This window comes from Sceloporus occidentalis, unplaced genomic scaffold, assembly GCF_023333645.1.
Source record: "Sceloporus occidentalis isolate IW3139 unplaced genomic scaffold, rSceOcc1.0.p SCAF_157, whole genome shotgun sequence".
NCBI classification, from domain to species: Eukaryota; Metazoa; Chordata; class Lepidosauria; order Squamata; family Phrynosomatidae; genus Sceloporus; species Sceloporus occidentalis.
The window spans coordinates 418585-479532 of record NW_028317137.1 but is presented as its reverse complement, the minus strand read 5'-3'; the positions used below and the strand labels follow the sequence as shown (position 1 = coordinate 479532).

The window sequence follows — 60948 nt, the reverse complement described above, 5'->3', positions numbered from 1 at the left end:
ATTACTCGATCACTTTGCTGTTTCAGTCCTTCTGATTTTCAATCCTTTCCAACACACATTCACTGAAAGGGACTGCGTAGAATTCCTATAAAAGAGCACAGAACTGATACAGTCAGGGTGTAAATGCTACATAAATTCCATATTCCTCTAGACCCCCCTGTGGGCTGTGTGTGAAATTGCAACACCTTAATGTAGAGATTGTAGATATTGGGGGTGGGGGTCATGGGGTAAGAGATCCAGAGAAAAAAAGAGAAGGAGATGGGGAGGAGGGAGAGCGGACGAAGCTACAGAAACAAATCTAAACAGTGGCTGTGTGTAACCAGGCGCCGAAGCATCCGCGTCGACAGCAAAAGCAACTCACTTCCTCTTTCATACAATAAAAATCCCCACGAGGGAGAAAGATTTCCGAAAGATAACGCAAAAGAAAAAAATCCTCCCAGACCCTTACGAAAAATTACTGCAGTTTTTCTGAAGTAATACTGCAGTTTTTTGGACATGAAAAAACTGCAATACTGCACTTTTACTGCACTTTTCTTTTTTATATTGCAAACCTACAGTTGTGCTTCAATGTACTGCAGCTTTATTGCATTTGTACTTCCGTACAAAAATAACTGCAGTAAAAAAAGTACAAATGCAGTAAAAATGCAGTAAATGTGCAGTATTGCAGTTTTTTCATGTCCAAACAACAGCAGTATTACTTCAGAAAAACTGCAGTAATTTTTTCGTAAGGGGATCGAGGAGGATACACAACGCTCGTTGGAAGAGAGGGCAGCGCAACGTGTGCGATCCTTACCCCCCCCCCCCCCCGGTAACCATGATCCGCAGCCAGCACAGACCCCCGAGCGGCTGATCCCCGGCACCGCGCATCCTTAATAGGCGTTGTGTCAGAATATGACATCATATCCCGGCGCGCAGCAGTAACATAAATATAGTTAGCTTGGGGCAGGGATGGCTCTGCCATGTTGGGTGAGGTGAGGTGGCTGCCTAGGGGCCTGAGCTCATCGAGGCAGCGGCCATGAGGTTTGCTAGCCGGGAAGTACAAGGGCACCAGAAACACCGCAGAGAGAAAGAGATAGCGAGAGATCGAGAGAGAGATCAAGTCAGAGAGGGGGAGAGAGATAGATCCAGAGAGGGGGAGAGAGAGGGAGAGAGAGAGGGGGGGGGGGAGAGAGAGATATTTAAATACATCAATGGGTTTAACAATGTTAAGGAAGTTTATTTAAAAGGAGGAGGAATGTTCCAATAAGAGGCCATCATCTATAACTAGAGGGTCAGAGGCTTAGATGGAAGGTAAGGAAGTTTTACTTTACTGAGAGGGTGGTAGATAAGTGGAACAGCCTGCAAGTAGAAGTGGTAGAGGTTAATACAGTGAGGGAACTTCAACTTACACAGGACAGGCATATGGTTCCTGAATATAAAATGAGACCAACGACTGAACGATGGAATTATGGGCAGACAAGACGGACTGAGTGGGTCTGATCTGCCGTCACATCTCTCTCTTCTTATATATATATTTATATACAGGGAGTCCCCGTATTCCTTGGGAACCGCCATATGTATAGATATGAGTTGAAGGATTCCATTGCTGACGTGTTCATGTACCTGGCAGTATTAACCCCTTCATGTACATCGCATGGCACATCGGTTTATCTTACAACTCAGGAAACTCATAAAAACTCATCGCTTATCACTTTGTCTCCGTGTAAATAACATTTTTCCATCCCCATCCCCGGTTAGCGATGTGGCGCAGGAAGAGTTCTATTTCCTTGGATTATTTGGTTACCTGGCGTGGCTGGAAGCCTCAGGAAAAGCCCCGCGAACACTCATTTCCCCCACGCGTTGCGAGACAACTGTATGAATACTTAAAGTACCAGAGAGAGATCATTCTGGGTATTATTATCATTATTATTATTTTTATTATTATCTTTTATTTATATAGCGCCAACAGTTTACGCAGCGCTTAATACAATCCATATATTCAAAGGGATGACAAGACGAGAATTGAGACAAACCGATGCATTAGGTGGAGAGGCTCGGCTCGCAAGCTTACAATCTTGAGGTGCGCATCAGCTAGAATAAAATCCAGGTAATAAAAATAAATATTTTTTTAAAACTCCCCTTAAGTGTTTTGCAATGCGTTGTGACTGGTACTCAAAGGGTTAAAGATGAACCTCCACCTTGCTGGCTAAACCTAATGAGATATGTAGTCCGCAGCAGATGAAATGCCAGAGATTACATTAGAAGTAGTGCTAGGAAGTTTTATTTGACTGAGAGGGTAGTCAGTGAGTGGAACAGCCTTCCAGCAGGAGCGGTAGAGGTTAATACAGCGAGAGAATATTAACATGCATGGGATAAGCATGTAGTGCGTTGGTTCAGGTTTCAAAACATAAAAATGGCTAATTCCTATTACATCACAAATGTATACACTGTCGGTTTAACCCATTCCTTCCACAGTCCCCTTCCATCTCACCCCCATCTCTGCCTAAACTCAGCATTTGAGTCACAATTTACATGTTTTCAAGCAGTTTGGCTGCTTTGGCCGACTTTCAAAATTTTGCTCTAATTAAGAGGCTATCAATCAATTTATCATTTATCACAAAAGCAAAAAAAAAAAAAAAAAACCCTGGCGGGGATCCCGGAGGACAGAATCCGGACGGCCGCGCTTTCTAAACTCTGACTGCATTCACGACTTTCCCTGAATAAATAACAACCGCTAGACTACGGGAGGATATTATTATTATTATTATTAAACAGCCAAGATAAAAATACTCCGCGATGGGATAGAGCCTAAAAGAAACCTATGTCATACCTCCCAAGTGTCCCTGTTTCCTTTTGCTAGTCAGGCCCCAAACCCCTCTGTCCCTTTTTTCCTCCCCGATGCCCCACTTGTATATAACCGAGGATAGATGTGTTATTGCAGAGGTACGCATTCAATTAGTTATTACACTAGAAACATTGAATGTGACGGCAGATCAGACTTAGCATTTTTTTAAAACCTTAATCATCCGTTGATCTCGTCTTAGATTCAGGAGCCATATGCCTACCTCATGCGTGTTTACATTCTCTCACTGTCTAGCCTCTACCACTTCTGCTGGGATGCTGTTCCACGTATCTACCACCCTCTCAGTAAAGTAAAATTCCATCTAAACCTCTGACCCTCTAGATTTAGATGATGGTCTCTCGTTGTAACATTTCTCCTCCTTTTAAATAATCCTCCTTCCGATTCTTCGTACTTTCCCCGCTCACATTATATGGTAATAACGCTTTTATTGGACTAGCATTTAGTTAGTAGGTTTGGAGAGAATCGGCTTCCCGTTGGTCATACTGCCGGCCGTGATGAGATAGAAGTTTGTGTTTGCGAGAATGTGACACGCTGACCTCTCTTTGAGAGTACATATAGCGCCGCCCAGTGGAAGCCATGTGTAACTACAAGCCGGATACATTCTAGAGACTCGATTGTTTCAGCACGAAGAAGTCTACAACTGATTATTTAGAATAATTTGACCAATCAGCTTCCACCAGATTTCACCCAAAAACCACGTAATGTTCACGAGGGTAAAACACAGAATAGATCTCGTATATAAAGTCCATGTGTGCCAAGGAATAACGACCCTTAAACGAGGAACGGAGAACTGATATTATGTTTTATTTTCCAGTTTTCACCGGTTACAGTTGATTAGATTTTTATTAAGTTGACGAAAGTCATACAGACCCCCAAATATCCAGATCAGTAGCAATTCAGGACCAACCCTGGACCAGAAAGCTGGGCTTCTAATAACTTAGAGACAAATCCATGTTTTATCTACTGCCCCTAAGGGTAAAATCATTAAGTGGGGTGGAAGAAATGTCTCCTTGGACCGCTCTACGACTTTCTGAACCCCACATCTCATTTTATTACAGGGAATATATACCAGATTGTGAATTAGTTAAAGACTACAAGAAAAGTGCAGCAGCATCTTCACGGCTGATACCGAGTCTCATTGCCCCTCAACCTCATACTCAATGGACGTTCCTGAGTTCAGGTCCCGGTTCTCCTTCTGTAACAGTTTGTATTGAAGTGTTCATTGTGTGTGTTGGAACAGTGCTATGGAGTCTGCTATAAAACAATGCGATGTACTACAGAAGGAGATCATGTGGAAGAGGTCACAAGGGAGGTTGAAAGTTAACCAAAGGCATGAATATGGGATGGAGGTTACTTCCAAGAAGATGGGAAGGAATTACACATTCGTTACTTTATTAACTGTATTTAGTTACAAGGAGGACAGAAAGTTATACGTATTTAGTTATTAGAGACGCTTAGAACATGATGCTGACAGTTACAAGGTGACAAAAGCCCTGGGGTATTCAGAAGACTGCTTGAGGTTATGAGACAGTAATGTTGGGTTACTGGAGACTGGGGTATTGGTGAGACTGCTCAGGGTTATGGGGAGACAGTAATGTTGGGTACTGGTGAGACTGCTCGGGGTTATGGGGAGACCGTAATGTTGGGTACTGGTGAGACTGCTCGGGGTTATGGGGAGACCGTAATGTTGGGTACTGGTGAGACTGCTCAGGGTTATGGTGAGACTGCTCGGGGTTATGGGGAGACCGTAATGTTGGGTACTGGTGAGACTGCTCGGGGTTATGGGGAGACCGTAATGTTGGGTACTGGTGAGACTGCTCGGGGTTATGGGGAGACCGTAAGGTCCTGGAATGCAGTAGATAGAAGATACATCCGAGGCCACTGATTGCAGAGTTCAGAGGACGATGCATACAAGTCGCTTCTCTCTGAACGGATTTTCAGACGATGGAACCGGGGAGACCAGTGGATCCGACAGAGAGTGAGACTGGCAGAACGACAGCAGCTCGGAGACCACCAGAGACACCTTGGAGACCAACAGAAAGAAAGTGATTGGGGCAAAAACAGCAACTTCAAACCCAATCTAGATTAAGGGCAACCTCTATGGAAACGTTCCGGAATCTATAGAGTGACCTTTTGTTCAACAATATTGAATTGTGACGAATGTTTCCCTAAACTTGGCCGATGAAGAGGGTGCATGGATTACATTTCAGATCAGGAATTAGCTGAGAGTTGTGGGGGTAGCAGTGCTTTTTAATGGAAAATACCCCAAATAGACCTCGAGGGAGCAGCCTTCTTGGGCTTGCAGATATAAGATGTCTACTTGTGGGTTGTCATTTTTAAGGTTGGTGTCTACACTGCGCAGTCTACAAACGGACAGCTTTTCACCGATTTCCATGACTTACAGACCAGTAGGAGGCACCCAAGAAAACTGTGTGATCCGATCGGGAGCCTCCTGCTTTGCCACAGAAACCCCGAAGTTCGGCTGTGTGACCCCCAACCGCCGACCTTGAGTTGTAAAAACCTGGACTCCTCAGTGACATCCCCCATCAGCCGTACCCAACGCCCAGTCTGCTGAGCGTGATGGGAGCTGTATCCCTTTATCTAGATCTGAGAGCACCACCTGCTTTCAGACTCCATCTCACCTTCATCCTGTTCACATTCACTTCCATCTTCAGCTGCTCCACGGCTTTCCGCGCCTCGGCGATGCGGGTCATGTTGTTCGACATTCTGTGAAGTGGCGTCAAAACACCTCGAAGCCACAGCGAAAAGGGACACCTGTGCCTAGTGTCCCGGGGGATGGGCAAGTCACAGCATGCAAAGGGAATTTAATAACAGGTGAGTATATCCTGAGGCATGATCCATTTATATGCCGGAGTAAAAATATATATTTATATATCTATACACATACATATTATATATATATAACATATATATATTTCTCCATACACATATATATGTGTGTATATATATATATATATATTGCTCGGGTCTTTACAAAGTATAAAGCAGTTTAATGACAGTCCTATCCCCTGCCACACATAATTACTATACTGGCTGTTTTAGAAGTAATTTAACCCTTTCCACAACATATCCCGGAGGGATATTTGTTACTGTTAAAGGGGACACATTGTATATATGGCTCCTCACTCTCCTTCTAGAACTCTATATCGTTGCATTGTTAACCCTGTCACTCCCATAAGTCTCATGGAGCATCAGCATTCTCAATCACACACCTGACTCTCCCAGAAAGAGCATCATTTTTACTTTAATGAGTGGGTGGAAGGTAAGTGAATCAGCCTCCCAGCAGAAGTGGTAGAGGCAAATACAGTGAGGGATTTACACATGCATTAGATCGGTATATGGCTCCTGAATCTAAGATGAGACCAACAACTGATTAAGGTCTGAGTCTTTACAGCAGGAAAAGCACGCCAAATGGGTCTGATGTACCATCAAATTCTATGTTTTTATCATCCTAACTCTTATGTTAACTCGGGTAACTCATACTTTACTTTATGGTCACAACGTAACCCTGTCAGTGTTACACCTCATTGGCACTGAAAGGGTTATTAAACCATTCCTACAGCCGGGAGGTAAGAGTTAACCCTCCGAGTGCAAGATGGGATTCATGGCACTAGAATTCCTAACATCATTAGAATTTTAACTCTAATCAAATAACATTCGCTCACCTGTAAGAACTCGCCTGCGAGAAGCTGACCGCCGGACAGTGACAGACCGTCGGGGATGCACGGTGGGCGGACGGAGAGCTCCTTCTCCAACACCTGAATGCGAGAGACTGTCACGAGTCCCGGTGACAGCTCCTAATTCACGACTCCCCAGAGAGAGGGAGTAGGCGAGGAATCAGGTGTGACAAAGGAGGAGGACGCGGTACTAAGAGCACGAAACACGATATACACTCTAAGTCAGGGCCCCGAGACTCGTGAGTGTGAGGACCCCATTAATAACCCCCAAAATAGCAACCAGCATCTCGGTCGTTCCCCCAGCTGTATTCATGGGGAGATCTAGAACCGAGGCACTGGGTGCATGAGAACCACCATTGAGGAACTCTAGGACTTCTTCACTAAGGACCAAGATGAGTCCAATCCATCAGATTTACAAGAGAAAGTCACCACCTTACTGTCATTCACCCAGGAACCACTACAGAACATGCTGCCAGATATATGTCACGAGCTCCTTAGGCTGGCTGAGGCTCATGAGAGTTAGGGATAGTTTGATTGGCAGACTGCCCTTCTCTGCCTCGGGTATGGGTACAGTGTAAGCCCCCCTGGCATACGATCTCTATATGAACATATCCATACGTACACCCAACATACAGCCGGCTGCTCGGTGCTAATGAATCATGTTCTGGGTTATATTTGGATTTGGAATTCTTGGTCAGTTTCCATGGAAACATCAAGAGCAAAAAGAAAAAAAAAATAGGCAAAAAAATAGAACTCGTGTGTTCTATATACATACATATCTGTGCACTTTATGCTTGCGTGTTTCGTGTGCGTGTGTATGTATGTGTATATATATATATATATATAATTGTTAACCTTATTTGCATGTGCCTACCCAGAATCCTTTGTGGTTGTGGCAGCGCAATGAGATTTCTGAGGGAAAAACAAGCCTTCTGGCTTGTCTGGTGTCTGTAGATGAGTGTTTAATAATACATCTACAACCCATATTATATATATATATATATATATATATACCGTATTTGCTCGATTATAAGACGAGGTTTTTTTCAGAGCAAATGCTCTGAAAAATACCCCTCGTCTTCTAATCGGGGTCGTCTTCTAATCAGACCTCAAATAGAGTCTGATTAGGAGACTAAGATCCAGATCCCCCGCACCGCTGCAGGGGACCTGGATCCTCCTGTCTCACCCCCCCCCCCCCATCATACACACTTACCGGTGCTTCCTGCTGTATTGCCGGGGCAGCGGGTTGACGTCTACGCGATCCGCGTAGACAACGTCCGCTGCAGCCGGAAGGAGGTGTGGCTAGCAGCGGGGGTTGTCTGCGTCCGTCGCGTAGACCTTCCCCGACTGTCAGAGAGCTCTGATCTCTGACAGCCGGGGAAAGTATACGCGACGGACGCATACAAACCCCCGCTGCCAACTCCACCTCCTTCCGGCTGCAGCAGAAGGCGACGTCAACCCGCTGCCCCGGCTGGAAGCACCGGTAAGAGAGGGGAGAGAGGAGAGGGGGGAGAGAGTGTGTGTGTGTGTGTGTGTGTTAGTTAAATGGGGGCATAGGGCATTTCTGGAGTGGCGTTAAGGGGGCATTTAATAGAGCACTCTGCCTCCTGAAATGCCTTATACCTCCCTATATGCCACTCTGCCCCATAATATGCCTTTTAACCCCCTAAATGCCAGAGTGGCATATAGGGGTATAAGGCATTTCTGGAGGCAGAGTGCTCTATACAATGCCTTTTAATTCCCTTAATGCCACTCTGCCTCCTGAAATGCCTTATACCTCCCTATATGCCACTCTGCCCCATAATATGCATTTTAACCCCCTAAATGCCAGAATGGGATATAGGGGTATAAGGCATTTCTGGAGGCAGAGTGGCATATAGGGGGTCAAAAGGCATACCATGGGGCACAGTGGCATATAGAGGGTTAAAAGGCATATCATGGGCCACAGTGCCATATTGGTGTGGCAAGCCTGGGGGCAGATGTGCATAACTGGGGGACAGGCTGGAAAATACAAGAAATAAAAACAAAAAAAATATTTTTCTCAATCATAGCTTTTATTAAAAAAAATAGTTTACATGAATTAACATTTACTGGTAAAACTTTTTTCCTTTAGGGTCGTCTTATATTCAGGCTTTTTCTTTTTTCCTAAGTTAATATTCAGATTTTGGGGGGTCGTCTTATAATCAGGGTCGTCTTATAATCGAGCAAATACGGTATATACACACACACATACATACTCATTCACTCAACACATGCATGTACGTGTAATTAGTCATACATGGCAGAGAGGAAAAGGTAGCTTTATATTCCGCTTTCTGAGCTTCTGGAAGAATAAAGAGCATTTTGTGTGAAATATTTCCATCTGGTTTTTATTACTAGCGAGGAGATAAACAGAGGGAGAGATGGAGGGTGGGGTGTAGGACGCATAAATGACATGGGGTGCCGGGGAGGTGGGTCAGGCGAGAGGACAGAAAAAGGGGCATGAATGAGGCTTTACCTGCTGTGGTAACAGCTTCCTTACTGGAACAGGACCTGGATCTTACTACTGGACATACACTACCACCCAAAAGTTTGGGGTCACTTCGCTGTTTTCATGGAAAACAAGAGCATTTGTCACTAACATAATTACAAAAGGTTTCTAACGATCAAAGAGCCTTTTAAACTTAAATTTGGATCAGCGAACACAACGTGCCATTGGAACCCAGGAGTGATGGGAGTGATAAAGGGCCTCTGTGCGCCTATGAAGAGATTCCATTAAAAATCAGTCATTTACAGCATTAACCCCGTCTGCGCTGGATTTCTAATCCACTTTACGCTATTTCAATAGGAAAAAAAAAATAGCTTTTCTTTCAAATACAAGGAAATCTCTAAGTGACCCCAAAGTTTCTGAACAGTAGTGTACAGTTTAAGCACTCCCCGCAGTCTAGGAGAAACCGGTATTCTTACAGGGATAAAAGTATCCCCAGGAAGAGAATCCGGCCCAGGCCGGCACATCGGTTCTGTGTCCCAATACGTATGTATTTATATATATTTACACAGATCTACCTAATGTAGTTTTACAATATAATAAAAGGGAGGTTATATATGTATATAGGTAAGACACATTATCTTATGAGCTAGAAAATATCAGTTGGAGGGGAGATGGGGGCAGCCCGTTGGAGAATCCATGGACCCCCAAGTGGAATCCTCATTGCAAAACCCAAACCCCGGTGTGGAGCCAGAGACATTGCCACGCCAGTCACATTCTTGCCATCGATTGGTTTGCCACGGAGCTCGGCGAGTCCCACGTTCAGAATGGCCACGCTTTGCACTTAGTGAATAAAGCCCAGGGCGAGCCCCATTAGAGATCGGAGACATAGTGACAATAGACACTTTATTTACAGGTTCCAAGATACAAAAAAAAAAAAAAAAAAAAAATCATACACGGTATATACATACGTAACAAAGCTATATACACAGTCTATACATATATATATATATATATATAGTAAATATATCCTGCTCCCCTCAGCATCCCTCTATAAGGACACAGCAATCAACCAATCAGCTCCTTTTCAACCTGCCGGCTATCCAATCACTGCTGACTTTTAACCCTCTAGGTATCCGAGAGGTAATGGGTGTTTTGCACATGTTTGCGTCACGGGAAAGAAAAACCCTGGTGACGTCTTTCAGGGAGACTGGAACCATGTTATCACAAAAATGGAGGGTGTTTAGTAAAACTCATCCTGATTCTAATTTTGAAAATAAGTCTTTATCAACAGAATGGTCCGAGCAAGTAACTTTTTTCCCCCTGGTTGCTATGGTGATAAGACCACATTTCTAAACTTGCAGCCCCTCTTTATGAAGGGGGGGGGGGATCTCAGAACCAGGGCCCACACCACACAACCTTTAATAAAACAGTAAAAAAATAGTAATAAAGGCACTGGCCAGGATAAATTATTATTATTATTTATTTTTTTTTAAAGAAAACCCATGTATGTATTTTCCCCTTATTTGACACCTTAATGCTATTCTACAAGCATGGCACAAGTTAGTGTTTTTACAGAAATTCCCAATTAGCTCAAATATGGCACCACGGGTGCATAAAAAAAAAATAAATAAAAAAAAAAATGCATGGCTTAATAAAAGTACTAGGATATGGTAAAAGTACCGAGCATACACCCCAGGATGCTGTGGGGTATTAGAACACTGTAAAAACTTTCACTATCCCAGTTCTTCAACAGGATACGGAGACAGTTTCTTGGAAAAAGAAAGTTTAAATAAAATCTCAGCCTAGTCAAAGCTTCCCGAAACCGAAAACAGATTAAACGGAGTCTCTGTTATATCATGGACAGGTCAAACAGTTACACCACTACAAACCATTAAAGCACTGGTGTAACTGGGGACATGAAAGCACGGTTTGCCCAAGACGACCTGAGCTGGGACCGTCGTGTTGCCCCTCACATTAGTTACATATTTTGAAGGATACTCTTCGAGACTTTGATACCAAGACATTCTTTCCACTTCGTTAAAGGTTTCACCCTTGCGGGTAAAGACATTTCTGGACAGATTCTCCAGAACTACATCCATTATATATTTAACGACTTCCTTACAGTATTTATCTACAGAGAAAGCATGGGCTCCGGAGCGTATTCGCTTTATGTACAGAGGAGGCAATCCTGCTTTAGGAGGAAGATTCCTATTTAAAAAAAGAGGTTTGCGTCAATGACATAAAAGGTTGGATCTCACCCCAACGCCAAGGCGAAGGAAACGGTATTTTGCAGTTTTGATCTCACTTACGACCCATTGCTTAGTGGATAAACCCCTGTATCGGCCGATTCGCTTTGTACATACAATGTATCCGGCTTGAGTAGAATCTTCCAGTAATATTTTTAATAAATTGGCGTTTGAATTGTCGATTATTACAAGACTTGTCCTGATCGCCATACATTGAAACCCTGTATGTATATTCGGGGAGAAGCCATCACATCCATACTATTTTGTTACCTTGAGAAACGGTCTCTATGCACATAGGTGGAGGACAAACATCGGATGGCTCTTGTGTTGGCATCGAGGTCACACGGTCGTCATAACCTTGAGCGACTCTGTGTGAAACCTCATGATCTTTTTCTTCAGGGCCTGCGACGCCTTCACTTTAAACATTTGGGGGCGTCCATCTGCGTCCCGCGGGGGGAGCTGCAGGGGCCATACAAGCCCCCCTTCATCCTCCTCCTCTTCCCCACCAGAATTTACTCTAGGATCCACTTCCTGGCCCCCAGCGCTAATCTCTGCTGTGGACCTCCACTTTCTGCAAGGAGGGCCAATCTTTATTGGAGGACCCCTGCCTTCTCTGCCCAACGTGTAGCATCGCCCACCTTCCTGTATATGACCTCTGGGCTCACCCCATTCCTGCGAGAGACCTCTCTGCTCCATCCATCCTTCAGAGCGGCCTCTCGCACCTATCCAACCCTCCGCAGGACCTCTTTGATCTGCCCAACCATCTACGTTGCCTTGTTGTCCTTCCCAGGTCTCTGTGTGGTTTCTAGCGTCTCCTCCATCTCCACCTTGATGATTGGGGTCCCTAAGACTCGTCTCAGATAAAGATCTTGGGGTCCTCCTCCCCCCTCTCTTACGGGGTGGCTCCTCCGCAGACAGACATTTTCTCGGGGCCCGGGGCGGGGACCCTTCCACGCTGTGACCTTTTAAGAGAGGTGGGTGCTTCCTGCGAGGCCCCCGGTGAGGAGGCGTGTAGGAAGCATTTGCCATCCGGGATACTTGAGGTTGTGGGGGAGGGGGAGGAGGAGAAGGCCGTTCAGCAGAGACCGAACGCAGGTAGGGGGTCCGAAGTTGCCGGCGGAGGAGGGAAAGGATATAGCCTTCGGCTCGACGGGAAGCCGGTGGTGGAGGAGGTGGGGATGAAGGAGAAGGGTACGGAGCGGAGAGCGATCGGGGAACCAAGAGGCGGGAAGAGGAAGAGCGAGGGTGTTGGGAGCCCACAACCAAATCACCTGAGGGTGGAGAGAAATGGAAAAGGGAAAGAAGAGGGGAAAGATGTGAAATCCATCACCAGAACGTGCTGTCCACCAGGATGGCATCTTGAGGGTCCTTACCTGCACTCTTGGGACGCTCACTTGCATATTGCATTCGTGCTTCTGTCTGCCTCCCTGTAGGGGAACGGTCTACAAACACGTCGCACGTCTCTGGCCCGTCTTCCTCATACATTGCTGTTGGGGGGGGGGGGAGATAAAAAAAAAAAAAAATTTTTAGAAAGGCGCCCATAAGAAACACTTGGTGCGTAAATACTGTTTGTAGAGGGAGCGTATATTTGGCCGCTCTTTAGGGGACGCTCCAGCATCCCAGGAAGTACATTAAACAAAGAATGCTCCGTAAATTATTATGAAAAGGCTTTAAAAAAATGTATTCTTTAAGCCCTCCTTGCCGAGCCAGCAGGAGCCAAACCAAATAAAGGGACAAATTCTGCTGAATCTCCCCACGCATTTCCACGGGGGCCGCCGCATACATTTAAAGGGACGACTCCGCTATCACATGCATTAAAGTGTAGATGATGGATGGAAGATGATACATTTTTATATTAATGCACAGTGCAGGGCGGTATTGCTGAGACAGTAACCCAATGTATGCATACATAAATATTTTAAAACGTACACGTGTGTAATTGGCACGGGCCCAAGGATAACGCAACATAAGAAAAGGAACCGCTTGGATATGACGGGCCCCAGATGGCTGGGAATGAACTGGCATTTGGCCCTATGCCCAAAATAACAGGGGAGCGCCGGCATGCAAACCGTATCCAGAGTCAATCCGGCAAAAGCCCAGAGATCCGAAGTCCAGAATGCAGACTGCCGGAAAAACCTGAGCATGAAAGCAGACGCTGGCGGGAAGAAGAACGCAAACTCTGCCGAGTGGGACACTCAGTATGGACGCAGCTGCCTCCTGTCCCGTCAGACCCTCGCTGCTTCACTGAAGATGCGGGAGAAGGAGCGCAGGGGGAAGCGGCGATTGGCCAGCAAGTAAAGGGTCTCTTCTTCTCATGTAAAAATATAAACCGATGGCTTTGTTGCCATAGTAGCAGAAAAAAAAATATCCAACCATCATTGTTATGCTTTTAAGCCTATTTAAGGAATAACGCAGAATTGTTAGAGCTCCATACCCAATTTATTAATTTGTCAGAAAAAAAACAAAAAAACAACCATCCTCAAACACCGAGCCGACTCACCAGGCCGTACTGCGCATGAGAAGACAACCCACATAAAACCAGCAGACAATCCCAAATTAAGTAGCTTTTGTCTATATGGGGCTTAAACCTCAGCCTATACATTAACCATCAGCAAGGTGGGGGAGATGCTTTCTCCAAGACAGTCCAAGCTGCCACCGCACACGGTCGCCTAAGCCCCTAGTCCCAAAAACACGAAAGATAACATTTACAGATCGCATTAGCCCGCCAGGGACATTTTGGGGGGTCCATGACCCTTTATATTCAGAAAAGAAACTATAATACGCTTCCAAACTTTCTCAGACCACAACGGTCTATGACGGCCAGCCAGCAAACTCTAGCTTGCAGGAGCCACCACCAGCCATACCCAATTTTATTTACGTTTAATTATCATATCCGGATTCCACACAGTTCAGATAACGTATATAAAGAGCCAAGTTACAGTCAAAACACATCTTAAACATTTCACGCACGGGCCCCGGACTGTGCTTATCGGGCCCCCGATTTAATGACTCGTCTAAACCTTAATTGGGTTTGATGGGGGTGAATAACCCATGGACTGCGATTCAATGACCGCTGTCTGAAATTAAATTACAGAATAGATAACGGGGAAGAATCTAAAAGACGCCAAGACGACGGCCAACGGAAGCCCCCGCTTCCGAATACAGAATAGCGTAATTTAGGGCTTCTGTGTAAAAATTTAACAAAAACTAAACTATTAGTAGCAGAACAATGTGCCCAGATTTTATTTTCAATGTTTTAGTGTCAGACAGACACATTATAAATAATTTAAACTTCCCACCTCCATACTGGGTCTTAATTGCCTACAATCCCACAAAATTATACTTTTACATAAACCACATCACAAACCTATCAATTTATGCCAGAAACGGACGCAGGTAGGTTACGAGCGGGCTTTTGGAAATTAAAGGCTGAGACTGCCTCAGTCTGTGAAGGTGGAGCTTTTTTGGTTTTATATAATTGCTGGGACCTTTTTATTTAAAGAACAGTTATCAATGGGTTAATAATTAGTTATTCCCAGTAATTATTACACACACACATACATATATATATATATATATATATATATATATATATATATATATATATATATATATATATATATATATATACACACACATACACTCTAGTGTGTGTATACATACCAAACACTTGCAATGTCAAAGTAATGATGTGTAGGACTTTAATTGTGTTAAGGTTGTACTTCATCTCATATCAAGGGGATCTGGACACATTTTTATAGCTGGTTAGCTGAACTGAATTTTTTTCCCCCCTTTCTTTTCTCTTTGATCTCGCTTTGGTCGCTTTGATCTTCAGGCAATCTGCCCCCATTACATGTAGAGCACAGCAACATCAGATCACGTTGGAAATTTATAAATACGGGATCATGCCCAACATATACAAAAAAAGCCGATGCCAACAATTGAAGCATTAGTCAGAGAGTGTCTGGCTGGGTGATTAAGACTGAGCCATTCTATTGTTTCTCACAGGCAGTATGATAAGGAGTCGGGGTGTTTGTCTAATAAATTGGGGCTCAGATAACAGAGCGAGAACTGGCTGGTATGCAGCTGCCTGATAATATTATATTCTATGAACTAGAGCCAATTTAAGAAGATGCATATTGTTTTTTTAAACCTTTCGTGGAACTCCCACCAAGTTACTGGAAAAGTTTTGACGAGGACAGAATGTAACTGGGTGGATAATAAAAAATGGAAAGGAAAGTCATTTGTGAGAAGCAATACTACTATAATATTTATAATAAACGGCTATTGTTCTACAGAGTGCAATAATAGAAATAGCACATGGGCAGAAGGGGACCACGGGAAGCCGATCGTCTGAATAGCAAAGGTTCCCAGGGACGACAGACACACACACACACACACAGACGTCATGAAGCCCCCCCGCCCCGGTCTCACCGTTCTCGCTGTCATTTTCAGCTCTCAGTCGCAGCTCTCCTAGTTGTCTTTCCAATTCCCAAAGCTGCCGGTCCAGGTCCTAGAAATTAAATTGGACAAAATACATCCTTAAAAAACGCAGGAACAGAAGCGTCTCCAGCCGGATCCCCGCATCATGGATATCTGGATTGTGCATACCTCGTGTGCCATTTAACAGCAGCTGGCCGGGCCAGCTTGTCAGCCCCAGTCCGGCCACCTCTAGAGCAGAGGCGGACAACAAATCCAGTTGCCCAGCAGCTACACCTCGGCCAGTCCAATGAAATTCTGTTCTAGAGCGCGAGGCTGGATAAATACCTTTATTACACTAAACCTATGCTCGGCATCATGTGTAGGGGAAGGAGTTACTCTTTAATTTGCAAATAGAGCGCAATATATATTTTATGTATAGCACCACCATATTCCACAGTGCTGTACAAGGTCCAGCTCATGTCTTAAAATCTTATGCATCATACAGGGGACAGGTTTAAATTGTTAATGTTGGGTTATAATTTAACGCCGCTGATCACAGTGGGTTCCAATCTCCACAGGAAGGTGGTCTTCGGTTCTCTCATTCAAACAGGACCCTAAAGGGTTAAGGGCAGACCCTCTGCAATAATGGTCTGAATAGGTAGAACTTGGTTTTCTTGGCAGGTGCATCCTGTTTTAAGCACATATTCTAAAAGCGTACAATAGCCCGGAGTTCATACCGGTGTGTAAATGGATCGCTAATGACCTGAACAGAATGTTCTGCGCTAATTGAGGATGTTCTTAAATATAAACGGGGCATTAAGAACATTCCATGATCCCATCCCTGAACATTACAGCTGCCATAGCACTACAGGGACACACGCTAACCCGCAAACAGCCCAAGACACGCTTTCTTCTTCTCATAGGTAAAGTCATTAAATATTGATTTAGGAGACAGTGCCCTCTTCGGAACCCAAACCACTACCTCTCTTTCCTCCCCGAAGCCTCTTTCCTAGGAGCTCAGAATGTTTGCAGGGTATGAGGGTATCGGAGGGTTCTACAGCCATAAAAGCCACAATAATGCATACGGAAACATTGTAAAAAAAAAAAATAAAAAATCAATACAAATACACAATATCAGTTGGCCACAAAGTCACATAGTCTCGGGAAAAACCCTCACCTCATCCTCGTAACAAGAGTACCCAACTTTGGCTATTTTGGAAATGTGGTAACCCTATTACTGGGGTAGGATTCATTTCAGCTGGTGCACACACACTGCGGCACCCGACGTGCCGCTGGAGGGGCAGATAGGGAGTGTATGGACCGCCATAAGCCAGTGGCCCACCGGGCCAAATGACCAGTCTGGCCCTGTTCCGTAGCGCTCGGTGAAGTAACAATGCTGAAAAGGGTATAAGAAGCTTTGTGTGCGATCCCTGGCTTTTATCAAGTAATAATAATCACATTTCCAGTCATATGCTGGGGCGATACATTTTAACCCTTTTCTGGATATCAGCAAAAGCTCTAATTTATCTATTATAACAATTATTACGGCTCTATATACATAAGAACCTGTAACCCAGAACACCCGAGAGGAGCTTAAGGGGTTATTATATTATATATTAAATTATTCCGCACTTCTTCTGGGTAGTTTCACAGCCTGACCCCGAGGGGTTCATCCCCAGCGTGCGCGGTACCAGGTCAGGGGGCCTCTGAAACACAGCCCCCTCAGAGACAAGAAACTTAGGCCACAAAGCCTTTCTTTAGGCCTCTTAAGTAAATAGCTGTGTGACCTTTGTTGAGCAGCTCCAGCGAGCCCGTGTGGCCCCCAAAAGCCGGCAGCGAAAACATAACCATAAGACGGCTTAACGAGCACAATGCGGGCTTCTGACAATGCTGGGGATGTGATAATTAGGAACATATTACTCTTTAAGAGTAGTGATAGCCAGGCTGCGTGTTACAGGGGAGATGGCAGACTATACCACGCTGTGACAGTCATACGTGATGCTTCTAGCCAGCGCTGCACAAAACCATACAATATCTAAGCCCAACACATATCTTTGGGACATTACCAACATTTTAAGAGGCATAGCTACCCATCACCAGCATTCCCTACAGCCCTCCTTAGAACACATAGTTGTGCCAAAAGCAAGACGGCCAAAAGCCACTAAGGATGGGGCTGCCTTCTTTTAACTGGATTCTTTTAACGGACACTTCTCTAGATTGTAAGCTTCTGAGCCAAGTATATAGATATATACACACACACACACACACACACATATATACATACACACACACACATTTATATGGCAATTGGCACCATAAACCGGTTACAGAATATAACGGCAGTGCTGGACTCTGCACGTGAAGATGCACACATGTACAACATCCACATGGCTTTTACCTCTATATATTGTAATGTATGTGGCAGTGATACAGTACACGCCAAGCAGTATCCCATATATGCTGCCTGCTCCCTATGACAGATCAGGACTCATATTTGATAAGGGGGATATACATAGACACATACATACATACGTGCATGCGTGCATATGATTCTGTACATACATGCAGGATGCTCCTGGATCGTTACCGAGCCGCTATGATATTATGCACATGGCTATAGGATTATTCCATATAAAAGATGCGGTCTTACTGCTGTGTCGTGATATTCAGCAATGTGGAGCAATCACCATAGCAACCAACAGAATGGTTCTGTGCCTGCATTCTGCACGTTATACACGAGTTGATAGATACGGCACGTTGTGGGAATTATATATATATATAGTATATATAAACATATATATATAAAAAAATATGTCCACGCAGAAAAGAAACAAATAGCGCAAGTAAACCGCCCAATCTCCCATTAATAATAATTAAGAAATTACGTTTACCTCTCCGCCTTGCAAGGCTCTCCGGACCCGGACTTCTTGCCTCTCTCGCAAAAGCTTCAGTTCGCATAGACCAGCCACACTCCCCCGGAGCAGCTGACGGAGCCGCCCCCGCTCCGCAGAGCCCCCGGAGCCCAGCATGTCACCCCAGAGCCGGCGGAGATCTGACTGAGCGGCCGGAATCTGAGCGCCAGGGCCCGGAGCGAGCAAACAGCCAATCAGAGTATAGCCTAGACGGGAGAGACCACATCTTAACCAATCAAAAGAGGCCTGTGATCCAAGCCTCCGCCCCGTGCCGACAGAGCCCCCTAGAAGGCTTTAAAACCCCCTCCTGATCTGTCAATGCCGCCTTTTCATCTGCATGGCTGCGCGCTCGAGCCAATCAAACGATTCTGTTCATAAGCCCAGCCCATAGCCTGGCTGCCCGATAGAGACACAGAACCATATAAAACTGTAAGGCACCGCCTACATGATGTATGTGTTATGATTCAGCCAACGAGGAAAGCAGTGATTTACCACTAGCCAATCACGGAAGTTATTTTGCCTGCTCATCGTACGCCAGTCATCCAGTAACCCACCCATGATTATAAATACAGACCCTGCCTGACACAGGAGCTACAACTCCTGCCACGTCAATTAAAAGCATGGTGACTTACAAATGCCGTGCAGCAGGCGGAACTTAAAATAGAATATTCTGCAGAAGGAGTGGTTACGGTGAAAAACTCTGCAGAGGGAGGGGCTAGAGGCAGTGGGAGGGGTTAGGGGAAGTCTGCTGAGACAATAATCAGCTGCTGTACAATGAATGAAGGAGGCTAGATACGGATGGGTGAAATGTGCGACGCTCTGCAGAAGGGAAGTCTGAATGCAATATGCTGCAGGGAAAAGCGCCGGTTAAGGTATGAGTTATGATATACTTACAGTTATCATCGTGGGGTGTTGGGTTTGTAGAACAATAAAGTTTTTTTGTTTTTGAATAGGGAATGCAAGCACAGGGAAGGGCACGTGGGATAAATATGCGTATTGCTTGTGGGTGTGCCTGTACTCTTTATTGGAATCACATATAGAATGAGAGGTAATGTACTGTTAATGTATATCCAGTGAATACTTGTAGGTAAATGCTGTTTAATGTATATTATAGCGGGCAGACCGGCCCAGGGAGAAGCATTCACCGCTTTAGGGGGCGAACAAGAGTGGTGGTGGAACCTATGGTCCTCTATGCATGAAAAGAGGTAACCCATTGTACAGCGCTACGGAATATGATTGCACTATTTAAAACAGGAACAATGAAAAATAGGTGTCTTAGATCAGATGACCAGTATTGGCTGCTGTAATTTGCAATTTTTGTATTCTGATGCATTGTTCCGGTGGAATTGCTGTGAAAGAACGCAGACATGAATTACTATGACAACAGAGTGACTGTGGGAAGATGATTGTATTTGCCCGTTGTTCTCTTTCTATATGAGATTTGTATTTCGAGATATCAAATAACTGTACGGGAAAATGAAAAGTGTCCATAAAGAGAAATAGTTTATTCTTCACATTACTGGGGAAAGAAACATTAGAGGTTTCTTACCTCTAACCCAGGAAAGTACTGATTTATTTTTTTTCCTCCCCGATCACTGCAGGTTCCTGCTTGTTAACGCTCTTGTGATGGGCTGAAGATGCGCTGCCCGCTCTGCCACGTGCTGATTGCCCTGACTCTGCTCTGCAATGTCCTTCTGCTTTACTACGCGTGGCACCTACAGTTCCGGGCTCTGGGGCGCCAGGCTCCCCTCCCGGCCCTGGCACCGGGCATTACCATAATCGTGCGCGAGTTCCGTGCCTTCGAACACGGCCTGGCTGAGCTGAATCGCTCTTTCTTGCGTTCCCGGCCCTCCCTGCGCCTGCTCATCGCGTCCGACGTGCTCCCTTACCCTCCCGTCCCCGGCCTCCGCGTCCTGAAGCTGCACCCTTCCCCCGAGCAGCCCAGCTCCGCCAGCAGGCCGGAATCCCACATCCACAGCAGGCTTGTTGCCCTGGTCCCGGATGGCACCGCTCTTAATCCCCCGGATTTACTGGAACGGATGGCACAGAAGCTGCGGGACGCTCCTCCGAGTATTAGGATAATGGCAGCCGCCGCCGGACCTGACTTGCGGTGCTTGCACCTTAACATATCCACGAGGCAGTGGACAGCAGAATACAGGCCGGCGGCGGCGGGCGAGCCCTGTGGGGCGGTGAGCGGCACCGCGGTGCTCATGCTACGTTCCCGTGACCTGTTTGAGCTTCCTTTCCCCCTCGCACGGCCGCTGCAGACCGCTCTTTTCATCCAGGCGGCTCTTCGTGGGTGGGGGGTGCAGATAGCGGAAGGCGTCTCTTTCCCACGCACTCCGCTTCCAGCCACAGACCACGGCCGCTGGAAGTCGGAGCAGGCCGAACGCCAAGAGGAAGCGGCAACCATGAGAGCGCTCGGCGTGCGTCTGGTCCGAGGGCTGGATGGAGGGGAGCGGTGGTTTGGCTGTGCCAAAGAGACCCAGCGTTGTTTTGGGACAGTGGTGGGAGAGACCCCAGAGTATCTTTATGAAGGACGCTGGACGCCTCCCTGTTGCCTTCGGGCCCTGAGGGCCACGGCGCATCATGTCATAAAAGTGCTGGAGAGGAACGGTGTTCGTTACTGGCTGGAGGGGGGCAGTCTGCTGGGGGCAGCTCGACATGGCGACATTATCCCTTGGGACTACGACGTGGACCTCGGAATCTATCTAGAGGACATAGTTCTGTGTGCGGAGCTCCGCGGGGCCCAGGGAGGCTCTCTGGTGGATGCAGAGGGCTTTGTCTGGGAGCGAGCGGTAGAAGGCGACTTCTTTAGGGTCCATTACAGTCAAAGCAACCATCTACACGTGGACCTGTGGCCCTTCTACCCCCGGGACGGAGTAATGACGCGCGACTCCTGGACGGGACACCCCCAGGACGTCGAGTTCCCGGAGAGCTTCCTCCAGCCTTTGCAGGCTATTACTTTTGCCGGAGGGACTGCCCAAGCGCCAAACCGCCATCTAGAGCTGCTGCGCATGAAATTTGGAGAGAAATCTATCGAGGAACCGGAATACCCCAACCCGGCCCTGCTGAGTATGAGAGGGAGGTGAATGCTTCATTATTATAATAGGGGGGCAGAGGTCGGCTGAACTGTCCTAACCCCCCAGCCAAGGACTCAAAAGGCTTCTGTTTTTAGACGTCTGTTCGGAGAAATGACCCGGGGTCAAATCCAACAAACCAATAATGGAAATAGTAAAGGAGCAAATCGTAATTTTGTATATAGTAAGTAAATACATTTTAATTAACGGATAACTTTACTTCTTCACCACATGGTGGAAGCACCGTTACTGATTTTATCTGTATAGTTTCCAGGTTCGGTAATGATGAAAAAGGGTGGTTTTCATCCGAATTACCCCTTCAGCTCCAGGAAGAAGAGACCCTCTATGTCAGGGGTCCTCAAACTTTTTAAACAGGGGGCCAGTTCACGGTCCCTCAGACCGTTGGAGGGCCGGACTATAGTTTAAAAACAAACAAAAAAACAAACAAACTATGAACAAATACCTATGCACACTGCATATATCTTATTTTGAAGTGAAGAAACAAAACGGGAATAAATACAATATTTAAAATGAAGAACAAGTAAAGTTAAATCAACAAATATACCCTCCCCCCTACCCACTATATATCCCCCCTATCCACTATATATCCTCTCCCCCCTTACCCACTACATGTCCTCTCCCCCCCTTACCAACTATATATACTCTCCCCCCTTACCCACTATATACCCCCCCCCTCACCTTGAAGTCCAGGGACGGGAGCACGATGCTTCTTTCTTCCTGCACCGCCCGCTGGCGCCCGCTGCTTCACTGCTGAGCGCCATAATATGACGTCATATTTCGGCGCCCAGCAGTGAAGCAGCGGGCACCAGCGAGCGGCTTTTAAAGGCTGTCTTCTTTTTTTTGATGCGGGGGAGAACGAGGGGCGCCGAACGGTTGCTAGGCGCCCATCTCTCCGGATCAGTGTTTAAAAGCCGCTTGCTGGTGCCGGCTGTTTCACTGCTGAGCACCGCAATATGCCGGCATATTGCGGCGCTCGGTTGCCATGGGTGCACGCATGGGACGTCAGTAACGTCGCTGCATGCGCCTGCTCCCGGCGGTCCCCGCGTTTTTAAAGTAAACGCGTGCCGCAGGGACTTCACAGAGGCATCCTTGTGTTTCGAAAGCATCTTTCGGAACACATGGATGTCCTGAGGCAAAAACACCCGGCGGGCCGTAGTTTGAGGACCCCTGCTCTATGTCTATGTCTAAAAAAGGGGCCATGAACCAGAGTTGTAATTCCTTGGTTTCAAGTCCCATTGTTAATGAATCCCGTCAAATTTCAGGCACCTCTCAACAGCCGTGAGGATGATAGGCATTGTATTCATTCTACTAATACAAAGTGATGCTTCTCACTACATGATGGAGCCTTTCCGAAATAAACTCAGAAGCCAAACTTTTGAAAATGTGGTCGGTTAATTGGGAAGTTAGTGACGCTTAAGAGCTTATTCGGTGAAAGTAGAAACATAGAACTTGCCAGCAGGCCAGCCCCATTCGGTCCCCGTCTAGTCACCGGTTCTCCTGCTGTACTCAGACCTTAATCAGTCGTTGGTCCAGTTATAGATTCAGGAGCCATATGTCTATCCCATCCTCAACGTATTAGCCTCTACCATGGTGGAGAGAATATCACATGCGTCGTATGTAGATCTCCCGAGAATAGCGGAGGAAGGGGGCAAATGTGGGGAAGGGTGGATTCTGCATAATCAGTTCCCATCTATTGCAAAAGGGACCTCAGATATTTAAAGGAGCCACTCGGCAAAGGGAGGTATACAGTAGCCAAGGGGCATGTGCATAGCCCGTGCTTCTGAAAGCTTACTGGCTCAGGATACACTAATAGGAGTTACGCTGTACCACCATCAACATCTGGCTCAGTATACAGTGCTGGGAGTTACGCTGTACCAATGCAGTAAAGGTATTTTATTTAAACATTCTTTAATTTTTTTTCCCCCCAGTTGATACACAGTTAAGAATTTGTGAAATATTCTTGCCAACACAATTTTTTTTGTGTATGTGTGTGTGTGTGGGGGGGTCTAAGGACACCTTTGGTCAACATACATCCTTTGTAAACACAACACAATTGGTATAAATAAAACGTTTTATTTTGTCCCGGATTTATTACCACGATCATATTGCCCTCCCACATCTAGCGAACCTTGGGCACATGTTGGGGGGAGGGGGTCCTCTTCAACACGTTTTGGGGGGTTTCTCGAGGAACTGTAACAGACTTCATGAGGGCACAGAGTGCGTATAAAGGTTGTTGCACAGCATTTACAGGCCAGGCAGTTTAACGTGGCGGGCTTGGATTTTGGGCACACGACAAGGGATCCCGTTTGGTCCACTATTCATACAGATATTTAGGTCGCATAATTTTCACGCAATTACATCACACACATACGTCTACGGACCCACAAAGCACCTTTCTCCCGGGGCGCATTCACACGGCGGGGCTGCATCTACCATCCACAGCGCCCTGCAGCATCGTGTAGAGAAACTAAGACCGAAAGGAGCCAGATTAAGGTTACGGGGCCCGGATACCTTGATCAGAAGGATAAATAGCAGGGGCGGCCGACTGGACGAAGTACCATACAGTCCTTAATCTGGCAGATAAGTTACTTTTCAAGTTTACAAATAAAAATAATATATATATAAAAAAAATAAGAATGATCCCAGTTCCTTGGTGAGATCAGGTCCTCCATACGCAAGATCGCTCGCACTTTCCGTTAAAGTCTCTCTCACATTATGGATTCTTTGTCTTCGGGGCTCGGCCCGTCTATCAACACTCGGACGTTATTTTCTAAAAGAGGATCTCCCTCCGGGCTCTTGGCGGCCGGATCCACTTGCACGGCTGTAAGGACCACGCCGTCGGGGGTCTGACCGGACGTGCGGTCGCTGTAGACTTGGAGAAGGCCGGCCCCGAATGCGTCGCCTTCCACGTTAAGCACGGTGCAGGTACGGTCGCTGCAGAAGAAAGACGAGGGGTGAGTATATTATAAAGAACCAAACCCCCTACCGGCGATACGGACCCAGACGCCGGGACTGCATCCTTAGATTGGTCCTGTTGGCTGGATCTCACGTCGCCAGAAGGACCAATATGCCACTAGCCATTACGCGCATTCGAGAGCCACGGTTTTCCCATCTCCCGACTCAGCATTTGCACCGCCAGACGTCCCAGGAAAGGGGTTGGTGGAACTTCCCTCCCCCCCATCTTTAGAATGTTAAAAGCTTGGACAACTTGCCCCTAAGCTTTTAAAAATAAATAAAAAAGTTATTGCCCATTAGATTCGAGGTTAAAATTAGACTTTAAAGCCACAGCGAAAGAGGCTTAGTCATTTCAAATGGCAATAAGCCATTAACTGGAGACGGTCCTTTAAATATGGCGGTGCGTTGGGGGAAGGGAACGCGTTAAGCAGCCCTCTGCACTCAAACGCCCCCCCCCTAGATAAACGAGACCCTCGCCAGCAGCTGTTCCTCCCGCGTAGAGAGAACGTAGACAACGACCCGGCTTCTCTGGGCATTTAGTTTCAAAGTGCGTTTACTTTCAAACGAAGAGCCAGGAGGAGGAGGAGGAGGAGGAGGCGTCCGGCCGCCCCCCCCCCCCCCCCCCATTTAAAACAAAAATTCAACGAAAAAAGGACTGCTGTGTCCTGGGAAGAGGAGGAAGTTCCAAAGCAAACAGGCGGCAGAGAACTTTTAGACTTCGCCGACACCGGCCTGCGTCTCGTACAGAAATAACCAAACGCTAGAAACCCCCCCCCCGATCTGCGCGACGTAAAGAACGGAGCCGGAAAGCCTTTCTACATCGTACGGAAACATAGCGGAATAGTTAAAATCTCTAAAAAAACAGATAAAAAGAGGAGTGTGAAGGAAAGCCCGTCCGAGATCCGCAAACTGTTCATGGTGCCGCTCTTGCAAAGGCTTGGGGGGGGGTAAAAGTTTCTGCAGAAGCCCCCATTATACATTTGCCCCGTCAGGCTAGTGCTCGTTACTTTAATATGCGTTCTTCTTAAATGGGGTGTCTGTCACTTTAAATACGTTTAGAGGCGCTTCGGACGGATATTTTATGGCTTCTCGCCGGTATAAATATTTCACAGTATCGTCCAAACGACGCGTTTTACATTATTAAAAACATCTCGCAGCCAACTGAAAGGGTTAAAGGAATCCCAGAGCTCTTAACTCAACAAGTGATTGGCTGCTGGCCCTGCACCGGGCATTATGCAAACAGGCAACTGGATATGTAAATAGCACCGCAGCGTATTTGCATTTGGGGCCGCCCAGGTTTATATCAGGATAAATATGTTTGATTGATGGTCGGAACGGAGGAGAAAGCGAAGGAAGGATCTGAGGGAGCGACAAACGGGCACTCATACTCACACGAGCCAGTCCACCGCCAGGATGAGGGAGATGTCGTTGGTCGGAAGTCCTACGGCCTCTAGGATTATGGCGAGGGTCAGGACCCCACCGGCTGGGATTCCTGCGGCTCCCACGCTGGAAGCGGTCGCCGTAACACTGAGATAATGTATTGAAAGTTTTACATCACTGAGAGGGAGGTGGATAAGTGGAGCAGCCTCCCAGTAGAAATGGTAGAGGGTAATACAGGGAGGGGGTTTAAGCATGCACGGGATAGGGATATGGCTCCTGAATCTTAGCGGCACTCACAGGATGGTGATGATCTGGATGAAGTCGAGGGAACGGCTGTTAAGCTGAGCGATGAACACGGCCGCCACACACTGGAACAGCGCGGCTCCGTCCATGTTGACAGTGGCTCCGATCGGAAGGATGAACCGGCTGATCTGCTTGGACACCCCGTTCCGCTCCTCCACACACTTCATCATCAGCGGGAGCGTGGCCGAGCTGGAAAAGAACCGGGAAACGTTTCAGACACACTCCGCGCATGTCCGGCTTCTACACAGAGCACGGACGGCGACTTTTACGGCCAAAAAGGGATTTCAATGAGTTCCTGTAAAGGAGGCTGAACGTCTGTTTTAAACAGGGGGGGTTTTGCAAAAGGATTTTTCAAGATAAATTGATTCTAAACCTACTTCCAAAAGTTTCGGGTCACTTAGAAATTTCCTTGTTTTTGAAAGAAAAGCAAAATTTTTTTTCCATTAAAATCAGAATCCGGCGCAGACGGGGTTAATCTTGTAAATGACTATTGTAGCTGGAAACTGCTGATTTTAATGGAATCTCTTCCATTACACGGCATACAGAGACCCTTTATCACTCCCATCACTCCTGCGTTCCAATGGCCCTTTATCACTCCCATCACTCCTGTGTTCCAATGGCCCTTTATCACTCCCATCACTCCTGTGTTCCAATGGCCCTTTATCACTCCCATCACTCCTGGGTTCCAAAGGCACGTTGTGTTTACTGATCCGAGTTTAAGTTTAAAAGGCCAATTAATCGTTAGAAAACCCTTTTACAATTATGTTACAGCCAGAAAGTTCCTTGGTTTCCATGGAAACGGCTGAGTGACCCCAAACTTTGGTTGCATAAATTTGGAGAGTAGTTTTGGGACAGATCCTTTATATAAAGGGTTAAGGTGGAAAATAAACCCAAGGGTTCGGGGTCTGACGCTGCAGACTATCACATTCCACCAGTCTTGGCCTGAGAGAGAGAAGGAAGATCTTATATTTTTAGCATCTTTAGCAGCGACCGGAGGGCCGGAGGGCCCCGCACGACATTCGGGTCACACGCGGCGCGGACAACACCGAGTGGTAACCCGGCTTTCCCACCCGCCGTCTCTACGACTGGCACGTATGGATATACGGGTTATATTTATAGGGTACGGGGAAGGAATACACACCTGGAGGAGGTCCCGAAGGCGGTGGCCAGCGCGCTCACAATGCCCCACAGGAAGCGGTAGGGGTTCTTCCGAGTGAAGGCGAAGTAGATGAGCGGAAGGACTATCAGGCCGTGGATGACGTGGCCCACGATGCAGCAGGAGATGTATTTCCCCAGGCTGGTGAACAGAAGGACCACGTCCTCCATCTCCACGATCTTCCCGGCCACGAGGAACATGATACCCAGAGGCGCGTACCTACAAAGCAGGAGAAGAAGACATGCTAGAGAACGCTGGTGTCACGGCGACGCGCGTGCACAAGAGAACGTGCGGGATAAGAGCTCTACTCACCACATGATCCACGTCACCAGGACCATGGTGGCCTCGTTGAACGAGTTGAAGAATTTGATGAGGATCTCGCCTTCTTCTCCCAGCTTCCTCAGAGCCACCCCAAAGACGATGGCGAAGACCACAAGCCCCAGGATGTTCATGCCCTCCACCTCCTGCCCATACGGGACCTTTAAAGAAAGAGAGACCAAGGAAGGGACTTAGGCGTCATCTCCTCCGAACCCAGACCCCCCCCCGAAACAAGAGGCCAGCGAGCCTTGGGCCACATCGGTCCTCACCTTCTCCAAGGTCGTATTCAGCTCTCCCGACACGTTCTTGATCTCTAGTCTATAGCTGGTGGCATACTGGAGATAAAACACACGGGCGTCATTACAGACTACAGCACACGTGTGGCACACGCAACACAAACACACGCAACGGGGATTGTGCTCACCGACTGAAAGGCAGCAGACACCAGATTGGACGGGAAGATGTTTCTGCGGGGAGAGAGAGGAGACGCGCGATGAGTGGAAGTTACAGGAGTACATCAAAAAAAAAAAAAAAGTCATCTGCTGACAACGGGCATCGGATTTATACAAGCGTGGAGGAACGACAACGGAAACACAACTCAGGAGCCACGTGTCTGTCCCAATCTTATTTAAATTCCCCTCACTGTTTTGGCCTCTACCACTTCTCCTGGGCGACTGTTCCACCTAACTACCACCAACCGTGAGACCTTTTACTCCAATATAATTCTATGTCGGTATTATCGAGGCAAAGCCCAGCTACCCGCCGCACTTCTGCTTATTCAAGGTCATCTTCCTCCGTCTCTGATATGGAGATATATTTAGTCTGTTTGTCCCGATTTGTGCAAATAAGAACATGACCTGATAACAAAATACACCTGGGGGGGGGGGGTCTACTCACAACAAAACACACACACATATACGCACACACAAAATGATCAGGAACGGCTGAGGGATCTCAATATGCGCGGCTTGTAGAGGGTGGTGGAAAAGTGGAACAGTCTCCCAGCTGAAGTGGTAGAGGTTAATACAGTAAGGGAATGTAAACACGCCTGGGATTCGCTCGCACCGGCAGCCTGATCACACACATGATGCAACCGGCACTCGACGGGGACAGCATTCCTCGTCCGTCCTGCAATGTGAGGAACGCGGGGTCATTAATACCCATCGCATCAAACGCGCAAGATATGCGGCAATCGGCACCAACGTTCCATAGGTTTCCATGGCGATTGCATCACATAACACAGGCAGCTTATTATAAGAAGGCTTCCGCGCGTCTCTCCTGGCCGCGAGATTAACCCCCTGATCACAATCACAAAGCTCTCTGGTTAAGGGTGAGTAAGCGCTCGTGTCACACACGAGGCATGGGAGTGGCCCCCGAAGTCCCCTCCGCGTCACCAAAACACGTCGCTCGGAGGGGGAGGAAGAACTCCTTGTGATGATTCAGACACGTGGGGGACGCTCAACATGCACCGAGGATTGCATCAGCCCGGAAACGCAGAGATTCAAAGCATAAGAGGCAGATGTGCACAGCGGCCCAGGGGCCACACGCGGCTACCGACCCAGGACGGGGCAGAGAAGAAACATTCCGAAATACTCTAAATATTTAAACCAAACACGATCCGCGGCTCATTAGAGTCTGAAATAGAATATTAACACGGTAGTCACGCGTGTATCGGGAACTCCACACGGATCAAGACATCCAACCGTATAACACACAAATCACACGTCTACACTGAAACGTAGAATCTGACGGCAGATCGGCCCCATATATTCTGCTGTAAAGACTCAGACATTAATCAGTCGTTGGTCTCGTCTTATATTCGGGAGCCGTATGCCTATCCCGTGCATGTTTAAATTCCCTTACTGTATTACCCTCTACCACTTCTGCTGGGTGCTTCAGTAAAGTAAAACTTCCTTACATTCCGTCTAAGATCAGATCAATAAGACACGTGGAGTCGCCAGCCATCTGACAGCCGGCCGGATCAGCGCCTGCCACCGGGGTATAGTGTTCTTATTTCACACACAGATGATCAGCGGCAGCCGGACAGGTTCGGGGGTGACGGGGATATCTTTCCCGGATAGCCGGCTCTGTGCACCGCAATGTGAGACACGTGTGGGCCGCACTTACCGGACTAAGTCCAGGAAGGAGTCCACCACCTCCTTGGCCTCGGGGATGCCTTCGCCGTTGTCCTGGCTTCCCTGCGCCCCTATCCCGGGTCCGATGAGCAGGGCCAGGCAGACACCCAGGCTGGAAGCGAGCAGGGTGGTGACCAGGAAGAAGAGCATGGCCCAGCCTCCGAGTTTACCCAGAGCGGAGGGCTGCAGCGAAGCGGCGCCGGAGACCAGACTGCAGACCACCAGCGGCAGGATGATCATCTTCAGCAGCCTGAGCAGCAGCTCTCCGGGGAATGAGAACGAAGCGATCTGAGCCTTAGAGAGGTCGAGCGGCCGCACTGCCATTCCCAGCCCGGCGCCCATCAGCACCCCCAGCACGGTGAGCAGCACCAGCAGGTTCCCCTTCAGGAAGCGCCGGCACTTGGGTCCGCAGCCGGCGGCCGAGGCGGAGTCATCCCCGGGCCGGTGTAAGCCGAGGGGGACTGGGGGATCCTCGGGAGATGAGGCGGCTCCGTTACACTCCTTCATTTTCTTATTGCACACACGTGAGGCAGCCGGTAACGCGTTATGAAGTCACAGCTGCGTGCGGGACTCGGACAGATTAGGTCACTGGTAGGGGGTTACCGCAGCGGCGGCGAGGATACTGCTTCCCGTACACCTCAGCTAAACGCACCCAAGCCGATAGACACAATACCCGCAACACAACGCAGCATGCACCAAGCAGCCGAACGCACCACGCCGCGTGTACCGCTCACACTGCTGCTCACTCTGTAAGATTACAACACCAAAGCCGGCTGGGCGGAGACAACGCCACGTGACGTCTAGGAGAAATATAATTTGTTTCCTTTTCCATTACCTTCCGAGGTAAGAGCGCGTCAAATAAAGACGATGCAAAGAGGGTGTAATGCCTGATTCCCGGCCTCTGATTGGTTATTGTATGCGTTGGTGTGTAGTGGGCGCGGCCTGCTATTCAGCCGGTTATGTGTCCGGATGTGAGGCTGAAGGCTGGTAGCTGTCAGTACGCGATGTGAATACGGATCATTGATACGTCAGGAGGCTGTGGAGTGACGTAATGACTATAAATCCCATCAGTGAGTTTAATGCAGCCCTGTTCTATGTATTAAGCATGCGCACATCTACATTCGGTAACAGTCCGGGTATGGAAAGACCGAGGACTTAAGGAAAGGATGTATGCTAATTTTGTCAGCTTTTGTCACAGATTTCCCTGAGGATTTAAAGGGACAGTACTCTCCTTAAATGGCCCACCAAGGATGAACACATATTAAAGCGGTAGAAGCTGCAGCCGCCTCCATTATCTGATGATTCTCGCCACCGATTGGCTGCTTCAACGTGTGACCATGGAGGAAGAGGCGTCTGGGGCCGCTGTGTGAAATGGGACGCTGGGATCCAAAAATGTTCCCATCCTTAAGTATTTCAATTAATTAAAATAATAATACTAATAAAATATTAGTTTCCTGACCATCTCCTGGAAAAATAAATAGTGATTTTCAAACATTAACCGATAAAGTTTCCCATCCTTAAAGTTCTTTGAAAGACACCATTTTTTTTATTAGAATGTTCGTACTGTTAGCGTTCTATTATATAAAGTGCAAAGAAATAAAAATAAGCAGTGCTTTTTTAGATGCAATAAATAATTCGGTTCCCTGGAAGGGGTTAAACCCAGAAGGTGAGAAAGATAAGCCATAATGTGATATGATCGGCCGTATCAGATGCGATTATCGTCTGGGATTGGCTGTCCAGGTGGCCGTTCATAAAGCGAGAGTTGGTTTTTAAAAGGATTATATTTTCCTTGGAATCACACATTTTAATAGATTTTACATTTTCCTTCAGATTTTGCCCCAGGGTCCCCGGGTTGAACCCTGCTGTCTGCCATCCTCGCCTGTGGTCTCCTAGCCTTCTCCACAGGCTCTCATGTCATCAGGTTTGAATTATTTAAGCCAGAGGACATCACGCTTCCTGGTTGTTGGTAAGGAAAGTGGTGGTGACCGTCTGCCTATGTAGGGCCACAGTGGACCACTGAGTCTCCAGTCTACTTCTGAAGTGGCACTCATCCCATGAGGATAGGAAATCTCTCCAAAGATCCTCTTGCGCTTCCACTGTTCCCGGGTAAGGGCCCTGCTAAATTTTCAACGGGTGATGGAGGACCAGCACTCTACATAACCCCTACAAAGACTTTAAATGATACGGGTTATATGCATATAAGAGAACTCTCCGGGTTTGACCAAGAGTCTCAGGGTTTTTGCCCCAATCTCAGGGTGAAGGGGCAGATTTTCAGGGTCAAACGCTGCAGAGATGGTTCACCTCGTACAATTTTGCCCAGGGTTATCAATTGGAGAAGACCCAGGAGAAGCAGGTGATAACAAGAACCTCGTGATACTCTGGGTCCAGTTCGCCCTACCCTGAGGTCCCCGCACGTCCTTACCCAATTATCTTTACTAATGAATTTAATTACTTAGCACCTCGTTAAAGGAATGCCGTCGGTGTTAAAGTCGACTTGGCCAGACATGTCCTATCAGTAGTTGACTTTTCCTCAACCTTCCTCAGAGTCAGCTAACACGCCGAAGTGGAAAAACAACGCGTGTACCTGTTGCCAAACGTTGTGTAACATGTCACTTGTGTTCTTCTCGGAATCCTGGCTCGTTAGAATTTTAGAAAAACATTCATAAGAATCTTTCCTGGATATTTTGAAGGCCTTCTAGATTTTTCATCCTAGAGTTGAGGGTCAACCTACCAAGGATAAGAGTGTTTTAGGTTTTATTGCCCCGTTACACGCTTTGCCTTTTAACCAGGAGCTCCCGTTACGGCCCCCGACCGCCTGCACCCTCTTCCTCAACCGCTTTCTCAGGGCTTTACTCCAATGTCAGGACAAAAAGGATCAAGTTGTCGGTCACACGGTCTGGAGGACGCTCCTAAATATTATACTGACTTAATGATACGTGAACCACCCAGTCTGGGACATTCCTACCGACCTGTCATTGTTGAAATCCCTTCTTTGATTATTTATGGGAATGTTTACGCCAAAAGTTTAAATTGCCTCAGCAACTCTCCCAAATCTTACATTCCACCATTCTATACGGTAAACAAACCGGTGTAATCGTGTTTACAAATTCATATAAGCAACATACCCTCAACCTCGGGGGGTATAACGTGGGGAGAGTTATCTCAGGATTTGCAGGCTTATTTCTGGCGTTAAATGAACTTTCCAGCATTATTTTCATGCTATACGGCCCCATGGCACGTTTTAGGCCCCATTGGGAGCGTGGGGTAGGAGCCCAGTCTTAAGGTTGATGCTGGACCCCAAGATTTCTGATGGAGGTCTACTCTTGGCCCCTTGCTTTAGGTAGGTAGTCGTAATGAATTACTTTAGATGTGAAAGCTTTGTCGGTGGCGGTTCCCTGTGATCGTTTAGGGTAACCGGAGAGTTCTGTATGATCTGTAAAGGGTTAACAGTCCAGGACACGCTGACTTGGACATTTCCCAGGTATTATGTAGTTGGTCGTCTTTGGTTCTTTATGCTTATACCTTCATCCATGAAATAATCCTTCTTTTGTGTTATTCCCAAAACATAATATTATTCAATACAGAAAGCCGTGCTAGTTTTATCTACCAGGCTGTAAAGAGTAAAACCAATATATATATATATATATATATATATATATATATATATATATATAGGTCCAGACTGGCTATCAGGCACACCGGGCAAATGCCCTGCTTTGGGAGCATAAAAACGTAAGGGTAGCCGCGCATATCCAGCTAACAAATATGATAGCCAATCAGTGTGCTCGCTCACCATATATACACTATGTATATATATATATATAATGCCTATAGTCCTTCTCCTTTTCTCTGATTATCCAGGTCAGTCAGGCCTCTATCAATTGCAGAACCACAACTCCCATCAATCTCAGCAGCGGGAGATTGCCTAGAAGTGTACCATTTGGGTGGCTGTGACTTTAATGTAAATGTTTGAGACGCTTGGGGGGGAGGTGGGACGGAGGAGCAGCGAATGGAGGCCTTACAGAAGCTGACGCGATGTGGAATTTAACGGGTTTGACCTCTGTGAAACTGTATCCATGATGAGAGCCAAAATTAAATAACCTACGGGCCCCCTGGTACCAAAAAGAGAATAATGACATCACTATTGGGTAGAAGGACGGGTCAGAGGCTAAGATGGAATGTAAAGAAGTTTTTTTTACTAAGAGGCTGGTAGATAAGTGGAACAGCCTCCCAGCAGAAGTGGTAGAGGTTTATACAGTGAGGGTATTAAACACGCCTGGGATAGACATATGGCTCCTGAATCTAAGACGAGACTACAGATTAGGGTCTGAATCTTTACAGCAGCAAAAACGGGCCGATTAGGCAGTTTTTAGAATCTGCCAAACTGAATAAAACGAAAAGTTCTTTGGAATACAGGTTTTATTCTCATTTCATTGTTAAAATCACACACAGCCCGTCTCTATGATGTTTTCCTCCAGTGCCCTGGGCCAATCACGTCAGTGCTTTACAGGTGGTTTCCATGGTATCAGCAAAATTTACGGACACTGGCTGCTTGTATCCATTGTTTCCACGGTCGGGCGGTAAATGCGTGATTTGATTTAGAAGCCGGGGTGTTTTACTTCATCAGTAAAGAAAGGGTGACGGGTGATATAGCAAGGCCACGGAGGACCACGCGGGGTCCCCAATCTTCTTCTTCTTCTAGGGCCACACTCCCGTGGCGTAAGCGGGACCTCCTGCCTGCAGCCCGCACTCCCGAAAGTTTCCAGGTATGCCTATAGCAGATGGCCAGTCCGATCCTATATATATCTATCTATATATATCTCTATACGCAAACTCCACCACGGTTCCCCCTTCTGGGGTCGTAAAGTAAACCTTACGGGTGATTTTGTAAAACGGTCCAAACATTGAGGGAGTCACTCAGTTTGCACATTTATCTTCTAATTATGAACACTTGTGTTTGTTATCAGCGTGCGGATGCAGGCGGAGGTTCTGCTGATTCATGCACAGGCGGACAATTTCTCGTTTCCAGTTAGAGTAACACACGCCGTGTGTCAATGACACAAACCGTACACTGCTATGTTTGTATCAGTGCTACGTTGTATCAGTGACATTGTTACTCATAGAATCGCGGGCTAAGCATGAGTCGGCTGATCCTTCCCACAGTGAAGAGCGTGGGTGAAACATGTATAAATAATTCCGCGCGTTATAACGAGAAGTTGAACCGTCAGGGTGAATGGGCAGCCAGTAAATGGGAGCACCTCTGCGCATACACACTCTCCTTATACTCCTGCCTCTCCGACACACTCACAGAGTGCTGGAGATGACTGGCAGTAAGTGTGTCGTGTGGCAGGAGATGTTTAAGGCGCCCACATTCAGTGCACAAAGAGTACCCTGGAAGAAGATAGAATTCTGGGAAATGGAAAAGGCTACAAGGGCCAGACATGTGTTAGCCATACTTACAGGGAAAAAAGAAACGCACTTGTGCTTATGAATCCTAATCGTTTATATGGCCAAAGGCAGACACCCATATGCTTGTGGTGTTGTAGTGGTGTGCAGGGGTTGACTGGCCCATAAGGTGTGATGGTGTGATGGTGCGATTGATATAGTGAGATGTAATGTAATGTGTTAGAGTGATTGTGTATGTTTTGTGTGCATTACAGTGAGTGTTAGTATGAGTGAGTGTACGTGTTTTCGTGAGTGTGTACGTGTGTGTGTGTGCGAGTGTGTATGTTACTGGGGGTGCAATGGTGTGTAAGGGACCTGACTTTTTATGTGACTTTGTGACCTATAGCCACGTAAGGCATTTAGAAGAAGAACACAATGTATTTTATAAGCCGCTCCCTGCTGTCTCTATACACATTATTGTGTCTTTTATGGCTGCGATGCCCTCATACCCAGCAAACAGCGCTCGGAAAGAGGATTTAAGGGGAAAACGCACAAAATTCATAAACACAGCTATAACTCGACACTCTTACATATCCCAAACGAGGCCACTCATTGCATATCAAACACTGCACGGGTGAACAAAGAAACACACACAGGTACAAACACACCCAGTAGGTAGCACAGCCAGAACCTGTCTAATCTTTTGGGTAATCTGCCCTCAGCCCTGGATAGGATTCAAATGCTCAAATGCACATGCATGGCTACACCAACACACACGCCTACTCTGCCCTGCCACACTGATACACACATATACACACATACACACACATTACACACATACACATACATATACACACACATATACACACATATACACACATACACACACATATACACACATATACACACATATACACACATATACACACATACACACACATATACACACATTACACACATACACACACATATACACACATTACACACATACACACACATATACACACATACACACACATATACACACATTACACATATACACACACATATACACACATACACACACATACACACATTACACATACATATACACACATATACACACATTACACACATACATATACACACACATATACACACATTACACACATACACATACATATACACACACATATACACATATATACACACATACACACACATATACACACATACACACACATATACACACACATATACACACATACACACACATATACACACATTACACACATACACACACATATACACACATACACACATATACACACATTACACATATACACACACATATACACACATACACACACATATACACACATTACACATACATATACACACATATACACACATTACACACATACATATACACACACATATACACACATTACACACATACACATACATATACACACACATATACACATATATACACACATACACACACATATACACACATACACACACATATACACACACATATACACACATACACACACATATACACACATACACACATATACACACATTACACACATAGACATACATATACACACACACATACACACACATATACACACATACACACACATTACACATATATACACACACATATACACACATACACACCATCCTTTTGGTTTTGCCCTTACCTCTCTGTAAGTGCCCGCTCAGCCCCCTCATCGTCTCACCCTGTGCACTCCCATTTTTTTTCTTATGCAATTCAACCAAACCCGCCACAGCCTCCCCCCCCCCATCGCTGTATCAGATTATATGGAGTCTGAACATCGCCACCCAAAAACGCTGATTGCCAGAAAACGCATCCCCGCATGACCCCAGAGACTAACCTAAGACTTATAATCCAGTACACTACGGCCAAAACGGGTTATATTCATGAGGTTTGGGACTTTAAACGACACACGGAGACCGTATGACACCAGAGAGGGAAGTCCTGGTACGGCTGCACGTCTCTGCCTGCTATTCATATTTATTCGTTCAGATCAGGGCTGTTTTTAGACGTGGCCCATATCGACAGAACTGTATATTATTTCGCTTGCTCGTTATATACTATGGACTGGAATGGTAATGGCCGGATTGCGTATTAAAAGGGAGTAAACGCCTGGCAGAATGAAGAATGACCTCTCCAACCGAGTCTCTAACCTGTACGCTGGAAACTTGCAAAAAATATTATTATTATTAATATATTTTTATTTATTAATCGCCAACAGCTTCCGCAGCGGTTCTTACAGTCAGATAACTAGAAGCGATAGACCAAGACGAGCCGATACATTAGGTAACAAGGACCCGGTTTACAATCTATAGGATTATATATATATGTTGAATAATGTATGGTAAATTATATTGAAACCCCAGCTAGGTGGTAAAATACAGCCGAAAGTGCGCTTTGGTAGTTATGTTGTAACGAAACCCGGTCCGTATAGCTGGCGATTTTCTAGGTTGAAATATACCCCTCACAAGGGCAAATCCTCCCTACGTGTCTCCGTGTTCAATGCCTATACCTTTCCCCAACTGCTGCATCCCTCCTTATCCATCATATGCAGTTTCCATGGTAACTGGATGCTTTCCAGGGTATCATACGAATGAGAAATGGTCTCCGTGGAAACCTAATTCTTCTCTGGGTCGTGTGATCGATATTCACAGGATTCGTAACTATATATAGATGTGACACTTCATCCAGGAACACGTAGTAGCGTTAGCGTGTGATAATATGTCGCAGATATGTGCGCATCTACATATACCTAAAGGTTAAAGCCACAGCCAAGATGAACCTGTGGTCAAGCAGGGATACACGGAATTCCAAGTCTGTTTCCAGCGGTCAAGGTCTAGTATTTGGTAGGATTATCTTCAACCCCCACCAAGGAATATTTTCCCTAAATCCAAGGTCTCCATAAGGCAGACTAGGAACTATTTTTTTAGGGTTGGTTAAAATTGGCATACCTGTGAACATTATACATGAGCTGACTAGGAGAAGCTTTATATGTTAACCCTTTAATGGCCCATCACAAAGATTCTACTGCATTGAGTGCCTAACGGCAGCAGTCACATGGGTCTTTGCAAATTCCACAAACCATAAATAAAGATGTTCCGAATGAAGTCACCTGAATTCAAGCAGGTTTCCGACTTTCCAGGGCACATATACATTTCCCATATGTAAAGTGTTCCCCCCGTAGAGTATGTCGCAGGAGCAGCAGATTCCGTCCTTCCTTTTCTCCCCCAGCCCCGACCCGTTTGCGGCTAATTAGTAAATAGTCATTCCAATAACACATGAAACCCGTGGCATTCTGCGTCTATAAGTGACTGGTTCTAACTGGGGCGAACTGGAAACCCCAACCTAAATAAAATTATCGCCCTCGACTCTTTGATTAAATGAACTCTGTTTGTTTCGGCGTTTATTTAAATTATCAGCGAAACCCTTATCGTTTGCCTTTTTAATCTGTGTTCCCAGCACAACATGTGTTGGCCTTACTAGGAAGAACTTTAAATTCTGACACGCAGGTCCCGCACATGACTTTTCCACATAATATGTATTCAAAGAGCCCCGGAGGGGACAGTCTGCGGCGCACGCGGGGTAAAGACAGGCAGCTTAACTCTTCATGTTCTTCACGCGACTCTAACTGTGACTCTTCACGTGACTCTAACGGTAGAGGAAAAGAAACTCAAAAATGTTCTATGATACATATTACATGTGTTTTTGGGTCCATATGTATATACAATCAGGCAAATGATAATGTATGCCTCCCAAGGGTCCTTCATCAGGAGCCATTAACCCCAAACACCCTTTCATGGCCTTCTCTTTACTGCTGCGAGGTAGAATATGATGTCATATGTCAGCAGTCGGTACTGAGTGTTATGTCGGCAGCACAATCCTCTACAGTGTAAATGGGCTGGTTGTGGACATTAAAGATTTCCCTTATAACTGACCCATTGAGCAGCGACAGTTTGCCTCTGGCTTTGCATCAGGGAGGCCAGATTTGGTCCTAGTCAGCCTAGGATATGGCACTGGCTAGGACGGGCAGTCTCTCTTTGGGACCAAAATCCCTTGTTCCTCCCCTCATGCCCCTCTTTCCTCCCCTGATGTCCCTCTTTCCTCCACTGATATCCCTCTTTCCTTCCCTCATGCCCCTCTTTCCTCCCCCGATGTTCCTCTTTCCTCCCCTGATGTCCTTCTTTCCTCCCCTCATGCCCCTCTTTCCTCCTCCAATGTCCCTCTTTCCTCCCCTGATGTCCCTCTTTCCTCCACTGATGTCCTTCTTTCCTCCCCTCATGCCCCTCTTTCCTCAACCCAATGTCCCTCTTTCCGCCCCTGATGTCCCTCTTTCCTCCACTGATGTCCTTCTTTCCTCCCCTCATGCCCCTTTTTCCTCCCCCAATGTCCCTCTTTCCTCCCCTGATGTCCCTCTTTCCTCCACTGATGTCCTTCTTTCCTCCCCCAATGTCCCTCTTTCCTCCCCTGATGTCTCTCTTTCCTCCCCTGATGTCCCTCTTTCCTCCGATGATGTCCCTCTTTTCAAGATTTGCACGGGACTCTGTCCCGCTTTTTTTGGACAGAGGTAGAGCTCGTCAGGAGAGCGGGATTCGAGATCACAATCCCGCGGTCCAGATTTCATTTCATTCCAGAATGAAAATGACACAAAACAAAAAGAAACTATAAAAAATAACACCGATCTATCCATTAGTCAGTAATCAGCGTACAGAACTTTTTTATGTCTGTATTCAAGTGTATTCGATAACAATGAAAACACTACTATAAAACGATCATTTTTATTAGTCGTTTATTATGTTTGTTCTTCGCGGGCATCTGTTCCGTTATACTGTATTTTGCTGCAAAGTAACACAAATCAAGATGTTTTGGAACAAAACAGAAATAGAGGACATTCCACGCTGACTCTATTTTACTCTATAACCTTCAAACTATATATATATCTATAGATCAATATCGCATGAGATCTCCTTCCTGCCTTATCGCAAATGTTACATTAAACAAGGTGTTATGTGTATGTAACTAGCACTTAACCCTTTATCATTTTCAGTGCAGAAGATGTCTAGGAATATAGTTCAAGGGAAGCGAGCCCATGCGGATTGTCGTAAAGTAATGGGAGGCTGTTCCACTTATCTACTACCCTCCTTTAAAAAAAAACTTCCCTCCCGTAAGGACCCTGTTTGTGTCCCTCGAGGAAAGGGTTAATGATTAAAGATCTCGCCTCGTAATGATCGCTTCCTACAGACAAGTTCTCTTAAATTCCCTGGAACCCCCATCGCTGCCCGATTTAGCAGTGATGCGCATCGCATAAGACTGCTGACACGGAAAGACGTTTAATAGCGTAATATCGTTTTGCAGAGATATAAATACACGTAGACCGCGCCGGACTGGCGATGACGAGGGGGCCCTAGCACTTTAAGGCCAGCGGCCGCCTAATGACATACGTGCAGCCCATTGCTGGACATGCGTGGCCACATGCTACGTTTTTATGCTCATGTAGGGCATATCCAGCCGGTGGCCCCACGTGGCAGCACCGGATCCGCCGCTGGAGCGGGTGAGTGTGTGGCGCTGCCAGCCCAGGCACCCACCGGGCATTTGTTTGTACCAGATGGACGGGACTGTGCGTGGATATCCACATTTTAATCTACAGGTCCTATTAATAAAGAGCTATTAAGGGGCAAAGTTCTAAATGTGGAGTTATCACCATAGCAACCAATGGAATGCCCCTTCGGTCGCTCCACTTCTTCTGACTCCAGTCCCGGGCAGCTGTCTTTCGGAATGCCAGGAGGCTGTTCCACAGGCCGAGACTCTCCGCCGGTTGAAAGGCTCCTCCGCTGACGCTGATTAGTTCGTCATGTGCCTCGGAATCGTTTCTCAGGAAACATCTGGAAATATTCCCCCCCCCTATAAAAAGTCTTCGGAAGAATAAATGGAAACGCTGTTGCGCGGCCAATCCTTCCTTGAAACTTGTGCTGCGGAATTCCTTGAGCCTGTGTCACCGAACTGGAGAGCCAAACCTCTCGAGTCCTCCTTCTATACAGAAAACTCATTCTTCGTGCTGTCAAATTCATGTTTTTATGTAAACTTTTGGAGAAAAGAAGTGGAATTAGTGTTTTTCGTCTGGAAACATAGAATCTGCCAGCAGATCAGACCCTTTCGGCCCGTCTAGTCAGCCCGTTTCTCTTTTTTAAAGACTTCTCGTTGGTTTTGTCTTAGATTCAGGAGCCATACGCCTATCCCCTCACTGTATTGTCCTCTACCACTTCTGCTGAGAGCCTGTTCCACCTATCTACCGTGCTCTCAGTAACGTAAAATTTCCATACATTACAGCTAAGCCTCTGATCCTCTAGTTTTAGATGATGACCTCTTGTTTTAACATGTCTCCTCCTTTGAAATAAACGCCACCCCTGTACTTTCTAAAACCTCATTGTGTATTTAAATCTTTCTATCACAACTCCTCCAACTCTAATTGGAACGGCACCTTTAATAGTAACTTAATGTGAATTTACGAGACGCCTCTTAACATCAGACATAACAGTCTAGAAGGCTACTTTCTCCGTGTCATCCCACTCACTTCCAAGGGCCACTAAGGAATCCGGTCGGAGGGGACGGACACCTTTACAGCAATTATGTAGTTAAGGACAGGGACCTGGGGTCCGTGTATTATCGCTGGAGGGCCTCTGCAGGCCATTGATACCAGTTGGACAGCAATGGTCTACTTGATAAACTGATGGGTATCTCACCTGTTCCCCAAAACCCCCAGGGTAGGAAAGACGGACACATGGTTTGGGACCACCACATGGGGCTTTCCATCCAAAACAGGTTGCATGGAATAGAACATGGAATTCAAAGATTTAGAAGCTTCGAGGAGCTCTTTTGAAACCATCGCAGCAGGTACCCTACAATGTCGTAAAACCTTTTTCCACTTTGAACTGGGCTTGTCCAGGAAAAAAACCCCAAAAAAACCAAGTCAACCGAGACTTAAAGTGACGTCATGGAGTTACATCAGCCTGGGTGCAGAATGTAGACCTGCAGGTTTTATTTGTCTATGAAAGTCTTCAGAAGGAAAGTAATACGGAAATTCGATTACATTGTATTTGTTTTAAGGGCAGGTGTGTCCTGGAGCAAAAGAAAAGGTTATGTGTGCTGTATACAGGGCTGAGCTCCTCAAAAGTCGCATTCTGATTTCACAAAGTTGGCAATTTACACTTAAATATATATATATATATATATATATATAAAAAAACAACATGTACAGAGTAAAGTGACCCACTTATGTGTATTGAAAGGTTTTATACGCAACTCTTTGGCCATACCTACTGTCTTCTAGCCCTCGCCTGCTTCATTTCAAGAAAGCTGTGTGTTTCCGCCCAAGGAATGGTGTTCTTCAAGCTTGTATCTACCCCTAGGCAGGCTGTTCTACATGGTGTGAAAATATAGTTTGCCCAAAACCCAGGCAAATGTCCTCTGCACAAAGGAGCCAACAGCCCCGGACATGCGCTTCAGCCTTGGTGGACCTCATCAATGACGTTTGGTTGGTATCCCTTTAGGAGCAAGAGGTCCACGTCTGGATTCGCCGTTCCACTTGGGGGATCCCAAAGGGACATTCAAAGGAAGAAAATACTTACAGAGAGGCGTTAGACCTTTCTTGGTTCTCGTTCCTCTTTGTATGTACATTTTCATAGAATCCTCATCCCAGCTCTCTTTTTGAGATTATAAAACAGATTATACATGGAACGGGGCAAACTTAAACTTTTCATCTTCCTTCACTAGCGATAACTCCCCGTGCAGCGTTCCTGGTAAAGCTGCGTGTGCTTTTGTGCAATTATATGGGATTTTATTTGGATTTTTGATAATTATGCTGGTATTCTTCTCTCCAACCTCTAGGAACAGAATTCTGGTCTTGGGCTTAAGCGATTAAGACAAAGCAAAGGTCTGTAATAATCTTTGGATCGTCGTCTGTCGTATTGCTGCTGGGGAGATTATAAAGATGTGGAGTTTATTCGTAACTTCAGACGTTGATAAATAAGAGGCCAGATCTGCGGATGATGGCTCGTGGAAATGGTTGGGTTGGTACACGCCAGTGTTGGACATGTCTCTGCCATGCCGCTTGCCTTAACTCGCAAGGAGTGTTGTCAGCGGAGAAATGCGGTCTTGTTCTCTTGACTTTTACGAGACACGTGAAGAACTCTGGAACTCTTCATCATGAACTGTTCCAGAGTTCTTCACGTGTCTCGTTGAAGTCTGCATCTCATTTTACTGCTACGGAGCTCAAGTTTCCATCACGTGAAGGTGGTCCACGCGATGTTATCTGCTGAGTTCTAATGAACTAAAGAAACGTCGCTCTGTAGACGTAATAGATTGGTGGCCCTAAGCTGATCACCAGAAGGTGGCCTATGGTCTTATGACATGTATGGAACTTAGAAGACTGTTGTCCAATATGGAGGTTTATCATATTGAATGGCCGGCAAAAAAAAATCTCCAATTTTGTACAGCACTACGGAATATGATGGCACTATATATAATAATAAATAATAATGATCAATACTGTATAGGGGCTGTATGAGGGATGGGATATGGTGAGGCGGTACAGCAGTTGGACAGCTAGGTATTGGACATTTTTTTTTTATATACATGGATAATAAGCCTTTAGAGGCTTCTCTGCAGACACAGCTCGTGCCCCGTCTTGCCAGATCTCTGTAAGCCACCCTGCGTTAAATCTAGCTAATTAATTCATTCTTGGCTCTTGAGATTCTAGATGGTATTCATGTTGAACTTGTATAGACATTGAGGCTGAAATCATAATTACCTCCCCCTGTTGGCCTTTTCACGAAATCCCACACATTTATTAAGTCGTGCGTTCACCTTTATTCAGTACCGCGACCTGAGCTGATGTGTGGCGCCACAGAGCTTCGTGATGTCAGTAACACGGCTGGCCAGGGATCCTATAGGCATGAAAAGTAGCCCTGGCACTTTAAGGCCAGCGGCTGATAAATCACATGTGTGGCAATCTGCTACACTGCTCCTATAAACCGGAGGCGCTATTGAGCAGCGCCCCCCCCCCCCCAGGCATTTGCCTGGTGAGCTCAGTAGCCAGTCCTGGCATTAGGAAGCAGCGATTCGCTGCTTGAAGCAGCCAATCGGTTGCAGGAAAGCACTCCCATTGAAATCAATGGGAGCGCTTTCTGCTCATACACATGGTTAGGGGGTCTCATCAAACCCCTTTGGCTGCAATAGAGGGGGTTGGCGGTAAGCATACCACCAAACGTATGGCATATGATTGTCTTGTTAACATTTTCCGTTCCAGAGCAGTGAGGGTTAAATATCAGCGGTAACTTTTACAAAGCAGGTGTGGAGAAATCTGCAAAACTGAAACTTTGTATCTGACTGTTCTAAGTCACAAATCCCCATCTTTGGGGTAGTTTTAATACCCAAATTACTAAGCGATCCCTCTCACACGGGGGCCGTCGTGGTCATGCAAGTGAACTCGCAATACTTAAAGTTCTTACATCATTAAAATGGTTACACCGTAAAGCGGATCTCTCATCAACGGTGGGTGAAATCTGCCCCCAAACACTAAAAAATAAGTAACTAAAAAGGTAAAGTAGTTTCAAGGTGTGCACTCAAATTTTTTTTAATTATTAATTATTATTTTATATTAGGTTATCTTAATATTTAATAATAAGATGGTATGAAATACTACAAGTGAATAGTGTCCCAATAGTAAGATTATAAATATATTTGAAATATTTCTAAATATATTGTAATCAAAATTATCATAATAAAATAGATCTTATTTGAAATATTTTATAAATATTTTGAAATATATTGTAATAATAATAGTAATGAAATGTTTTATTTTAAATATATATTAAATATTTCTAAATATATTGCACTAATAATAATAATGTATAAATATATATATATATATAATAAAATAGATGTTGTTTGAAATATTTTATTTTAACTATATATTAAATATTTCTAAATATATATATATATATTTAATAGATTTTATGTTAAATATCTTTTTCCTAGCACCATCTGTCACAGTACGGTATTGGGGTGGGGGGGGGGGGTGGATCTGATGCAATGCACAAGCGCCGGGCATCCGAGGAGTGTAGAACAGCCCGTCGGGCATCGCGCACCTCTGCTATTTCTGTTGCAACCGGACTCTGCTTTTGTTCCCTGGCACCTCCTTCTGGCTGATGTAACTCAGATCTGGCTACGTAGAATCTTCTTTATGTCACCGACGGCAGCCCCATCATCCAGCAACCTGAGCTGTGATCAGGACAATGGAAACACAGAATCTGACGGCGGATCAGACCCATTCTCCCCGTCTAGTCTTCCCAGTTTTTCCCGCTGTAAAGACTCGGACTGTAATCAGTCCTTGATGTCAGGTTCAGGAGCCGTATGTCTATCCCACGGATGTTTAAATTCCCACACTGTTTAAACCTCTACCACTTCAGCTGGGAGGCTGTTCTGTGTATTTACCACCCTCTCAGTAAAGATAAGGGTAGGTGTACAGGTAGGGTCGGGCGTGTGTTAGGGTTTGATGTGTTTCATTGTGAACCAGCAGTAAATTTCTGTAGCCGGTTTTGGATGCCATTTATGACCTTTATGAATGTGTATGTATAGCTGCATGCGGTGTTCCTTCTGAGGCGCACAATCCAGAAAGCCGCACCCTGTATATGAACAACAGACACTCGGCCCCCCGCAATGAATGTTCCTTTGATCTGGACACGTTTCAGGCACTCGTTTTTTGATTACGTGTTCTTTAGGGGTAAAAGTTAAGAGCCTTGCCGGGGGATACATTGTGGGGCATCCGTGCCTTGGTGCCCCCTCGCAATTCACTAAACATAAGGAGTTCTCCATACCGAGCCATACATCTTAAGCTATAACGCGGATCCATAGCACCCAACACCCCCAAACCCTTTACTCTCCGACCTCAACAAGAATGAATTGAGTTTTTATTGCGTGGCCCCTGGGGGGAGACATTGTTACTGCCTTGAATATACTTTGTGCTGCACTAACGGCATCGTTTCTTCTCCTGCGCGATGTCTCTCCCAGCAGACGGTTATATCCGCTGCAGAGCGTATCTTTGCTCTCAGGTCCCCTTTTGGTGAGGACGGTCTGTGCATGCGCGGGTGGCGAGGTGATGCTCCCGTGGAAGGTGCGCATGGCACGGAGCTCAGGATTCTGGTTCCTCCTTCTCGCTGATGCAAGACTAGTGATGACTAATCTCCCAACCGTTTCTTCTAACAGCACTTCTTCCTCCGCTCCTCCTCCTTTTTTCTCGCAGCCCTCCTGCCCACACTCCCCCCCCCACCCCATGGCAGCACACCAACAGATGGGTAATACAGTAAAAGAAGCGGAATAAACCGGACTCCGCCGGAATGGATGGAGGGATGAGCTCAGAAATTTAGGACAATGAGCCCTGATCTAAATCCTCGTGGAGGACTTTACTCCGGCAACAAGTCTTCTGCGCTGCCCGGACTCTGATTTCACATCTGTAACCCCTGCTAAATATACCAATAATAAATTCTCCCTACTGCTCTTCATGGAGTTCATTTTTTGTTACCCTTTTAGTCTTTTAAGACTCCCCATCTGTTTTTATTTCTTTATATGGTAGATAAGTGGCACAGCCTCCCAGTAGAAGTGGTAGAGGTTAATAAAGTGAGGGGATTTAAACATACATGGGATAGACATCCGGCTCCTGAGTCTAAGACAAAACCAATGGCTGATTAAGGTTTCCAGCAGGAAAAATGGGCAACTATGGGCCGAATGGGGCCGATCCGACCGACACATTCTATGTTTCTACTTCCCTGTCTTGCATTTGTGGAGATCCGGCGTTTGGATCGATGGCCGGTTTATTGGAAGTTAAAATCATGTCGTGTCCTCCTATAGCGAACCCGCTCCTAGTCATTAAACAAAGCGATGCGTTCTTTATTAGCAAATAAAGTCGAAGGTAAAGGAAGTCCCCGCTGCTCTTATTATCGTCTCCTAAAGAACGAGGAACTTGGCCAACACGGTGTCTTTAGAGGTCAAGCCACCAGCATCTACCCACCTCGCTGCGCATGGACAGAAGGAGAAAACTGCGCAGTTATATCCACGCGTAAAATGTATCTCTTCAAAGCACAAAGACAAAGTATACGGAATTTGATGGCGTTTTATAAAACAATAAATAATAATAATAATAATATATATATATATCGGCCAACTAACAGAAGACCGAGGAATTAGCGAGAAAGCAAACTCGTCGGCCTCCTCGGAAGCATCTCCAGTAACTTCTTATTTCTTGCTATTACCGTCCTATCAATCCCGGGGAACACAATGGAAACGACTCCAGAAGACTACAATTCCTACAATGCACAGACAGTCAACTGGAATCCATAGCAGCTGGACCGCCGACCCCCCCCCCGATGTCTTTTTTAAAATAGAAAACACACCGACTGCCTTATCTCTTTCACGCCGACGGCTTCGTTACGCTGCCAGTGCAGTTCTCAGTTTGTTCTTCAGCAAATGAGGGCTGTAAAGGAACATACTCACTTACACACTCTAACACACACACTTACTCTAACAGCCACACACTCACATGCATACACTCGCTCAGCCTGAGCTGTCTGCCACGCTACTAGTCAGAAACGGGCTAGTCTAGGAAGCAGGGGACCAATTCTTCAAACAGGACTGGCCCCACCTCGACCGGCAGCTTGTGGAGTTTTACGTAATAATGCAAGGTATCAAACAAGGACAACTTGGCTTTACCTGCCCCCCAGGCCAAAAGGTGCCAGCCCTCCCCTGTATGGGGTTACATGACTCCACTGAGCAGGCCAACCCTGTTGGGAGAACGAGAATTTCCCACCCTGCCCTGCAGGTCGGCCCGCCATGATGTTGAATGTGTATCTCGCTGGAGAGCTGAAAAGGAGCTGAGCGTTCCGACTCGCTGACTTCACTATACATGGTAAAGGGCCAAAGCCAGGGGTCTTTTACTGCAAGAAGGCCGGGCCGGGCTGTATAAAGCAGGTCTACGAGCTAAAAGCTTCCTCCGGCTGGTTCCTTCCTTCCCGGTCCCCCCGAGTGATTCGTTCTCCATTCACATCTTTTTCCCATCGCTGAGCCTTCTCCTTCCAGAGGCTGTTCCTGCGCTCGGCCTCCGCTTAGAGGATTGTTCTGCACCAGGCCGCGATCCTTCAGTATCCATTCCGTATAAAAGAACGTGCTGTGGACACGCAGAGCCAGCGTGATTACTGATACATCTGTACATGAGACGCTCTATCAATAATACACAGAAAAGGAGAAGATTGGGCTGAAAGGCACCAAAAGAAAATGTCTATTAATACATTAAACCTGTAAAAATAAAGCGAATCTGCAGTTCCAGAGCTGTTGCACAATGAACCCCCCTGTGGTCCGACTACTGACATACCTGGGAACTTCCCAAGGTAGGCTATCCATAGCGCTATCTATTCAGGTGGGTGTTGTCATGATTAACTCATATAACGTAGTGGATGCATGGAAGGGTAACCCAGCAGAGGTGGTTAGCTTCTTTGTTTAAGCATTCAATGAGTTAATCTGAGGTTGATTTAAATTTGTTTCTTTGTGCATGCCCTCTGTATCTGTTCTGGCTAGAGGTGTCATCTTCCCAAAGGACCCCTGTGGTGATTCATGGCCTAACAGATAAGGACCTGAGTTATAGGAATTCCATTCCTATCTTAAGTGGGGGGTTTCCATCACCTTTACCCCACCATAACTTATTGGCACATCAAAGATAGGACCTGATTCTTGGGGATGGTGTCATATAATCAGTCATGTGGTCAGAGGGGCGTTTGCTTGCAAAAGTCTGATTTAGGGACAATGCAGCGACCTCAAAGGAGAACTCCATGATATACTCTGATCGGAACAACATCACAAGAAACCATCTGGACTTAAGGAGTTCCCACAGGCCTACTTATTGGAGAAACTCGTGAGTGAGGGTCCTGTGTTTAAGTCCTATTGTTTTTAAGAACTGTTTGCTGTTTTATTTTTATTTTGTATGTCTTGTTTTTGTAATTCTGGCACTGTGTAATCTTTGTCTTTTTGTTATTAAAATCTTCATAATCCAAGTCTGTCTTTGGGCTCTAGTATCGATATCCACAAACCCTAAGAGAGGATAACACGTTACCATATTGTTATTAAGTTTTACAGGATATATATGTATATATGTTAGTTGCCCGGGGTGGGTTGATATATATATAGAGATAAAGGTTCTAATTCGGATTTCTCACGAATCCGGTATCAAAATCGTGAGTGGTGGCAGACTACCTGGGGGGATACAGGCAGGATTTGGGGGTTAATTTGGTGTAACTTATGCCTTGTTAAGGGGTGAAGTTAGTAAATCCAGAGGCCTGGTGCTATTAACCCCTTCATGCCCACGCCCTCCACACAGTCACGGCTTGGCAAGTAGTCCTGACCGTGACAAACTTGGTGGCAGCTAGGTGGGATATCTAGAGTTTTTTAGTGCTATTTATATTGCCCGGTTTGGTGATTTTAGTACTAGAAGAAATTACATGGGTTTTGTGTAATTTCCCAAAGACATTACTCAGTGCCTAATTACAGACATACAGTGCAAAACAGTTCGTTCTTCTCCCTTTTATTTTTCTCTACCATACTGCATTATGGAGGCATATCGACGACAGCCAAAAGAATCTCTGGAGCTGGTTTGTCAAGAAAGGAATATACAAATTTTTGGCAAAAGCAAAGAGCAGCTGATTTTGGATCTCCTGGAATTTGATAAACTCTGTGCAGAGCAGGCCATTGGAGCAGATGTGATTTTGGAAGAGCCTGTGGATCAAGGATGTTTTCCTGATAAAGTTAACGCCTTGAGTGTAATGGACTCTGAGTTACAAGTGGCACTAAAAGATCTGGGGAGCGTGGATCCTCAGCTAAAGTTCAACCTGATTCTGCAGTACAAGGAGAGAGAGAGGGAGGCTGCGGAAAAAGAGAGAGAGAGGGAGGCTGCGGAAAGAGAGAGAGAGAGGGAGGCTGCGGAAAGAGAGAGAGAGAGGGAGGCTGCGGAAAGAGAGAGAGAGAGGGAGGCTGCTGAGAGAGCTGCGGAGCGGGCAGCTGCTGAACGAGAAGCTGAGCGGAGGTACCAGCTGGAACTTCTACGGTTAAAGCAATATAGTCCGTCTCCCCAAAGCATAGTTAACGGAGATGGATATGCTAACCGACCTCGCCTGGAACACTTTCCAATGCTGGAAAAGGACACTGACTTGGATGTGTTTTTGAGAGGATTTGAGAAAGTGTGCCGGCAGTACCAGCTGCCCAAGGAAGAGTGGGGAAAGTATTTAACCCCACGTCTGAAGGGGAAAGCCCTGGATGTGTTTGCTTCCTTACCAATGGAAGTTGATCAGGACTATGAGGCCATAAAATCTGCCTTGTTAAAAAGTTTTAACCTCACCCCTGAATTCTACAGAAAAAAGTTTCGAGAGATGCAGCAAGCTACATCGGACAGTTGCACCGAATATGCGGGACAGCTTCGGACTATTTTCCGGCAGTGGACTGGAGGCCTACAAGTTACTACATATGAGGCTCTGGAGGATCTGATGATTTTGGAGCAGTTCCTGAGGACACGAAGTCCGGAGGCCCGAGAGTGGATTCTGGACAGAAAACCTAAAACCACGGCAGAGGCGGCAGATCTGGCTAACGATTATGCCAACAACCGTACTCCAACAACCAAGCGGGTACAAGCATCACAAGGACCATCTACCTGGAAAGGAGCAGCCTACCAGCCACCAACTCCTAAGCCAGCAGGGAGACCATCACCCACACCTTTTCTAGCCAACAGAGCAGGGGCCACATCGGGCCAGGGGGATACCCGCCGGTGTTATCGGTGTAACCAGATTGGGCACTTGAGTGCCACCTGCCCCTCTAAGAGACCATCTCCATGGACAAGTGGAAATGGAGGTACAGCTGGGGGAGCTGTACCTGTTTTATTTGTGGCTAGACCAAAGGAGGCACAAGGAGACAATTTGCAGTGTGTAACAGTTGGGGAACACCCAGCTGTCTTGTTTGTTTCCAGGTTTCAGGGGAATGAAGAAGAGAACCTACAAAGAGTAACTGTAGGTGGCCGTGTGACTATGGGACTCAGGGATACGGGGGCTGCTTGCACTCTGGTGCGGCCTGAGATGGTAAGGTTGGAGGATCTTATCCCTGGGAAGACCATGTCCATCCATGGAATTGGCGGGGTGCGCCCTGCAGTGCCAGTGGCACGTGTGTACCTTGATTGGGGTGTGGGCAAGGGTTTGCGGGAGGTGGGGATATCCGAGGATATTCCTGTTAATGTTTTGCTGGGCAAGGATCTGGGTCGACTTGTTTGCCAGTATGCACCAGTTGAGGAAACCTGCAAACCTGGAGGGCTGGTAGAGAGCCCTGTCCAACCTAAGGTACTGTCTGAAACTTTGGGAGTAGTGGGTAGCTGGGAGGGAGCCCAGAAGGTAGAGGTATGCCTGTCTGAACCAGCACCCAGGATCCTGTCTCCTGAAGGGATGAAGGGGGATGTGCACCAAGGGACCACACCTAGCGAGCAAGCTCTAGGGGAAAAGTGTGGTTTGACCTTTGGAGGGGCAGAGTTTCAGGAACAGGGAGTCTGTAGTGGCTCTTCTGGTTCAATGCCCCCTGATACGGAAAAGCATAGTGTTACTATGGGTGATCAGGTAGCCAAGGGATTCGGGCATGCTGGGGATACTTCGGCCAAAGTGTCTTCAGAAGTTGTATGCCCAGAAGGTATTATCCCTGAAAAACTAAAGGGGACTGGGGATGTGTGGCCAACCATGCCTACAGCACCTGAGTATTTAGGTTTGGGTGCAGGAGAAAGTATACATGATATAGGGGTGTCTGCGGATATTCATGTTACTGACTTTCCTCAAAGGGAAAACAAGAGATATATGGAATGTGATGTATCTGTGTGTCAACAGCCAAAACCCTGCTTTCATGCTCCAGAGGAAATGCTTCATTTAACTCTTAAAGTGCTGGAGGTTAAGAAGCAGGAAGGGGGTAGTTTCTCCACGGTGCCTAAGACCCCTAAAGCTGTACAGTCTGGAGATAAGGAGGAGGGGGAGGAAAATTCACATCTTGATATCCCTTTTGTGTGTTCACTGAGTGGGCAGTGTGAGGGGCAGAATATTTCCCCTGTAGCTGTAGTGGCATACCAGCAAGATGCTGGGGCAACAGCTACAGAGGATAATATAGTAAAGGTTGATGAAAAGACAGCTACATTGACCAGTCAGCAAGAAACCCTTAGCCCTGTGAGTGTAGGTGAAGCGCAGAGCCTGGGATCCACACAGGAAGCCCAGGACAATGGACACCCGTTTGCTGTCTTGCTTGGGAATGGGCAGCGTTTAGCTATCCTAAGCAGGGCAGAGAAACAAATGGATGAGGCCTTAAAACATCCGAGTAAGTTATCGCCAAAGGAAGAGGCTTATTCAAGGGTTGGCAGAGAGTGCTTAGCTATGGTGTGTGCTTTGCAGGAGTTACGGCCATGCTTGTATGGTTGTGACTTCATTGTTATAATCTATCACAACCCTTCTCTTCAGGCAGATAGAGTAGATGGGAAGTTTAGCAAGTTGCTCAGATGGAGTCCCGTGCTGACAGTTTGTCTTGTCAGGGGGAGACTAGGATTTAGGCAGACATAGTAGATCAGCGTGTGCTGACCTCCTCTGTCCACCATCTTAAAGGGGGAGGTGTCATGATTAACTCATATAACGTAGTGGATGCATGGAAGGGTAACCCAGCAGAGGTGGTTAGCTTCTTTGTTTAAGCATTCAATGAGTTAATCTGAGGTTGATTTAAATTTGTTTCTTTGTGCATGCCCTCTGTATCTGTTCTGGCTAGAGGTGTCATCTTCCCAAAGGACCCCTGTGGTGATTCATGGCCTAACAGATAAGGACCTGAGTTATAGGAATTCCATTCCTATCTTAAGTGGGGGGTTTCCATCACCTTTACCCCACCATAACTTATTGGCACATCAAAGATAGGACCTGATTCTTGGGGATGGTGTCATATAATCAGTCATGTGGTCAGAGGGGCGTTTGCTTGCAAAAGTCTGATTTAGGGACAATGCAGCGACCTCAAAGGAGAACTCCATGATATACTCTGATCGGAACAACATCACAAGAAACCATCTGGACTTAAGGAGTTCCCACAGGCCTACTTATTGGAGAAACTCGTGAGTGAGGGTCCTGTGTTTAAGTCCTATTGTTTTTAAGAACTGTTTGCTGTTTTATTTTTATTTTGTATGTCTTGTTTTTGTAATTCTGGCACTGTGTAATCTTTGTCTTTTTGTTATTAAAATCTTCATAATCCAAGTCTGTCTTTGGGCTCTAGTATCGATATCCACAAACCCTAAGAGAGGATAACACGTTACCATATTGTTATTAAGTTTTACAGGATATATATGTATATATGTTAGTTGCCCGGGGTGGGTTGATATATATATAGAGATAAAGGTTCTAATTCGGATTTCTCACGAATCCGGTATCAAAATCGTGAGTGGTGGCAGACTACCTGGGGGGATACAGGCAGGATTTGGGGGTTAATTTGGTGTAACTTATGCCTTGTTAAGGGGTGAAGTTAGTAAATCCAGAGGCCTGGTGCTATTAACCCCTTCATGCCCACGCCCTCCACACAGTCACGGCTTGGCAAGTAGTCCTGACCGTGACAAACTTAGCGCTATCTATTCAGGTGGGTGTGGCTTCACAAGGGGGTGGGGTCAGACATGCACAGGGCAGGGCTAGCCACACCTATGGGTTGGGCCAGCCACAGATATAAGTTGGTACACTGTGAGCGCCGCGAAACCCCATTCCCGTTCCAAAAGAAAGGAGAAAGTGACTTGGAGGCTCTGGACTACACGGCTTCACCAGGAGACTCCGAGTCCGGCGCAGAGATCTGGAAGCGGTTTTGGAGAAAAAAACAACCTGTATTAGCAAACAGGCTGCCCTCCGACTGTAACTGAACCACAACTCACAGAGGAGAAAAACATCAGCCGTTGGTCTCGTCTCGTATGCCTATCTCATGTGTGTTTAAATTCCCTTACTGTATTAGAGTCTGCCGCTTCTGCTGGTAGACTGTTCCACTTATCTACCACCCTCTCAGTAAAGTAAGTGCCTTACTCAGTTGCAGAAACAGCTATCAATACGTCACACAGTCTCTTAAAAAGTCTTGGTAAAGCCCGGCCTCCAGCCACAAACCCTAAAACCAATGCATATCTTAGCAACATCTGGAAACGGCCCATTTTAATACCTTCTGGATAAGGGCATGCATCATACATCTGGGAGGAAGATATGTGAAAAAATAACAGCCCCAAAGACATTTGGTCAGCGTCGGTTTATACCCATCGCTTATTTACTGATCAAAACAAACAAAAAAACAACAACTCCCAAGCAGCCATCGACGCTCAGGCACAGAGACTGAATTGTGGAAAATGTCTGCCCCCTGCTGGACACAGAGGGAAGTGCATGTGAGTCTCACATAAGATGTACATAAGATGTACTACTTTTTATGTCTTGCAAACCGACTGTACAGCTCTGAGGACTATGACGGTGCTATATAAATCAATAAATATTAATATTGGAAGTATCCACCCCCCCCCATTCTATCAGTTCCTTTACCAATCACCAACCCGCCCCAACACAGCAGCGGACACGGGGTCATTTCTTCTTTAGGAGTCTACACATTGTTATTAACTATTTCCATTTCAATATAATACATTCATTTGGTATACAGACCCACACCTGGTGTTTGGGTAATTCCTAAATAATTATTTTACTTTTTTCCCCCCAGTATTTTTATTTATTTTTTCACGCGGATCCGGTCTTGTTCCATTTCTGAACGAGCAGGCTTCGCTCCATGGCTCAGTAACACCCCATATATCGATAACGCTCATCTCCCGGCATGCACACCCGTCCGCCTGCCCACGTGGCTTTAACGTGCGCTGTATGTCGGAGCATCCCGCTGGTCACTGCACACCAGGAGCTTTGATGCTATTAGTTGTGATCTCCTTGGATCAAAAACTAATCCGGTAAATTCTAAACCAATTACAGTTGGGAACATAGTAATTAAATTGATAATAAGAGGGATTTGTGATTACCTGACCCCATCCCTGGACATATTCCTGCGGTCAACTCCCTCTAACTCTTCTTATCCTTATCTCTACCCTCCAGCTTACTAAGTCTTTGCATATACACCCTAAACCCACACCCTTCCAAGTCCAAACTGCAGGTGATCTTTGACCCCAGGAACCTTTAACATTCTCTTAATGAGAAACAGTATTTAGGATGAGCATGTGTACAAAAAAATAAAAGCTGATTGGTATCTATCCCCTAAATACACGGCGTAAACATTTTTCTTAGGGGCTGTTTTGTTTCAGTCGTAGCTTTTAGTATCATTAAACGTAATTCATTTAGTAAGTCAGCCCCTAACGTTGTTTCATTGCAAAGTAGGATTTGAGACACTGACAGAAGTCTTTTAACCATCCCGTTCTCTACCCGCTCCAAGGATCTAAATAATCAAGCCAGCGACGTGTACTTTTTTCCATGTCCGGGGCAAATTCATACATGGAACATTTATTTTTTTCACACTGAGAGTATACAAAAAACGTGAGCATGATGAATCCAGAGTGGGTGACATCGGAGAGGAGAAGAGAGGGAGGCGAGAGACCGCCAGATCGGGGCGACAATGGCCTTGAACATGGTACGATGTAATGGCTCAATGGTTTTGTGGAGAAACACAGGGAATAAAATCGCAGAGCCCGGGCTCCTGCTAGGAATGTTGTGACGGAGCAGAGAACCGACGCCAGATATATCTATATACAGAGGACTCCACATCCAGGAGAACCCATCTCACTCCAGGGACTGCAGCATCAGCAGCTGTTTCAGAACCTTTGTCTGACTTGTTTCTCGGATTTCCCCGGCCAGGAACATCTCATCTACCACCGTATACACCTGAAAAACAAGGGGACACATAGAGGAAAGGAGCTAATCAGAGACGAAGCAGGGGGTCTGGATGCAGACAGGGGAACGGGGATCACTGCATTCTTACCTTGTAAAAATTAAACACCAGATCTAATTCACATACGTTGTGGAAATATTCATTTAATACCTAAACGGGGAGAAGCAGGTATGTGAGAAAAGGAACTTTTTGATACTAAGTTTTTCAACCATCGTGTTTCTGGAACATCTTCTCCCCTCAACTGCAAACTGACATTTAGTGAATAAGCCCTTCTTTGTAATCTGTTTCCTCTCTGGCTTTATCCCAGCATCTACCCCCCTTACTATCAGCACGCGTTTTGTTCCAATGCCCCAGTCTCACCTCTACGAAGTTGTGGATGGCTTCCAGATAAGCCAGGTTATTATCTGTCACATCCACGCAGATACAGAAGTACAGCCCGGCGTAACGGCGGTAGATGATCTTAAAATTCCTGAACTGAAGAACAGAGAAACGGAATAAAAGTTCAGTGTGTGTGTGTATAGCAGCTGCAATGATGGTATTTGGGAGAACTATGTTTTTTTTTACTTATTTTATATATTTTTTAAGTAGCTTTAAATTGTTACCCCATTAAGTGAGGATTTCTGGGCTGTTACTGTTTGAGAAATGTATCTTGCGATAATCGGGACAGAGGTCAGTTACGAGGAGGTTTTATGTATAATACACTTAGGGTTTTGAGGATAACGAGCGCTGGTAACATTAATGACAGTGTAAATAGGGGCAGAGAATGTCGCTTTGTAGCCGCAGTTCGTGGGATGTACGGGGACACTGATGATTTTACGTCACTTTGATATGTTAGGGACAATGAATGGATCCCAGCGACCATATTGCAGGATAAACGTCTCTTAATATGATTTACAGGCAGATCCTCACCTTCAGTGAACGACTGGAAAAGAAATAGAGCTATGAAGAGGCTGACGGGTAGAGCGTGTGTTGAGGGGTCTTCACTGGCTAGCGGTACAAGGGCCAGAAGTTCTATCATTTTTAATTGATATTTAAAGTGTCATCACGTCCTGCGGTGCTCAGGGTGTTTAGCATGTTGGTTGATAACATACATGATTCTGGGGTTTTGTGTAACTTTTGTGATGGGTACACACGGGGCTGTGAAAATCGGCGGGAGGGTGTAATAATCTGTCCGCTGATGGGGCAGCAGGGGCGGCCGTACTGATCGCGGCGGGTTACCTCTACAAAGTTGGTGTGCTTTGCGTCCCTGACGGTGACCACGGCGTGAACCTCTTCAATCAGCTTCTGCTTCTCGTCATCGTCGAACTGCATGTACCACTTGGCCAGGCGGGTCTTGCCAGCGCGGTTCTGTATGAGGATAAAACGGATCTGGGGGGGTAAAGGGGGAGGGGGTCACAGGAGGGGGGGTAAAGGAGAGGTGGGGTAGAGAGACTGTTACTTATTACCTACCCACAGGGGCATTCAACATCACTATGGAATACAGGTAACGGTGTATTTCTCTCCGTAAAATCCAGCTAGAAATACACGGTATTTGTGCCAAATCAACAATAAACGAATTAAAAATGTCCAGCTGCAGTGAGATGGAGTTCCACGAAGAGACAGATTGACTGCAGCATATACCGCTTAATACATTTTACGGAATATTTACTTACTATATTAACCCCATATACACGTATACTGCTGCACAATGACATCTTTATTGCTGTCTAAATGCGTATATTGTGAATGTTTAATGGAATCTATAGGGGTCTGTTTGCCAGGATATGGGTGGGTGGGTGGGTGGGAAGTCATTAAATATATACATATATCCCTATTATTCGGAGCTTCTATACCGATATATCGGTATGTACATAAAGCATACGCTTTTATACGCGTGTTCACCTGGCCGTGCCCTTTAATACCGGCACACGATATATTTTATATGATTTTATTTTCTTACCATGTCTGAGGTCTCTCCCTTCTTTCCCTTCCCTTCCTGTCACCCGCTCCGGATTTCCGGAGGAACTACAACTCCCAGTGACCCCTGCGAAACAAAGCGGAAGTTACGTTTGCACAGCCGGAATCTGTTCGACTAGGGCTGTGCGTACGCTCGGTGGCCGGCAGAGGGAGCCTGCGAGTTGCGCTGCTCGTTATTACATTGTAGTTACGGATATTATGATTTATAATGTAACCAAATGGGCTGTGAATATATTGCTAGTAGAAAGATATCATATAGAAATATACATTATATACTAAAATAATGTATAAGAGGATTAAAGAGCCTTGGGCTCAATTATACAAGAAGGGCCCCATTTCGTGCCTTTAGCAAGCTCTTTCCCCCCTTTTTGCTGCTTTTTCCTTCTGTTGTATTTATTGTTTTTACTTTTTACTCCGCCTTTTACATTTTTCTTCCTCTAACTTCTAATCTGCCCCCACATACATATTATTATTATTATTATTTTTAATAATATTATTTTATTGTTTTATATAACACATTTCACAGCGCTGTACATATATACACATACATAAACACACACACATATTATTCTCCATTAATATCAGCCAACAGGGCACATAGTCATATAAAAGTATTTCTAAAGCTCTTGTGTGCCTTTAAGTCATTAAGCGTCAGGATATGATGTCATATCCCAGCACTCTGCAGTGAGGATAGCGTTCAAGAAGGGGAAGCTGGACGCCGTGCTGGGTCAGGCCTAGGGCAGTGCCCATGGTGAATACAGCTCAACTAATACCCATACATGCACACTCACTCCATACACTTACATATAAACACACACACTCTCTCATCCAGGCCATATGCAGACACCATACACTGACACTCACACACATGCCAAGTACTAACACACACTCATGCTAACACCATAAACATACATTACATGATTATTTAATTCCTTTTGTTAAGTTACGCCCCCCCTTAGTAGAAACACTAAGGGTGACATGAGGACAATGCAGGGGATTTCAGAATGGAACACTAATACTACCTGTTCTATATTTGCCACTTTTTGCCACAGATCGCCGTTCCCTTAGCTAAACGTTTCCCTTATTTTTAAATGAAATATCATCACAAGGACTAATATAGTAAAACAAAAAGCATATGCTTTTTAATGAATTTATGAAAACGACAATTTCCCTTTAATTCTTGCAATTGCTTTAGATTGATGTGCGTTGTTCAGCTGTATTAGAGTGTCATGTATAAGGCATCCATCAAACCTCTGAACAATACAATCAGTATAATTATCCCATTACAGCTGAACCGTGTTAAAGCGATGCTTCTCGGTAGCACAGAAGAATTATCAGCAATTTAATTATTCACATTATGTTTCCCTTTGTCTGCCGCAAAATAGCTACCCAGACTGGGTGATTATTATTGCTGCAGGGGGGAAAAAAAATATTTCAATACCGAACGGATTGTCTGCCGCAGACTAACCACTGAAACAACCTTTTGTTTTTAAACGTTTTTTTTTGCCGAAAAACAAATATGTTCTGTTTTCCATAACATATTAACACTTAATGGAAAATTAATTAGGAATAATGATTATTTATTAGTATAAATATAATTGTTTCCTGTAAATGTGTTCATACATAGTACTAATGATGCCAGAATATAGAATATATATTAGACTTCTAACAAAATAATGGCGTTTATGGAAATATCACAGATTTTCCTACGTAGGTGATAAATTATCATTCCTGGGAACTCTCAGGGTTTTACCTGGAGTCTCGGGGTGAAGTTCTGCTTCCCGGATCTCCGGGTCACTCTGCTCTTTCTACAGGGCAGGGTAGCAGCATTTAGCCACGCCCATTCTCTGCCCCAGTCTCCTCCCACTCCAAACAGTTCAAGGCTATCTGGATCTAGCCCCACCCTTCACACTGCTAACCACGCCCTCTGCCCTTCACAAAGCCAATCCTCCAGGAGACGGGGAGCTCTGGGTAGCCTACCCTGGGAAGTTCCCAGTTAAAAAAGTGATGTACACGCAGCCGCTCGCTACTCACACTCGCTCTCACAGACTGAGGTGGGGCGTATCCAGCCCATGCCACCAGCCGACCAGGAATTTGCCCGATTTGCCACAGTTTTGGTGAACTGGTTTGCCAAGGAACTGGGCCACAGGATTGCATGATGAAGTGAACCAAATGAAATACTGAGACAATGAGAGACAAATCAAATAGAAGGCTCTAAAGCGGGAAACGTAATAGGAAACGGAACAATATGATGGGGAGGCAAGATCATTTTTTCGCAATTTCAACAAATTTTAAAACCTGAAGAATCTGTATGAATATTGCACGCAGGAAATGTTACTTTAATGTTTCACGCTCACTTGCCATTGCCGCGTTTACATTGTTATTGAACTTTATTGTTGCAGGTGCAATACCGTCGGCTCAGGCCGTTTGTCCCTTTTGCCCTTGAACACACAGAACAGGGAAGAGAATTGCGCCCTCTAGTGTTACAACACAAAGCTGCAACCACTAAATATTTTCCCCAGTCCTCAGGATATATACTGTATATTTACATGCGCGATACAGTTCAAAAGTTTGGGGACATTTCTGGCTGTAACATAATTACAAAAGGGTTTCCTAACGAACAATTAGCCTTTTAAACGTAAACTTG

General features: G+C 45.9%; 4 protein-coding genes across 4 annotated transcripts in view; 1 reads left to right on the top strand and 3 right to left on the bottom strand.

Annotated features, from left to right (window-relative positions):
• Positions 1–4736: 4736 nt before the first annotated feature.
• LOC149280215 (guanine nucleotide-binding protein G(I)/G(S)/G(O) subunit gamma-8-like) lies at positions 4737–5568 on the bottom strand. The gene is made up of 2 exons (XM_089500679.1): positions 5485–5568; positions 4737–4865 (listed from the first exon to the last, which is right to left on the bottom strand). The coding sequence occupies exons 1-2, from the start codon at positions 5566–5568 to the stop codon at positions 4737–4739; spliced, it is 213 nt and encodes a 70-aa protein (XP_089356805.1).
• Positions 5569–20227: 14659 nt separating this feature from the next.
• On the top strand, positions 20228–21682 carry LOC149280214 (ribitol 5-phosphate transferase FKRP-like). Its single transcript, XM_089500558.1, has one exon. It carries the CDS (start codon positions 20228–20230, stop codon positions 21680–21682), a length of 1455 nt encoding a protein of 484 aa, XP_089356684.1.
• A 2717-nt stretch (positions 21683–24399) lies between these two features.
• Positions 24400–30433, bottom strand: LOC149280213 (neutral amino acid transporter B(0)-like). The gene is made up of 8 exons (XM_089500563.1): positions 29931–30433; positions 28228–28270; positions 28073–28138; positions 27798–27964; positions 27471–27704; positions 26324–26518; positions 26039–26173; positions 24400–24625 (listed from the first exon to the last, which is right to left on the bottom strand). Exons 1-8 carry the CDS (start codon positions 30278–30280, stop codon positions 24400–24402), a joined length of 1416 nt encoding a protein of 471 aa, XP_089356689.1. The 5' UTR covers positions 30281–30433.
• Positions 30434–56236: 25803 nt separating this feature from the next.
• The window catches only part of LOC149280212 (AP-2 complex subunit sigma), a 5457-nt gene continuing 745 nt past the window's right edge, over positions 56237–60948 (bottom strand). Inside the window, exons 2-6 of the mRNA XM_089500590.1 lie at positions 60055–60109; positions 57564–57713; positions 56706–56819; positions 56436–56495; positions 56237–56338 (exon numbers count right to left, since the gene is read on the bottom strand). Of these exons, the coding sequence (XP_089356716.1) occupies positions 56237–56338; positions 56436–56495; positions 56706–56819; positions 57564–57713; positions 60055–60109 (481 nt within the window). The remainder of the gene's footprint in view (positions 56339–56435; positions 56496–56705; positions 56820–57563; positions 57714–60054; positions 60110–60948) is intronic.

Excerpts from the sequence above, each read along its gene's own strand:
- LOC149280213 (XM_089500563.1), bottom strand. The coding sequence starts at position 30,280 with ATGGGCGCCGGGCTGGGAATGGCAGTGCGGCCGCTCGACCTCTCTAAG. Across the intron at positions 27,965-28,072 it reads TGAATACGACCTTGGAGAAG|GTCCCGTATGGGCAGGAGGT; the intron begins GTGAGGACCGAT and ends CTTTCTTTAAAG. Across the intron at positions 26,519-27,470 it reads GCCTTCGGGACCTCCTCCAG|CTCGGCCACGCTCCCGCTGA; the intron begins GTGTGTATTCCT and ends GTTCTTTTCCAG.
- LOC149280214 (XM_089500558.1), top strand. The coding sequence starts at position 20,228 with ATGCGCTGCCCGCTCTGCCACGTGCTGATTGCCCTGACTCTGCTCTGC.
- LOC149280215 (XM_089500679.1), bottom strand. The coding sequence starts at position 5,568 with ATGTCGAACAACATGACCCGCATCGCCGAGGCGCGGAAAGCCGTGGAG. Across the intron at positions 4,866-5,484 it reads TGAATGTGAACAGGATGAAG|GTGTCTCTGGTGGTCTCCGA; the intron begins GTGAGATGGAGT and ends TTGGTCTCCAAG.